Source organism: Brassica napus, chromosome C5, assembly GCF_020379485.1.
Source record: "Brassica napus cultivar Da-Ae chromosome C5, Da-Ae, whole genome shotgun sequence".
Taxonomy (NCBI): domain Eukaryota; kingdom Viridiplantae; phylum Streptophyta; class Magnoliopsida; order Brassicales; family Brassicaceae; genus Brassica; species Brassica napus.
This window is the reverse complement of record NC_063448.1, coordinates 17,793,195-17,854,142: the sequence shown is the minus strand read 5'-3', so window position 1 is coordinate 17,854,142 and position 60,948 is coordinate 17,793,195. Positions and strand designations below refer to the sequence as shown.

The window sequence follows — 60,948 nt, the reverse complement described above, 5'->3', positions numbered from 1 at the left end:
ATGTGTATATGTATAGATTATATAAGTGTATGTAAGTGTGGGGACCATTTTTTTAGGAAGAACCTCATGCAAAGGTTAGTCATTCTTCTGGTTTCGAAACCATCTTCACCAACTGAGAACAATCCGTTGCAAATGTAACAGTAAACTGTCTTAGATTCCTCATACACTTCATTGCCTAAATAAGCACTTCCATCTCTGAATGAAGTGGCGACTGACTCGCTCTTGTATTCTCCGCTCCCATTAAACCATCAAAACCTTCCAGTGTACTATACCACACTTGTCCCAAATGTAAATCCTGATTTTTTTTTTATGATCCATCCGTAAAACACCATCGACCTGGGATATCTGGTACTATCGCTTGTACTGGTAATCGAGTTTGCTCGATTCCATGTGTTAGTGAGATTTGCGGCTCCGCCAAAAGTAAAGACTCCGTTTCTGCCAATTTGAGAGTATTTCTAGGATCCATGTCCAAATTACTAAAGACCTTGTTATTTCTCACCTTCCATATGTACCATAAGTTCCATGCAAATTGATGATTTTTCAATTCCAGAGAAATTCTTCAAAATAAATGATCCATGTTCGCAAAAAGTGATTGAGTAGGAAAGATGTCCGGATTCGAGGGAATTCTTGAGAGTGCCCAAACCTGAACCGCCGGTGGACACTAAAAAACACATGATTTATGGATTCCTCGTATGCTCCACATCGTGATTACATTGTATCCCCCTACATTCCTCTTGCTATTAAATTTTCTTAACCGATATACATCAAGTTACTAATTGCCATAGGAAATGCTTCATCTTAGGTGGACAGGGAACCTTCCAGCAGAAAGCCTTCAGATGAGCAATTGAAGGATCATACTCTGGTAACATTTTTCTCTGTCCGGGTACACTCATTCCACTTCATATCCAAATTTAACCATATATTTTCTATTATTTGTGAAGTGTCATCCATCGCAATATGTTGCTTGGGCTCAACTTAAAGGAATACTTTCAATTATTTTCACATCCTCAAGATCCACCAGAGTCCGAATGATTGGTAAATTCCATGTCCTTGAGGCTCCGTTGATGAGAGAATCCACTGTAAGATCCGGGTGAAGGTTATGTTGGTTTTAATTTGCTGGTCTCGGGCGAGTGGACGGGAGCCATGGATCATTTCATATGGATATAGAAGACCCCGATCCCACCCTTTTGATTAGTCATTTGCTAACCAGAGATCAAACAAAAATAATAATACGCCAGCCATAAGATGACGAGTACGATCGAATTGGTTCCAGGGGTGATGCATTCTTGAAATACCGTCATTTGAACACACGAAATAAAATGTGCTTGTTTTATCCATCAATCTCCAAAGTTGCTTCCTGAGCATGGCTGTATTAAAATATGTGAGGTTTTTGAAACCCTAGCCTCCTTCATCTTTCGGACTACATAACTTATCCCATGATTTCCAATGCATACCTCTAACACTACCCCCCGGGCTCCACCAAAAGTGTGCCACTGCACTTGTTAGTTTTTTCATTACCATTTTTGGTATACGAAAACATGACCTAACATGGTTTGGTAAAGCCGTTACTACCGATTTTATAATCACTTCTTCCCCCCCCCCCCCCCCACCCTTGGTAAAAAACTTGAAAGTCCAATCATTTACTCTATTATTTAAACGCTCTTGAACAAAACCAAAGACATGTATTTTTGATCCTCCTAAGTTCTTGGGAATTCCAAAATATGATCCCATTCCACCTAAATTTTGTATCCTTAAAATATCTCGTAATTCATGTATGATGGATTCGTCAATCTTGTGCCCAAATTGAATCAATGATTTTTCAAAGTTTATCTGCTGATCCGAAACCACTTTGTATTTCTTTAGAATCCTGAGAATTGTTTGACATTCTTCCCTTTGTGCTTTGCAAAAGAAAAAATTCTCATCTGCAAAGAGCAAGTGAGAAATTGGGGGGGCAATCCCTTGCAACCTTTATATCCGTCAGTTGTTTTTCTCTCTCCGCCTTTTTAATATTTGCAATCAATGCAAGTATACATAATAAATAAATAAGGAGATAAAGAATACCCCTGACATAGACCTCTGGAGTTATGTGTCCTTTTAGTTGACCATTTAATAAGACTTTGTACGAAGAGATACATTCCATCATTATTTTTTGTCCAATGATGCTCAAAACCCATCTTGTACAGTATCTCTTGTATGAACTTCCATTCAACCCTATCATAAGCTTTACTCATGTCCATTTTTATGGCCATTAATTTGTCCTGGCATGATTTGTTAGCTCTCAAACCATGGAACATCTCCTGAGTTATGAGGATATTATCCGAGATCAGTTTTCCAGGCAGAAAGACCGATTGTGTTTCTGAAATAAGTAAGAGAAGACAAGCATTTAATCTCTGGCATAACACCTTTGAGATAATTTTATATCCTTCATTACATAAACTTATGGGTCTAAGTTCTATCATCCTTGTAGCCCTCTCCTTTCTAGGGATCAAACCAATATTTGTAATATTTAACCTTGAATCCAAGTTTCCTGAGACCAAAAAAGATTGTTAACCATTTCCAATAAATCCTTTTTTATTAGATGCCAAAAGTGTTGAAAAAATAGAGCTGTCATTACATCCGGTCCAAGGGCTTTTTCTGGATACATCATAAACAGAGCTTGTTGTATTTCTTCTTCAGTTGCTAGCCTAATTAGCCGCTGATTCATGTGAGGAGTTATGGTAGGTTTAATCTCGTCCAAGAATTCTTCTAATTCTGAGGGAGAAGTTATCTGAAACAAATCATCAAAATAATCCACTGCAATATTTTCTACACCATGTTCCTCAATTATCCAGTTTTCTTGGGTATCATATAGCCCCACAATACTATTACGAGTTCGTCGTTGTTTTGTGAGGACATGATAGAATTTAGTATTCAGATTCCGTGATGTATGCCACATATTACGACTTTTCTGATGCCAAAATTCTTCATCATCCTTATATGCTTTTTGTAGCTTCCTAGATACTTCCAGTATATTCTCCTGAGTTATGTTGTTATCAGTTTGAACTTCTTCCAGTGCTTTTTGAAGCTCACTGATTCGTTCTTTTCCATATGAAGGATTATTCTTGCGCCATGTAGCGATCTCATGACAACAGTTAATGATTTTCGATACAAAATCCCATGAATTCTCTGGTGTCGAGGCACCCCAACCTCTCCCAATTGATTCCAATAAACCATCATGTCCAATCCATCTTTTGTCGAACATAAATTGTCTCCGTCTCCATGGAACTTTATTCCCAAGATAAGCTACTATTAGCCGATGGTCCGAGACCACCATCCCTAAATATTCTTTAAAATAGCATGGAAAACCGCATGCCAGTCTTCGTTTGCCAATGCTCGGTCCAACCGACATCGAACCATTACTCTATTTCTTTTTTCTTGCTTTCTTATTATTTGTCAGAACATTTGATTTCTCCGTGCCGGAAATTCTAGTAAACCAATATTCCTAATCATATTATTGAATGAGAGAAATGATCCGACACTCTGTAGAGCACCACCCTCTTTTTCATGATTACCAGTAATTTTGTTCAAATCTCCAATAATAAACCATGGATCTGTTTTGGCTAGTCCATATCTCGTTAGTCTTTTCCAAACTTGATCCCTCAATTTATGTACCGGTTCACCGTAAACAAAAGTCATGAACACCGACTTTCCAAGAGCTATTGCTTCCACATCAATCATTCGATTACTTGAGTATAGGATATTGACTTGGAACTCATTATTAAAATATAATGCTAGTCTTCCACCCGTACCTATTGGATCTACTATTACCAGATTATCATAACCAAAATGAGATTTAGATGTTTTGGGTTAAGATCAGTCCAAACAAAAAAAACTCAAAACTTTACCATTTAATTCAAAAAAAAAAAGTCCTTGCAATTAGAACTAGTTTTAATATTAATATGTTATTTTAATATTTAGATTTAAACTCCAACAAAGAAAATATAAAAGTTGGAATGCACTATACTATTTAATCATCAAAAGTCATATTCTAAATTTGACAAATGTGCCTTTTTCTTTATGTATATCATGTTTTCTAAAATAGAAAGTATAGTATACGTTGTTCTTTAATTTATGTTTAATTATTTGAATTTTGTTAAGTTTGGTTTGTTTATAATATAATTTAACAATATATGAAAAATATTTGTGTTAAAGAAAAAATAATTTAAACTGATTTTGTTGGTGCTTATAATAAATGTTGAAACTAATATTTTATGGAAATTAGATGTTTAAAATGGTAAAATTGAACAATAAAACCTTATAATAAATTATCTCAAAAAGCTAGAAAAGTTTGAAAAGCTCTATAACCAACCATACTAAAACCAGTCCATACTTTAAATATAGACCAAAAATATTTTCCGGGACCGGACTCAAATATTTACAGATTTTAAAGATTTTGGACCAGACCAGACTAGTCCAATTGACATCTCTGCATGCAGCTTCACTATTTTAGTCTAATACAACAACATCACGACCGTCAGTTCCGGGTAATCCAAACGAAATGGAAATTGGAGAAACATTGGCCATAAACTGTTAGATGGTCAAAGTTGTTCGAAGATGTTGTTGGAATAGTGTAACCAGTCAAACTTACACACCAACGAACTCTGTTGTAACTAGTAATTATCAACCTAAGAATCACCTATTAACTCCAAGTCTCCAATTAATTCTAAGCTGTAGTTCCATGAAACAGTGTCTTTGGGATCAGATCACTCAAAGACACCTGCGAAAATCACGGTTCCCGGAACCTTGGACTGTCAAATCATGTAGCTATAGTTTTGAGTTAATCGGACGAACACATGTTTTAAGGAAAAAGGTAAACTTAAAAGCGTTGCTACAGTTAGATTTTTCTTAAAAAAATTATTTAACCAACAAAATTAGTTTACTAAAGTAAGTAAATAATCGTGTGTTTATGAGTTTTAGATAGTTTATGTAAACTTTGGACTAGTTTATTATATAATTATTATATTTTTAATGCCAGAATTAGCAATTGCAATTCCATATCCGAAACATTGTAATAAACCTTAATCCAAAAGAAAAATATTAAAAAGATGTGGCATACCAAAAGAGAAGATGATGGTTCATACTTCTAATCAACTTTACTGCATGAATCATTATCCTAAGTTGTCCTTAACGTAAAAGCATCTTGTTCCTTATTCCTTAGTATTCGATCCTCGTACTTGGCAACTATTATTCCTTGTGTAATTCACATGCAGGTAAAGTTGTGCTTCCATAGGAAGCTTTAGTGTTGTTAAGTGGATAACAAAACTGAATGATGTGTGTAGTAGAAGCAGCACACGTTAAACGAAACAAATCACAGTCCCATCAAAATAGTGCATTTTCGACTTTCAGTGAATCAGAGTTCACATGCGTAAAGACACTAAACTCTGTCCCTCTGTTCAATCTGCATAAGAGCTTTCTGCAACTTTTAGCGCCACTAATATCGACATCATTTTCTGAAGATTAAAAAAAGTTCCTTTTCTTGTTCCGAAAGATGAGAACTAAAACATAACAATGTTCACCATTCACTTGGAAACAAACCACAACGTGTGCGTATCAAACAAAGTTTTGATCTACTGTTTAAATAAAGTTTTGACCAACAAAGTGAGTTAATATGTGTGTAATCTTTTTACTTCCCACCTTTCCCATAACTGTCTCTGAGTGTGACCGTCCTGTTGAACACAAGTTTTCCAGGCTCAGAGTCTTTGTCCACCGCAAAATAACCTAAAGTATCACAAGTTACGGTTGAAACTTGGATCAGTGTTGGTTTTCAAGATTAGACAGAAAATATAAATGCAGCTTGTTGCTCATCTATGGATTGCAAGCCCTTTTTACGATCATGAAACAGAAAAAAGTACCTAGCCTCTCGAACTGGAACCTGTCCCCGACGGCAGTATCTTTAAGGATTGATACAGCATATGCATCAGAAACCACAACTTTGGAGTGGGGGTTAATGTCAGTGAGCCAGTCATCGTTGAGTTCAGCCGGGTTCTGTTATATGATTAAATACAATTTAAGCTCAGAGAAAAGTCTTTGTTACTATAACAAAAGCTAGAGAAGGATACATACCTCGGAGTTAAAGAGTTTCTCAAATAACCGGACTTCAACCTTTATAGGCTCCTTTCCTGGAGAAGATTCAGCAACCCAGTGTAGAACACCCTGCAGGAAAAGGGTCTGGTTAATAAGAGACGCTGGAATTGCATATATTTTAATGTTGGTTAATGAAACGAACCTTTGGCTTGGTCTTTTTCTCAGGGTCATACTCTGCATGAATCTCACGAATGGTTTCATTGTCATCAGCAAAGACAACATTGGTACACTTGATTGGGAAACCATATCTACAAAACGGAAGTACATATAGTCACAGATGAATCAAATTCAACGCCAGCGTAGTAATGATGAAAACGGAAGTGTCCTTTTCTATATACCTTAGCAAGACTGATTTACCAGGGGCGAGCCCATAGTAATCTTTTGAATCCTTCATTCGGAAGTCAGATTGGTCAATGTATACAACTCTAGAGAAGGGAACCTAAAAATCAACAACACCCAAAAGAAAGATCAGTAAAACAGAATTTTTTTCCATTACGTGTAGATTACTAGTATATGTGAGTTCACCTTGTAGAATGCAGAGGGGTCATCGTTCTGAGCATCAGGCCACCTTTTGGCATCAAGCTCCATAACCTTGTCTGATTCCAAATTGGTGATGACCACCTTCAGAGGATTAAGCACCACCATAGTGCGGGGAGCCGTTTTATTCAGCTCTTCTCTGATATGATACTCAAGACGACTCACATGTATCATGCTACCATCACTTCAATATCCAACAACAGGCAGCAGATTCAATGAATAAGATTAAGATAGGCCAAATCTTATGAGGGACTTGTGATATAGATAAGTAGCAAACCTTCTGGTAATTCCCATTCCTCGTACAAAAGCATTGATCGCAGTAGGAGTCACACCCCTTCGTCTCAGACCAGCAAGTGTCAAAAGACGTGGATCATCCCAACCATCAACATGATTGTTTGTCACAATGTAATTCAACTGCAGTAAAAGAGGAAAAATAAATGAGACAACCAGTATATGATACTCCGCATAATTGTTCACAGTTGTTCACTAGCAAGTTGAGTATTTTACCAACCTTACGCTTGGACATCACAGTGTTTGTGATTAGAGATGGCAGTTCAAGGGCTTGCCCGCGGGCCTGACCCGAAAAGACCCATTGCGGGGCGGGATTGGGCAAAGATATTGTGGTCCGTTTAGTTGCGGGTCTCGCGGGACAGGACCGCGGCGGTACTGGGCCGAAGCGGGACGGGCCGAAGCGGGATGCGGGCAAACATTGAGGCCCGCTGCACTTTTCTCACCGAGAACAGAGCTAAATGGTGATCGGGTGATGACTATGGCCTATGGCCATTATTGCTCTCTATGTTTTTTCCCTTTCGATCGACAATCACAAGTTCTTGTACACAACTCATCTTTTTTGCATGTGATCAAAGACTCGCCTTCTTCTTCTCTTCTCTTTTCTTTTCGTTTCTTCATCTCTTTCCGTCTCATCACTTTTTCTTCTTCGATCAACGACCACAGAGCATCTTCTTCTTCTCCTCTACATAGTAGAGCGTCGTCGACATAGTAGAGCAATAGACTACACCGAACTACATCCAAAGCTCTGTTTTTTTAGTACAGAACACACTTCCTCAACAGATACCTAATTATCCAGCATCCATGTTCAAAAAATCTATTAATAATGCATTTACTCTTATCTTTGTTCTCTACAGCTGCTCCCATGGACTCTTTGAACAATACTGCTGTCTCCAAGCCCAGCTTCAAAAGCAGAGGAGATGAGAGCATGCTTAAGATCACTAAGACGAAACCACAAGTAAGAAAAACGTTTTATGTTTAAGAGCTTAGATAACAAACAAGAAACTTACATACGTTTGCGGCATCTGATTTGTTAAGAAACAAGCAAGATGTTGTTATGTTTCTTGATTATGTCATTATGTGTTTCTAAATTTTGTCCCTGAATATTCCAAAGCCTTTTGTTTTCTATAGCTGAACAACCAATCGTGCATGTTTTAATGTTTAGAGCTAATGAAAAAAATTAGTTTTGATAACTGAACAAGAGTTTATATATATATTTTGATGTTTGTTTCTGTGTCCAGACGCAAGTGAGTTATGTTTGATCATATTGTTTCGTTTATGCAGGTATGATGACCCGACGTCCCGCGGGCCGACCCGCAAAGCCCATGTACTATGCGGGGCGGGATTGGTCAGCCCTCGACAAGACCGCATCCCGCGCGGGCCTGTCCCGCTGAGACCCGTTTGAACTGAAGACCGCGGCGGGGCGGGACGGGACGGGACGGGAAGACCCAATTGCCATCTCTATTTGTGATATTCAATCGCGAATATTCCCACACATACGGCATGTAGAGATCCAGGGAATGTAATAACCAGTAATATGAAGCCCGTCGAGTTTCGAATTCAAGAGTACAGAGCTGCATTTTATGGAGATAAGAAAAGAAAAAGTTAGACGAGACAACAGATTGTAGATCAACAAAGATATAGATAAATACTAGGCTTTAGTATTGGAAACAAATAATGGGTCAGAAAGCCAAAAGACCTAGCAAGGAACATACCGAATGTGTTATATTCTCGAGAGAGTCAACAGTGCAGTGCGCAAAATCGTAGCTCGGATAGATGCACCATTTGTCACCAGCATGAGGGTGAGGTGTGAACTGCAAACCATACAAACAAATAAGATATCCAAAGAATGGGCGAGAACGCATTCTTCTGCAGCCAGAGATACTGTTTGTTTCACTTGCCTTTATACGATAGGCAATAAGGTCATACATATTGCAATTATCATTCTGCATATCCTGCTTCATTCGCAGTGTTGCTTTCCCTTCCTCAATCTTTCCTCGTCTCATTTCGTCAAAAAGTCGAAGAGACTCTTCAATCGGCCTGTCCCTCCAGGGACTATTCATTTTCTTCTCTCTGTACTCTTTTATCTCTTCAGCATTCTGAAAGTTAAAAAATCAATAATGTAGAGAGAATGAGTTCTGTGTGGAGTAAGCCGCAGTGAAGCTTAAAACTAACACATTAACGCTGACAGGAAGCCATATGTTTGAAGGTTAAAAAGTGTTTCAACCTGATGATCAACATAAGCGTGACCTCTCCGAATCAATTCGACTGCCAAATCATACAATTCTTGGAAATAATCACTGGTGTACGTAATCTAGAAGAAAACGATGGAAAGAATTAGATAGAAATAAAAACACAACAACAATAATAAAGGTTTCCGTACTTAAAGTAAAAATACCTTGAAGGGTTCCCAGCCCATCCAGTTAACAATTTCTTCGATATGATTAATGTACTCTTTCTTTTCTGCTTCGGGATTTGTATCATCATACCTGAAAAAAATCAGATGTTTACAAGAATCCTGAAATATGTCGTTATACGAGAAACAATAATTGCTATGGAGACGTAAAAGAAAAGAAGTATTCTTACCTTAGATAACAGCAGCCTCCGCGCTCCTTTGCAAGACCAAAATCGACAAACATAGCCTGAAAGAACAAACATTGGAAATCACAAAGAAAAAAAAAAGATAGGTCTTACATTACATACCATCATGCAAAGTATCTGACAACCACATTTTATGCCAATCTTACCTTTGCATGTCCAATATGTAGATAACCATTTGGTTCAGGTGGAAACCGGGTATAGACTTTCCCTCCAGTCACCTTGAGATGTTTATCAAGCACTTCCTTCTTATTGTTACATTTGAGCACAGAGCCATCGCTATAAAAGACTTCTGTGTGAACCTGAGAATATATATTAATTAATGTTATCTCAATACTGCTGACCATCGAATCCCTATGAGCATAGCATATATTACATGGCAATGCCATAAATTCACCCATGAAGAAACGAGAATATCACATCAAACATATTGGCATCGTCCAAACGCTAAATTTTTCCACTTTTCCAGTTTCACAAAAGCTGTGATGTGCTTTTTAAAATCGTCTAAGAAGTTTTCCTAGATCACCAAATTGAACAGGCGCAAGCAATACAGGTAAGATCTATTCTACTCTTGCTACCATCTAATCTGCACCTAGAAGTACATAATAAAGTGGGAAAGGATTCAAAAGTGTAGATAGAAGTACATAATCAAATGGGTAAGGATTCAAAAGTGTAGATCGTGGAGTTGAAAATCTAATATAACAGAAGTATCGTCAAACCAAAAAGCAGCGTGGTACCATCAAATTTTGCTCTGGCTGAGGGAATATGGAATATGGATTAAGCTCCTCTTCTGATGGCTCTGGGGTAGCTTCCACAGCAGCTTTCTTTTCCTACAAATATGCCACAAACATGAAGAACTAATGAACACAAAAGAAAACACATTACAAAAAAAATCCAATTACCTCAGCTTTGGCAGCAGGTTTCTCCTTCTTTTTTGTAGGTTTTTCATTATCCGCAGCAGTTCTCTCACCAAGCAGTTCATACATTTTTCTGTCTATGACGTCCTATTACAGAAATAGGACAAAATAAGAAAACTAAGATTTCGTTTCTGGCTAGCAAAGAAGGCAGTGTGCTAAAATGGTTAGCTCACCTTTACAATCTTAGGATCTGCCCAGGGCAAACTTTTCCGGACATGTCCAAGCAATTGACCCACTACACAACAGAAATACATCAAGTTCAACCAAGAAACATAATAAGGTGATTATGTGGAAAAAAATATAGAAAAATGCACAGAAGGATATGCCTAACAGGTAAAGCGCACAGACTAACCATTAGTTCGGTAGCGCTGCTCCGATATTGTTTTCTTATTCTCTTCAAAAACTTCTCCAGCTGCTTTCTCAATGTCTTCTACAGAAACTTCAACCCCTGTTTAAAAAAAAATAATGAAGATCTCATCTCCAAATCCACAGAAAACAAAATAATATATAACCTCTCAGCAACCATTTTAATAAAGAAAACAGAAACCCTATACATGCTAGCATTGAGAAATAAATATAATCCCGGCTAGTAAGAAGACCCAAACGCTCTTACCAACACCACATGCCTCCTCAAATTCATCTAGCTTGAAGTCCTCAGCAGCGTGATTGTCAAAAAACCAAACTGCAGCATCCAATTGTGCTGGAGTTTTAATCTGCAGATTCATCACACAGAGAGGATCAAAGCAAAATTAGCCAGTTTTCCCATCAACAAAACAGAACCAAACCCCACAAAGGACTGAGGGATAACACTCCAGCTGCAGAGACTATCAATAGAGGTGTCATAAGCTAACCTTGGAGGAAACAATGTAACTGAACAATGTAGGACGATGCAGAAGAAGATTTGAATGGTGCTTAGTAGCGACCTGATTCACATAAAACCCTCAATAAGCTTCTCTCCAGCATTGATACAAATTAAAAACGTTAATCAGAACAAATCTAACCGTGTACAACAGATTTCCAGTAGTTCGATCGCATCCGTCAGTTACACCAGCCTGTACACAAGATAAGGGAGCAAGCTAAGTGATCAAATTAAACCAGATGCATACATGCAAAGAATCCAAATCATCAATCAAACTAAGAATTTCGAATTGAGTTCATAAAACTTGGATTCAGTCAACGAGGAGCTAGAAACGGCACCTCGTGGATAACGGCGGTGAGATTAGCGGTGACCTTGGGGTTGTTGATGGTAGTGGTGGCGGTTTTCTCGTCCAGACCGATGCTGAGGAAGAGCTTCACAGATTCATCGGCCTTGAGAGCCATGGCGCCGAAACTGACAAAAGTAACAGAATAAGGGATGCAAGGAAACCGACGACTTATTAGCTCTAGGGTTTAATGCTGTGGACGAGACGTTCCTTTCTTTCTTCTCCGGTTTTATCAAATCTCTAAAGTGACCGACTCTTTGGTTTGCTCTAAACCGAAGATGGCTAATATAAAACTAAAAAAGTACGCTTGGACGTTCGTATACCATCGGGTTTATCGGTTTTAGACTTTTAGGATTCAACTTCATAAACCTAATCTGACTTTTTTATATACTGTAGATTAGGTCAGATTCAACTAATAATATTTTAATTCAAACAGATTTTATAGCTTTTTAAAAAAAAAAAAAATCTTGTTTTTTAATTCCTATTAGATTCTGTTAATAATAATGTTGGAGTATTTTTACTATTGAATCTATGCCTCGGACTTATTATTCGAGATTCGGATTCGATCCGAGATTCGCTCCAGATCTGCTTCAAAAATAAGATATCTGGGGTATCCGGATCCGAATCTGGATAGTAAAATCTTGGATCCGTCCAAACCAAATCCGGATATCTTAATTTTTAGATCTGGATATCCGGATTCGGATCCGTATTTTTAAAACACATTAAATTTTTAAATTTCATTAATATTTATATTTTGTATATTAATATTTATACGTATAAATTAATTTTACAATATTATAGACATATATATATATATATATATATATTGTATAAATATTTAATTGATGTGTTATTTTTTTAAATGTAGTATTTAAAAAAACATTTTTAAATTATTTTTACGGATCCGGATCCGGATATCCGCAGGTAATAGAATATAGAAACGGATATCCGAAATCTGGATATTCGGAAACCAAGAATCCGGATCCGGATATTAAATCCACGGGTCCGACGGATCTGGATACCTTAAATTTCTCGAATATCCGGATCTGTGTCAGGCCTAATTGAATCAAAATAAATATAAAATTAAGTATTTGAAATATTTATTTAAATTTTATTTTTAAATAAATATATAGTTTGAATATTAATCAATTTTTGAAGTTTTTGAATCTATTAAAATTCAAATTTCAAATTGGATTCTAACGATATCATCTCTCTCTGTCACTATAGATAGAACACATTACCCACAAGTTCAAGTGGGCATCTCAAAAGCCCACAACTCTTAACAGATCGGAGTTTAAGTTATACTTTCTTTATGTGTTGCTTCAAATTACTAAAGAAGATGGCTATAAATCCATCAGTAATAGAGGGGCCAACCAGAGCCCACCTTCGAAGAGTCAGGTCAAGCACGGCGACCGCTTAACCAGACTTTAGCCTGGTTAAACCAAACCAGGAAGCTGTTAACCAGCAAGAACGAGTCAAAGCACTAAAAGCTCCGGAAAGCGGAAACGAAGCCGACGCGGGAAAAAAAGTTAAGCCCCACACCAAAACCAGTTGGTACTCTCAACTTTGTCCTAGGAATCAAACCACACTTGCAGCCTTTTCAAGTTTAACGATCTGCGTTTCTTCCAAGCATAGAAGCTTAAGGAGTCCTTGCACAGACTCAAAGAACATTGAGCCAGAAAACTCTCTTCTTCCTTCAAACTGTCACACATTAAGCTGTTCCTAATATCTCTCACAAAACATTTTTGTTTCCTTTGTAGGTGCACCAATGACCATAACCGAAGATGCGAAGCGTAAGCGATAAATGAAGCATGTGATAAATCTGAGATCTAGAGTGACCGCTCAAATTCAAAGTAAGAAAAAGTATTTAACAACATTTAAAACATCTATGAAGCTATTGTTTCTTGGTCTAATTTTTTTTTTTTTTTTTTTTTTTTGTGAAATGAAACTCATGTATTAATCAACAGGAACCTACACGTTCTCCATAGTTTTTTTTTGTACAGTTTATTCAGAACAACTTGACAGGAAATAAGAATCACTGAGCAAACGAAGGAGCTTCAAGACTTGACCGACTTTCAAATATTTGACAACTCTTTGAAACTTCAACGGCAACTGAGTTACACAATCATCATCATCTCTGCATAATCAGTAAAAGCAAAGAGATTCATAACTCTTTCAAAACATAACAACAAAGCCTTGATGATGATGAGGATCATGATAATCTTACCTTGGTTTCTTCTACCTTATAATCATCAAGCGTCACTTCAGTCAGATAAAACGCAGGATGCAAGCTCTGTAGCCACCAGGAAACAAACAAACAAAGAAACCAAATTTCAATCAGATCAGATCAATCAAGAATCTGAATCAAAAGCTTTAACCAAAATTTGCGAAAGCCCAAGACTTTACATCGAGTTTCTTCTGAACGGTCCTTGGCCGCTTCTTCGGCCGGCGCGGTGGTCGGTGACCCACAACCGCCATGAAATCCTCCTCGATTTCCTTCTTCGAAAGCTTCACGGATAACTTGGGCCGCACCGTCATCTCCTTCGCCGTCGTCCCGGCTTCCACCGCTCCGCCTCTCTCTTTCACAACCCTCGTCGGATCGTTTCTCGACGGCGGCGGCGATGGATTCACTATCCTCTCCTCATCTGGTTCCTTGCACGCCGCTCTTCGTTTCCTCAGATTCCACGGCTTCACCGGAGAAACCTCTTTCTCCTCCTGACCGGAGCCATCGGTTCTCCGTTGTTGTTCTTCGTCTTGCTCCCCGAGAGCATACATCGATTGAGTGATCTTATCTCTCACCGTCTTCAGATCCGACATGATCTTCACCCTGAACTCCTCGATCCCTTCTTCCTCCTCCACGCCGCCGTCATCCGTAGATTTCAACGGTGCGGTCCTCAACCGGCGATGCTGGTTTCTGTTGCTGCTCCTGCTCCGATGTTCAGCCTCGCCGGAGGCGGGGATCGCGACGGAGGAATCAGAGAATCTCAAAGGCGGAGATCGGCGTCGGAGTCGGTGATCGCCGGAACCGCCGCTGCTCACGGATTCGATCTTCGTGCACGTGAGATGCCGCTGACTCCCCCACTTCAAGCTCGGGAGCGTGAAGTTATGGAGGGTCTTGGGTCGCTCCGGTCTCGCAGTCGTCGTCGTCATCTCACCGCGAAATACCATTGATCGGTGCACTCTATCAAAAACGGATTCAATCTCTTCTCTTTCCCGCCGAAACTCAAAGGTTTTCTCGACTCTTTCCAGGAACGCCGGAAAGTTTTATCGGCGGTGATGTTTTTTCTCGGCTTTTGCTTAGGATACCGTCAGAGAATGGCCAAAGCTTTGTTTATATATATACGGGGGGAAGGAGAAAGATTGTAAATCCATGGTTGATCGGAGGGTATTTTCGGAAATGTACTTGATGCGTTCGCTACAATGCGCATGTACTCGGGGTTTACATTTTCCCGGGTTCAGAAGAGTTTCATTTTTAAGTGATCGATGACTTATTAGCCGTCGGTTGTACTTGGTCTTCCATCTTAGCCGTTTATTTTAACCCACCGCACCATCTCAGTCGGAATCATTCCTGTCTTCTTTTTCTCCTCATCTCCTCCGTTTACAAAATCATATAATCGGGGTAATCCACTTTTACTAGGTCAATTTCATATTTTAATATGTTACCAAATTTAATTTTAGTAATTTTTTTTGTTAAGAAATTAATGGCTTATAGGATATGATGATCTGGTTACTAAAAAACTCTAGGATTTTTAATACTAATTAAATATTTTTTTAAAAAAAAAAAAATATATATATATATATATATTATACAAACTATGAAAAAAAATCGTATGGTTTTATTTGCATTAGCTTGGACGTTCTATAAAATTTGATGATTTTACTTGCCCAATGCTAAAATTTCTTATAAATTGTTCTCCACTAACTTACGTAATTATGCATAAGTTATTTTATGAAATTATAACCCCAAACTTTCTTGCATACAAACATTAATAGTAATCTACCTATTAAAATCTTTCTAAAAAAATTACTTTTTTTTGGTTGAATTAATTTGTTCTATGATTTTTACTGGAGGGAAAATAATTTAATTAAAATTGAATATAGCTTTCAAGAAATGAATATATGCATAACTTGAATTTGATTATATGTTCACAATATTAAAAATGACATACTTAGTAACATACACAAGAAAAATGTTATGATACAAATTTTCCAAGGAATTTCAAATTTAATGTAACTACAGTTATATATCAGCGTTGATGAGTTTATGTGGCTTTTTTAGAATTGGTCTCTGGGTCTATGTTAGATAAAATGCTTCTTCAGTTTAATGTATCATCAGGTTTACTAAGCTGGAACATGTCCTGCTCAAGAAACAAATCTCTAAACACTTCTCTTTTATTAAAACAGAATCCAACCCTCGGATCCAACCTTTCTTTTGTAAGTTTTTAAACTAAATACATTTTTTTTATTATATAGTTAAATTAACTCTTCTAATTATGGTAACATTATACTACTAATTGTGTTTCCAAATAACACAATAACTAATCTTATGTCCAAAAAATATAAAACATAATGTCATACATTTTTAATAAATTTTTTTATTATTTTCTTTTAAATTATTTGATTTAAAACTACTCAAATATTTTTATAAGAAGTTAAAAATAAAAACAGAGGGTTTAGATACTACAAAAATCATCTAATATGAAATTAATTAAATTAGTAGATTATTTTGTTTGTAATTTCATAAATAAAAAATCACATTTCCTTAAACTTAATAAATATTAGTTATTTTTTTGTCAAAAGTATTAGATACTTATTCTTAAATCGTTTTTATTCTCCAAAACATATAACTATATATGCGAGATTATGCTTGGTTTAAGTTGACATTAAATCGTTTTTTACAAATAAAATGTTAGAGTCAATAAATTAATATCAAACAAGTTTATAATTAAATTTGTGATATATACTTATTTGATAAAAATTTAATTATAAACTTGTTTGATATTAATTTATTGACTCTAACATTTTATTTGTAAAAACGATTTAATGTCAACTTAAACCAAGCATAATCTCGCATATATAGTTATATGTTTTGAAGAATAAAAACGATTTAAGAATAAGAATCTAATACTTTTGAGTAGCCAAACGATTTAATTATAAACAAATATTTTATTAAAACTTCGTAACCAAACGGGTTGAAGTAATTTTAAACAAAATTAAGTAATATATAAGAAACATTTCCTATTTAATATAGCTTAGACTATGATCCGTGCTTAAAGCGAAGAAATATTTTTTAACAAAATATAATTTACAATATCAATAAATTTTAACATTTTTTATAAGTAATGTTCTAACATTTGTATTTTAGTGTATTTTAAAACCATATCCTACCCTTGGACCCAACCTTACTTATAATTATATGGTTTTAAAATACACTAGAATAAAAATGTTAAAACATTCATAAATTATATTTTGTTAAAACATATTTCCGTGCTTTTAATCACGGTCATAATTTAATTAAATCTTATATTTAATATGGGTCATAAACATGTACTAAGAATATATTATAATTTAAAAATAATTAATTTGAAAAGTGTTCACATGTATCCAAAAGGTTAGTTTAGAATTATGACTACTTAACAATTAGAGAGATAGAGTTTATAGTCAACTTTCCATTTTTTGTTTTTTAGTGTTTTGTATTATAGTAATGAAGTCGAAGATCATATAACAAGGGATACTTAACTTTTACAAGCTTCTCAGAAATAGAAATGTGAATTCAAAGATAAGACTAGATGTAACTTTTGGTATAATATCTATAATATTATTTGAGAAATCAGTTTCCTACGTGTTGCGTTTACGTTAATTCTTACGACGGTTATTTACATAGATACCCTTAATGAATTTAAGAGATTGAATTTAAATACTATTATTAATCATTTTTAGTTTCCATTTCATTTTTTTTTCAAGTAACATATATAATAAAAAGGAAAAATTTATAAAGTTTAAAAACAAATTTAAAAACGAAAATATCTGTTTATATTTTATGATTTCATTAAAAAAAAAGTTCACAAAATAGTAATATTCTGTTTAAAACATATTTTTACATAAAAAATATATACGTTCAAAATAATAAACAAAATCATTTATTTATATCTCTCAATATATAATAAATATATTTTCAAAGTAATAGAAATATTTTCTTTTTATACATCTATTTTCGGACTTTTTGCAAAATTGACCTACAACTCAAAGTCAAACACAAAACTAACCTTTTTTTTTTTTGGAAATTAGTTTTGCCCTATTCACCCCACAAGTTCATATAATTCACGAAAATGCCATCAATTTTTTTTTTTTTTTTTCAAAAATGATATTTTTACTCTCTCACCCTCATCATCTTCAAGTAATTACAAGATTGTCATTGTCATCAATACTCCAACCACCATGAACAACCAATTTGAAGCTCTTGATGCTCCCAAAATCGAGTTACCCTTCTTCTTTTTCCATTCTTGTGAACTAAACACAACATATCTCTCACTTTCTCTCAACAATGAGCTAAAAAAATCCAAGATTTTGATTCTACATTTTTTATGGTTCATAGAGTCATAGAAGGTAACGATTCTGGGTGGGTCACTTTCGTTTGAGATTCTGTGTGCTTGGAGAAGCCTTATGTGTGCTAAAGAAGTTATCTCACCAATTTAAGGTATGACATCGAGTGTTTTTCCAGATCTGTTTGTCAGACGACTTACATGGAATGTCGTCTGGCTGTAGACAACTTACCTGGAAGTCGTCTGGTCAACGCAGAGGTTATTTATGCAATTGACTTTGAAATCTGTTTTCTGATACGACTGAAAGTTAAGTCGTCTGATTTTGTTTGGTTACAAAAAAATCTCCAAAGAACCTAGACGACTTACATTTCAGCCGTCATAGGTTAGTTTTGCATTTGACTGGATTATTTCAGAAGTTTGACTTTCCCGGACGACATACATTTCAGTCGTCTAGTGAAAATTGAAATATCAATATTTTATTAACATTAGACGACTTATAACTAAGTAGTCATAGGTTAGTTTTGCAATTGAAAAAAAAAACTTCAATATTTAATTATACCCAGACGACTTACAATTCAGTCATCCGCCCGACGACTTACATGTAAGTCGTCCAAGATTTTATTCCGAGATTCTGGTCAAACCTCGTAAATCCTGGACGACTTACATGTAAGTCGTCTGACAGACGACTGAATTTTAAGTCGTCTATATATAATTAAATCTTGAAGTTTTTTTTTCTATTGCAAAACTAACCTATGACGACTTAATTGTAAGTCGTCTAGTTTTAAAAAAAATATTATTATTTTAATTTTCACGAGACGACTGAAATATAAGTCGTCCAGGAAAGTCAAACTTATGAAATAATCCAGTCAAATGCAAAACTAACCTATGACGACTAAAATGTAAGTCGTCTAGCTTTTTTGGAGTTTTTTTTTAACCAAACAATAGTAGACGACTTATTTTTCAGTCGCATGAAATAACAGATTTCAAAGTCAATTGCAAAAATAACCTCTGCGTTGACCAGACGACGTATATTTTAGTCGTCAGGAGGACTTAGATTGAAGTCGTCCGCTTTGATCTTTAATAAACTTTTGTTTTCTTTGTTCTAAGTTTGCTAATGTGTTTTATTTTGACTTTTTTTAGATGATGCGTCAGTTACATGCAGTGTATGGAGAATGGTTGTTGAAAGATGGATGTTGGAATTTTGTGGTTGATCATTTCAAAGGAGCGAGAATGTTATTTTTGAGTGAAGGTTCGACACATGCTGATCTTGTTGCAATGACTCAAGAAGATTATAACCTGGACATGAACATAGAGTCTGTGGAGTTAACCTACTCATTACAACAGATGGCTCCAGACCTTCCTCCTATTCATGTTACAAGTGATAGACAAGTTCAGAACTTGCTCGAGATAACTAAAACGCATGAAGTACATCTTTGTTATAGACACTATTGATGATTATTGTTATGAGTTGGAAGAAGGGTTAAAATGCTTCTTAAAATGTTGTATCAATATGAAGCTACCAACATTCTTGTTTATTAAGATGAGAAAAAGGTCATTGGAGTTTATTATTGCATATGAGAAATCCAAAGATAAGAAAAAAGCTATTGAAGTCTATTATTTCATTGATTTGTAAATGTGTAAATACATTGTTAGCACATGTATTACATCTTGGGAAACATTATTACTGATTTTACAAAAAATTCACAACTAAAAGAGTAGACATGCAAATCACAAAACAGACCACGAACAAAACTATTATAGATCATTCCTCTACAAAGACAAGTTTGGACTCCACTTGATATGGAAGAAGACTTTGTCAGAAGACTTCCAGGAAGTCCAGACGACTTCCAGGAAGTCCAGACGACTTCCAAACGACTTCCAAACGACTTCCAGGAAGTCCAGACGACTTCCAGACGACTTCCAGGAAGTCCATATGACTTCCAGGAAGTCCAGACGACTGAAATGGAAGTCGTCTGGAAGACTTCATGGAAGTCGTCTAGTGCATTATATTTTAGATGACTAACAGGTAAGTCGTCCCGGAAGTCTTCCAGATCTGAAAAACCTGCATATCAAATCCAGATCTGAAAAACCTGCATATCCAAAAACGTTCAAATGGCTTAAAACAAAAAATGAGTGAAAGATTAGATAAATCTATCTTTATAGAACACACAAAAAAATATATATAAAATTAATAGATCTACCTTTAAATGAGTGGAAGATGAATACCATCTGATTAAAAACCTGCAAAAAAAAGATAGATTAGTAAGAAAGACATGAGACAAAACTGAAAAATTCATATAAAATTTGGTGTTTTCAAGTCAAAGAGATTAGAGTAGGTTTGAAGAGTTTTAGTTTGGGAAAAAAGTAAGAACTTTATACAACAAGAAGTTATCAAATGAATAAAAATCAGACATAAAAACTTACCAAAACGCTCATATCTATTATGAAAGGGAGACTTCGTCAGAAGACTTCCAGGATTCCAGACGACTTCCAGACGACTTGCAGGAAGTCCAGACGACTGAAATGAAAGTCGTCTGGAAGACTTCCTGGAAGTCGTCTGAAAGATTTTCTGGAAGTCGTCTAGTGCATTATATTTTAGACGACTAACAGGTAAGTCGTCCCAGAAGTCTTCCAGATCTGAAAAACCTCCATATCAAATCCAGATCTGAAAAACTTGCATATCCAAAAACGTTTAAATGACTTAAAAACAGAGAAAATGAGTGGAAGATTAGATAAATCTACCTTTATAGAACACACAAAAATACATATATAAAATTAATAGATCTACCTTTAAATGAGTGGAAGATGAGTACATTCTGATTAAAAACCTACAAAAAAAGATAGATTAGTAAGAAAGACATGAAACAAAACTGAAAATTTCATATAAAATTTCGTGTTTTCAAGCCAAAGAGATTAGAGAGAGGTTGAAGAGTTTTAGAATAATGAACATTACATTTTTGTTGCAGCCATTTGAGAGGAAGAGAGAGAATGTGTAAATTTTTCTTTATATAGGGAGACAAAAAATCCAATTAGGTTAAATATTTTTGATTCAGACGACTTCCTAGCCTAAGTCGTCCAGAAGACTTTAATATTTTTAGCGGAAAATTAAAATATTTTTAGCGGTAAAATAAAATAGAAGACTTCTCAGACGACTTACTTGTAAGTCGCCTGGTTTAAATTATTTAAGCGGAAAAATAATTTTTTAAAAAAATTTAGGCGGGAATATTTGGACGACTTACATGTAAATCGTCTGTTTTAATTTTTTCACCAGACGACTGAAATGTAAGTCTAGACCCTAAACATAACCCCTAAACTTAATTAACTAACTAAACACTTCATAAAATCAAATTAAACTTCAAAAGTGTTTACTATACACAAAAATAAACACGTATAGGTAAAAAAATAATTTTTCAATAAAACATTCAAGCTTTCCAAAATCTAACCCTAAGAATACATACAATACTACAACTTATGTTGCAAAACCCTAGACCAAAGAATACCATGATTCACTACCTACACTCATCTATGTTGAAAACAATTCAATTTTGTTATATTTTAATTTATATCACTTAAAACTGTTTATAATTACATGATTTTAATTTTTCACTTATCAAAATATTTTTTTAAAAAATTATAACTTATTTTTAAGATCAGCTACACCAGAAGACTTACTTTGAAGTCGTCCAGACCAACATCTCAGACGACTCAGACGACTTACTAGGGCTATATTCGTAAAAATGGCTTCTGTTTTTTTTTGGTCACAAGGGGCTGAGCTGTAATTTCACAAGGCTTTTATGTTAGTTTTGCATTTGATTCAAGTTTGGGTATAGGTTTGGGGTTAAAATCAAGTTGTGGGTTAGTTTTGGCAAATTCCCCTCTGTTTTCTTAAATAATTACATAAAATCATTAAATAGCATAAGCCGATGTATGTGTAATTGACTAAAAATAGTTTATAATTATTATTATTGAAATGTTTTTTCATAATCTTTAGGTGACTATAATGTCTTACAATTACAGCAAAAAAATACATGTAAATTATATTTAACTTATATAATATGATCTCATAAAATCAACCACAATTTTAGTGCTCATTTTAAGAGATATTAAAAATGAAACCTAAAAATATTTTTTTATGATAAGTTTATTTTGATCAAAAAAATTACAAAAGCCTTACTGAAATTTATTTCTTCATATTTATTTTCTTTTTTGATTTTATGTTTGTGAAACTTAATATACCCATAATCAAAATACCCAAGCAAATCTGAAATCTTATTTTTAGGCATACAATTATTTAGAAGTTATAAAATATTTTAATTATTGTAAATATTGATATTCGTTCATGAGCTTACAAAACTTTATCAGCAATACTTATGTATGTAGTATTTTTATTGAACATCCCTTTATTTTCTAATGTTTTTTAAAAAAAATTAATATAAAATTTGATAAATATTATGAAAATACACACACATTTAAGCGAGAAATAAAACTAATTTGATTTGACTTAACTAAAAACAAAAATAATTATACTTGAATTTGAATTTGAAAGAATACATGTAATCCAATAGTCAATATACTCACAACATGAGCTACTCGACTAATCCAACTTATATCCAAAATAAAAGATCTAACTACAATAACAAAAATATAATTTTATAATAAAGATCTATTTATTTTTATACATATAGGTTACATGATGACTCAAAATATATTAATAAATAAAAATAAAATATTTACTAATTGTTATAATATAGTTTTATATTTATATATACGCGTGAGACTTCAGAATATTATCGTTATAATCATTTATGTAATTTTGAACCAAACACTTCAGTTTATCTTTATTTTATTCTAAGCATAATTTATAATACATTATAAATAATCTTACTAAAATATATTTAAATATCTAAGAAAATAACAAATCTAAATGCAAATAAAAATTTAATCAAAATTAACTATATTTTGAATAAAATATTATAGTTGAATTGAGATAAATGGATTCAATCCAATATACCCAAGTGATAAACAAATTGACCAAAAAAAACAACCAAACTGGCTAGATATACAATTTCACAAATCATATGTCTAATTAAAATAAAATAATATTATTAATATAATATATATATATATATATTATAAATTGATTTCAAACCAAAAGTAAAATATCAATTAATTATAATATACTAATTTTATAAAGAGTTACATCCATCCATGAGCACCGGAGAATCCCCTAGTACAATGTATTGGCTATCTCATTGGTATTTCATATTTATCAAAAGGACTTCTCATTCTGCCAAAGGAGCACACATGGATTAAATAAGCTGTGGCCACAGGCCTTCACTAATCAAGATTCAATAGTGTTCTTCTTTTTGCAAGCGAAGAGAAGAAAATAACCAGCTCCTGCAGCTATTACTGACATAATTAAACCTCGCTTATTGATCTTGAATGGAATCCGGCTACCGGTATAACCCGCTGCCCACCGTACCTTAAAACTAAATCCGCAACTTGCTCTAAATTTCTGGATAGAGAATCCCTGAATCAAAATCAAACATAAGCAGTAGTAACAAGGTTAAGAACGCAAACACATATTGTATGCATTTTCATTTGGATTAAAGAAGAGTATAATTACCTCTGGTAATTTGTTTTCTACAGCTAGGTTGTCGATATGCAGCCTCACGTTTGACGCTGCAGCCAACCAGAAACTGCGATCCACTTTTGAGTACACATTGGAAACTATGTCAAACAATGTCTGAGCGCCATCCTCAGTGGCCTTTAGGATAGATTCTTCTCTGCTCCTGCGGTTTCTGTAAAACAAGATTTATTCTCCCATCAAAATTCCTTATCAAGTTTGCTCAGTTATATCCGCAGGTTTTCAGAAAGTCAGATTCTAATCTACAACAGCATATTCATACTTGAGATATCCGCAAAGCATGTGTTTTGGCCACAGATTGACCCTTCCATGCATGGGAATCACTACATGTGGAGAAAGCTCCAGGAACTTATATGTCGTTTGAAAGTATTCCTGCAAATGAAAAAATGGAAACTGAGGAAGTTGTGCTACTTACAATTGATACGATGACTAAACAAAACTTTCGAACAAACTGTCTCTTCTAATATTGAAGCAGCAAACCTTGAAAAAAAAAAACACAACTAGGAAACATGCCAGCCTATAGCAGGTTAACCTTTTCCATTGAACAATTCGAAATAGAAAACAGCGTGAGCATACACGACCAAGCTTCCAAAGGCTACTTAGCACTTACCGTCATGTTCCCACCTGACCTTATGTCCAAGAAAGCACTTCCTTTACTGAAACAACGCAAATTGATCATTAACATTTTGTTGAGTCACTCTATGTTCACTTTAGCAACATAGATTTAGTGAAGTTGCCTCGTCTTACCCAACACAATGATCCCCAACAATCAGAGAACGAGTGGGGTTATGAAGTAGTGCCATATGGCCATCTGTGTGTCCCTGGGAGAGTATGTTTCCTTGGTTAATAGTTTACTAAACAGTATACAGAGCAGCAAATCTAAGGGTTACGCAAGATTTTAAGGTGGCTGGATAAGTACCGGAGCGAAAATGACGGTCAAACTCTGACCATTGACATATATGTTCTCTCCTCCAGAAACTGGGGTATAGTTACCAGACCAACCATCTGAAATCACAAAGTATTCGAACATAAGACGAAATTAACTTTACAAAGATGGAACACTATACTGAAGAATGATACCAATGCGGTTCTTAGTTTTGACATGTGCCACAAGAACAGCATCAGGATTGCTTTCTTGTATAGCAGAAAGTCCTGAAACATGGATGAAGAGGAGGTATATCATAATAGTCAATAAAGAAGCCTGAGTTAAATTTTCATAGAGAGAGAGTAGGGAGGAAAACAAAAGAATCCACCAAACCAGGAGAGAAAACAAGAGATCCATACCACCAATGTGATCACGATGGTGGTGTGTAACAAGGACAATTAGCTTTCTAGGTAAAGCATCAACAATTTTTTTGAGCTGGATCAAGACAAAGCAATGCAGTTATGAATAGTTTGTAATGATAAACGTACAAACCAGATCTTTGAAGATGGCGAGAAGAGTTTGTGTATACATTCCTAACTCCTAAGGAAACAAAGGATATATATATATGATACGAAGAGCAAAAACTACACATGGATTTGGGAAAAACCTCAGTGTGGAGTTTGTAGTGGCAACCAGGATCCACAATCAACGCATCCCCACGAGTTACAAAACCTGTCTCTTTATAGTCCACTGAAACATTCTCTGGAGCAAATACAACCAGATTAGTTGTCGTGAAAGGTTTCAATGTCCTGCTACGCATTGGCACAACCATAACACCAGGTGGATATTCCTGAGGTTCAAAAAGACCTGAAAGTAAGATTCTAATTAAATATTGATAAGATTTTCTGGTAACAACAGACCTGGACAGGTAGAGAAGGTGACAACTTCTGCTTCATGGAACCATCCCCAAGCCCGAGTAGTACTAATGGTCCAACACGATCACTTCCCTGTTTTGCATCAACAAGACAGTCAACGCAAGCTTCCATGGACATCCACTTACAGTTGTCTGCACTACAACACAATAAACGAGTGAGTTTACTTATCCAGATTCCAGTTCTCTATTTCCAAAACCTCAAGAAAGAAACAAAACATTATAGGAAAAAAGGGACAACCTTGTAAACTTTTGTCTGTATCCATTAGCTTCCCGGCGAGAAAACAAGTACGGACGCATGAGTCAGGTCCAAACTCAGGCTCCACTACATACCTGTCGAAACTCCACTCTCCCACATCGCTAAACTCAATCCCTAGATTCGCCAACAGCTGCATTTACTCAGGGAGCAAATGAGAAAAGGCGAGAAAGAGAGAGTGTAGTGTAGAATTACAACACTTACTCCATTCAGGATAGTTTCTAAGTCGAAGTTCTTCAAATCTATCTCTTCTGAGCACGATTCAGCTATAGAGAGAGAAAAGCTGGACCTTGTTCCGTCTTCTAGAGTCGGTAGATCTGCTGATGGGAGGTCCCAGAGATTGGAATCGACGTAGGAGTCGTAAGCTTCGTCCCCAAATTTTGCAGGATGTTTTTGCTTCTCGAGGAGGAACTGGGCGGAGTCTCCAGGGTTCTTGATGATCACCGCAAGATTGAGATTGCCCATTTTCCGCGGAACCTGAATCCGAAAGTGGTTGAAGCTTTAAATTCCACTCTTCCTCATATGTAAATGATTGATCTTTTATACATCACACTATTGACCCCTTCTTTGATTTTCAATTTTGCTTCTTTTTATACATCACTAATGTTTCTCTTTCAGTTTGAACTTGAAGCTTGACGATGCAAATCAGCTGACTGTCTTGTCTTGGCTTCGATTGGGGATTAGACTTTGAATACTTTAGTTCTCGAGGAACGCCAGTCTCCTGGAGGAACGCCTCTTAGTAAGGGGATTCTGTTTGGATTCGTCTTTTAGACTAGCACTAGCCTTTATTCCATTCTCAAATTAATTAAAACTACTGGTTTGCCCGTGATTTTGCGGCTAGTTATATTATATAAAGAAATATATATTATCTTTATTGTTATAATTTTTGAAAAATTAAAATTTTTAATTTTTAATTTCAAATATTTAGATAATCAAAAATTTTGTGTAACTCCAATATGACCAATACAATGATCAGAAACTTTTATCATGAAAGATCTTTTGTAAACGGTTTTTTGTTAACTTTAAAAAACATAAAAGTTATAATAATTCATTACCTACAAATATAATTCTTTTATATAATAATATATAACTATTAAATTATTTCTATAAAAATGCTAAAGTATTTTATTTAATTATACATAACTAATTGATAAAAATAAAAAAAAAGATAAAACATATATATTCTTTCTCTAATTCTACAATTAGTTTCCATAAATTATTATTTGTAATATAATTTGTGTTATTTGGTAATTTGTATTAATTAGTTCTAGAGTTACTTTTTTTTTATTTGATTAAAATAATAACTAATAAATGTTAACAACCAATCAAATATAACTATTTTTTTTTAAACATAACTTATTAAAGATACATAATTAAAAGTCAATTAAGTGGTTTCTCAATTAATATATAGTAGGATTTATCTCTTTAAAACTAAGGATAAATTTGGTTAAGGTAAACATAAAAACATGTATTAGGAAAATGGTAGTTTAAGAAATTTTTCTATTAATTTGTTCTAAATCACACTTTTTCATTCATTTTTTTTATTTTAGTGTTTAACATAAAACTCAATTGGGTTAAGCAAACAAATTCTTCTTTAAATGATCTTTGATCATCACACTATTTTATCAAACACTAACGCATTCAACCAAATGTTTTAAATTAAAACTAATCATAGTTTACATATCTTTTAAAATTACTGTTTTAATTTATTTTAAATTAAATTAAAACATACATATATTAATTAAATATGATTAACTAATAAGAAAAAATAATATTTCAATTTTTAAATAACCAAATGTCGTTATTTTAGGCATATATACTTAATATTAATGTGAGATCCAGTATTTTATGAAATAAAATGTTTTATCTGTATAAATTTTGTTAAAATTTTATTATCGTACATTTTAAAAGTTTATTATAGCGTAAAAAATACATCTCATTAATTTTTAAATGATTTTTTCTAACTTTCAATTTATATTATATTTTTCATCATTGACTTTAACAAATGTAGATATGGTCATTTTTATTGAAATTCCTTATAGTTTAATGATTGAATAACTATAGATGGTTTAGGCTATAAGAGATTAGAACGGTGTAGGTCTTCATCATATCCGGAACACTTATTTATATGTCGAGCTTGTATCTGTTACAGACGTGAATGTGAATAAATGAGATGGAGTGGGAGGAGAGGTGGGTGGAGTTTAATGATTGAATTAAAATAAGAATTTAAGAAAGGGAGAAACCTTACATAAAATCTCTTCGGTGAAGATAGCTAACGATGAGTTACAGCGTCAAACTGGAAAAGAGCGTACAACTAAACCTAAACACCAGACATGCCAGAAAGATGAAAGTATTAAAGCCCAATGAATAAACAGAAAGCCCGGCTACTCCTCTGCGAGTTAGAAACACAGAAAAAAGCTCTGCGAGTTAGAAGCAAAAGGAAAAAGAAGAAGCTCTCTCTCTGCTCGACACGTGTCACAAAATAGGGTAGGAGGGATGACGTGGCGCATTGTGTAGAATTTTCAAGGGAGAACACGTGTCGCAAAAGCCCCCTAACACTTGTCATGAGAAGAGAAAAAACTAACTTTATATTTATAGATAGATAGATTAAAAAATTAGAATTTTCAAGGGAGGACACGTGTCGCAAGAGCCCCCTGCCACTTGTCACGAAAAGAAAAAAATATAACTTTATTTATAGATAGATTAAAAAATTAGAATTTTTAAGGGAGGACACGTGTCGCAAAAGCCCTCTGTCACTTGTCACGAGAAGAGAAAAATATAACTTTATATATATAGATATATAAATTCCTAGCTGTCATTGAAACATAAGTCTTGTGATAAAAAATTATGATGCAAAAGGGTAAAAGAAACAAAACAGCAAATTGACTCAAATAACATACAAGGTAAGTAAGAAGAAAATTAATGAACCAAATACCTATTATGAAATTATGTTGTTTTCTCCAACACTGCTACTCTGTTTAAAACATTTAAATAGCTAAAATCGATGGTATAGAATCAACATAAATCTATAAATCTATACTATTAAAATAGAAGTTATGATTTTTTTTCATGTGTGTTTTTATTTGGACCATCCATAAATTTTTTTATTAAATTTTATATAACTTAATTATAATATCTTTTAATAACTTTATTTTTATTTGAAATACTAATAAATATCTTAAAGAAATATATAGCAAAATCTTCCAAATATCTTTTAGAATCTTTTTCAAATATATTTCTGAAATTAGTTATTTAAAATTTTAATTATCACAAAGTATAATCAGAAACTAAATTTTAGTTTAGATTTGATTGTAAACAAAAAAAAAATTATGTAAAATAATTTAATAATATTATAATGATAACCATTTAAAATTTGATTTAATTTTGAAAATTCAATTTAAGAAATATTTTAAAAGATGTTTTTAAAAAGAAATACTCATTTCTATTCCTAATTTAAAAATAAAAAGTATTTTATCTATTTAACACATAAATTATGAATTATTTCATATCTGATTTTTTTTAAAAAAATTTAAATCACTTAGAAGTCATACTTTTAAATGTTTTTACCTTGTAATATAATTAATTTACATTTTCTTTCCTAGATGAAACAATTGATCTTTATTCAATCGTATATATATAAGAATTTCATTTACTGTTATTAACGTCTGTGTATTCCCTTGAATTAAAAACCAATTCGGTGTATTATTTAAACAACTATACTAAATTGGTTTAATTAAATCACTATATACCAAATTCTCTTTTATATAGGTTCAACTTAATTTGATTTTCGAATATATTTCAAATTAAGAAATAAAACAAAAATTATGTAAATCAATATTGTTACATAATAATGTTTTTAAAATAAATTTTGTTACAAAAATACAAAATTTATAAATTTTATAGTACTAATATTACAGACCACATAAATATTATTATAAAATTAGATAATATATAAGATCAAATTATATATATTAATTTATTGATATATTTTATTGCATAGCCTAAAATATTTTAGTATTAAAGAAAAGCCGGACGGTCGTGCGGATCAAAGATCTAGTTATTGTTAAAGAAAAACTACAACGTTTTAATTTTAATGGACTTTGTTCGTTGTTCGTAGAATATGTTAGAGCACAAAATTAGATAACAAATCCTTATATTATGAGAATTATTCTAGATAAGATGAGAAAACATATTTTGTTATGTTAATATAGACATCATTTTTACCAATTTAAAATATCTAGATATCGAAGGATCTTCACACTCTGTAGCATGTAACGAAGTTTCACATTCTTAATGCAAAAGTGAAATTTTTTCTCTTATCTTATATTCCTTATTTCCATTATTGGTTCTAATTTTACGAAAGTGAGATTGATATTCTATTTTTTTTTGTCTACTAATCCACTCTTTCTTTTTTATTTACTGTAAAAACAAGGAAAGAGATTCTTAGCAGAGCCGAGAAAGTGTTAAACTTTCTTCTTGAATTGTGTGTTGATGCCAAAGTAACAAACTGCGGAATCAAATCTACCAGATTTGTTTTCCAAACGTTATAAGAAGGAAAAAAAACCGACCCTCTCTATTGTGTGTTTAACATTAAACGCCTAAACCATACGCGACCCCCTGTTTTAGGAGAAGGGCACAAAGTCTCTTCCTTTACCAACCCGCACGTTCCGCCCCGGGTCGGGTCAATGTCAAAACGGACGGGAACTGTTTATATTCATCCCACTTCATCATCAACTACTTGAGAGATCTCTTAATTCAAACTTTTGAGATACATTTTTTAGGGTTTAATTCACAATCACGTGGAGATGATTGAGAATGAGAGCTCTTCCTTGGATTACCGGAGCATTCGAGAAGTCGCCTGCAACGCCGCCGCCGGAGCCACCGCAGGTTCAGTTTCGATGATCCTTTCTTCTGTTTCTTTCTCCTGGGTCTCGTTGGTGAGTTTATTTGGTTTGGGGAACTTTTTTTCAGGGGCGATCGCGGCGACTTTCGTTTGTCCATTGGATGTGATCAAAACGAGGTTACAGGTTGTTGGTCTCCCGGAAGCTCCAGTCTCGGGGAAAAGAGGTAACTTTGAAACCTTAGTTTGCTTCACTATGTTTAACAAGCTGATGTAGGTGTAGATCTTATGTGATGATGAATGATGACATGTGATTTGTGTGTGTATGCATGTTTGATCAAGACTCTCTCTGAAGCTATGCTTATAGTTGCTAACAATATGAAGCTTAGTTTGCTTAAGAATGTTAAAAAGTAGATGTAGCTGCTGCATATCTTATGCGATGATGATGATATGTGATTTTTCTATGCATTTTGTTGTTGTTGGAGTTTGTTGCATGTTGATCAAGACTCTCTCTCTGGAGCTCAGCTTGTAGGTGCTAACAAGCTGCATCTGTTGAAATATCAGGTAGCGTGATCATTACAAGCCTACAGGATATAGTTAAGAAGGACGGTCTTAGGGGAATGTATCGAGGTCTTTCACCAACCATCATTGCTCTCCTTCCCAATTGGGCTGTAAGCGCTTCTTTTCTTCTCTGCTGGCCCTTTCTTTTTTCAGTACTTTCCCAACGTTCTCCTACGGATCTGCTATGTCTTTCCTTGTAATCAAGATATTCTGGTACATGCACAGGTTTACTTCTCTGTTTATGGGAAGCTAAAGGATGTACTTCAGTCAAGTGGTTTGTTCTCATCATTAACAAAACGCAAATCTTTTTGTGCTTTATATTTTGCTTATGCAGCGCTGGAAGAGTATTGTTGTCCAGTGATTTCGTAAATTTGGTTTTCTTTTTACCAAATTCTTTTGGATCGTTCGGTCTTTTCATGATAGATGGCAAGCTTAGTGTTGGGGCAAACATGGTAGCGGCTGCTGGTGCCGGAGCTGCCACTTCTATTGCAACCAATCCACTTTGGGTTGTCAAGACAAGACTAATGGTAGAGCTTTTGTACTCTTTTCTTTGGTTTCAGTATTACTTTACATTCTAGATTGTTTTCTTTTTATTGTGTTTTATTCTCACACTTTTGTTCAGACGCAAGGAATTAGGACGGATGTGGTACCTTACAAAAGCATTATGTCTGCTTTTAGTAGGATTTGTCATGAAGAAGGATTGCGAGGGCTTTACAGGTCACTATTGGCAATGAAACTCTGTCACTTTGAAAGCCTTTTTCCTGTGACATTTCGTGCTTATATCAGTTATATCTTTCCTGTGTTGGAACAGTGGCATTTTACCTTCTTTGGCGGGGATTAGCCATGTTGCAATCCAGTTTCCTGCATATGAAAAGATCAAGCAATACATGGCAAACATAGGTAAAGCATGATTCCTCCACTAAATTACATAAATCTATTTCATATGCTCCTGTTCCCAAATCCCAACTGGTTTCTGATCATATCTAGTTAAAGCTCTCAGATAATACATCCGTCGATAATCTAAGTCCTGGCAGTGTAGCTATTGCCTCTTCAATCGCGAAAGTACTGGCCTCTGTTTTGACTTACCCACACGAGGTCTCTCTCCTCCTGTTCCTCTATCAACCTCACTCTTAGGCTCATAACTAACTGATCCGGGACTAAGATAGGTTTATGTTACGTTAGCAGGTAATTAGAGCCAAACTTCAAGAACAAGGGCAAATGAGAAACGCTGAGACTAAGTATTCCGGAGTTGTTGATTGCGTCAAGAAGGTGTTTAGAAGCGAAGGGATTCCTGGAATGTACCGTGGATGCGCCACTAATTTACTGAGGACAACTCCATCAGCAGTTATTACATTTACAACCTATGAGATGATGCTTAGATTTTTCCGACAAGTTGTGCCACCAGAGACTAATAAATCAAACAATCAAAATAGAGAAGAAAAAACGAAGAGTTTAGTTAGTCGACACGGAGCAGAAGAAGAAGAGAGCTTGAGAGAGTCACAAACCCAATCTAATAAGATCAACACTTCACCTATCCGTCTTGGAAGCAAATAAGGCTTGTTTTCAGACTGGAGACATGCTCCTAGTCCTAAGTTTTTTTTTTTACCTAAAGCCTTGTTTCAGTTGAGTGATTTTTTCCCTTCCGGTGATCAAGTTGTAACCTGTTCTCTTCTAACAACTGTTAACCTATCATTACATAACTTTTTTGGCCCTTTTGAGTTATAATGATGATAAGCGTGCATAGAAAGCGATTTGAGTTATAATGATGATAAGCGTGTATAGAAAGCGATTTGAGTTATAATGATGATAAGCGTGTATAGAAAGCGATTTGAGTTATAATGATGATAAGCGTGTATAGAAAGCGATTTGAGTATTTCAAATGTAGATGCTTTGAATGGAATTTTTTGGACCTTAATGATAGAGGCTGCAAGAAGGAAGAGGATTTGTTTCCTTGTTCTTTCTTAGTATTGGGGGGCGCTTCACCTACAACGAGGTAACAGAGTCTTATTCTAGGGCTATAAGCTTTTACCACTTGTTGAAGGAACTAATGGAAGCCATCTGTTTCTGGTTAGAGAGAGCCTTTGGAATCTTTCCCTTTTATACTAATGATGCATGCAAATTATTTTCTGGTTAACTAGATAGATAGGCCTGAAACTCAGTAGATGCTATTGGTATCATAATGGAGCTGAGAGGTGTGAGTAATCTTAGTCGAGCAAAACCTTTTCAGTCAATTTTTTTTTTTTTGTTTTCTTTTGTTTAGACATTTGAGTCAATATTACATACAGATACAGTTACATATGTTTGAGTATGATAGACAAAATTAGACATAGAAAATTGGTGATTAGTAGTTCAAGTTATGTCACTATGTATATTTTCTCAATACCTGCAACTTCACAACTCTGTGTTTCATCTTATATCTTTCCACTGACACAAATGAGAAGAAAGCAAAACCTGATGGTACCTTAGCAACTGTAGGCACTGGTGTTCGGTGTGGTTGATTTACTGGTCCATTGTTCAGTCACAGAGATGGGTGACCGGGGGAATTTTTTATTCTGTATGAGCGCAGCCTCTCCCCAATCTGGTGGCGAAGGATGCGGAGTTACCGTCTCTTCTCTGTAGTTGTAGTATTGACATTTTTGCTCCTCGTTCTGGATCTCCTTTAGCTCCTTCACAACCTGTTCCATTGTAGGTCTCATTGTACCATCTTGCTGCAAGCACTGAAAAGCCAAACCTGCCACCATTGTAGTCATTTTCCTAACTCCTTCATTGGTTCCGTATCCAAGACTATGATCAATCAGCTCGTGGGTCGCGTTGTTCTGTATCTTGTTTATAGCTAAGCTTGATAGGTTGATCTCACTCTTGGACCTGTTTATATCAACAGCAGGCTTCGACGATATCAGCTCTACAAGAACCACTCCGAAGCTGTATACATCGCTCTTATCGGTTAGATGATAACAGGTATGATACTCAGGATCCACGTATCCTGCAGTGCCCTGAGGAGCAGTTGAAACATGAGTTGCATCAGTTGGGAACAGCCTCGACAGTCCGAAATCCGCAACTTTGACGCCGTAGTTCCGGTCGAGGAGAATGTTTGTAGTCTTGACATCGCGGTGAATGATATCAGAAGCATGAAGGTAAGCCAAAGCGGTCGCTGTTTCAATGGCGATGCTCATGCGCATCGACCATGTTAAAAAGCCTTGGTGTGTTGGGTTTTCGGTTTCACCATAGAGATGATCTGCAACTGTACCGTTTGGAATGAACTCGTAGACGAGGAGAAGTTCTCTGCTGCGGCGTGAAGTGCATCCGTAGAGAGAGACTAGATTCTTGTGATGGAGACGTGTGAGGATCTCTATCTCGTTCATGAACTGCTCGAGTCTTCTGTAGTTGTGCTCATAGAGACGCTTCACTGCAACTTCTCGTCCATCACGCACTTTTCCTGAGATTAGAGAAGGAAGTAAACATTGCTTAACAGAGAGATGTCACTTTCTATAAATGTTAGTGCTTTGATCATGTTACCATAGTAGACAGTGCCAAAGCCTCCATCTCCTAGTAACCTGTCTTTACTGAAGTTGTCTGTTGCTTCTTGTAGTTCTTTATAGGTGAAGATTGGTATCTTAAAGAAGACATGACTAAACTCAACGTCAGAGTTCGAGTTGTATGTTGAGATGAGGTCTGAACTGTTTTTCCTTCTCCAATTCCTTTGGATGAAGATAAAGAGTGCAACCAAGCTGATTATCAAGATGAGAAATCCTCCGATTCCTGGACAATTAGGGAGGAAACTGATTCAAATTGGATACTGTGTGGAGAAAGATAAAGAAACTAAGTTGGCTGAACAGAACATCTCTCTTGTTTACCTAATCCTAGCTTTAACTTCAGATTTTGGTAGTCATCTACAACAAAGAAGCGGGAAATTGAATTATATTGTCATCTCATATGTTTCATTCATCATTCATGGTTCATTGTGCATACCTTTGCTTCCTCCACGGCAGTGAAACTTGTCTTTGATCATCGTACATTCTCCTCCTCGTCTATAGCAGTGACGGCAGGCTCGAGTCACGTTTGTACGAAGAGAGAAAGTAGCATTAAGATTAGACTGGTTCTTGTTTCTTGAAATATTCCAGCTCTCTGGAGTCTTGATAATTGAACACCCTGAATGATCTGTCAAATTGGAGTAGTACAAGCTGCTTCCTCCTCCTTTGCAATTTGCATAAGTGAAACCATTCTCCCTACTGCTGTTGCATTTGTACAAAGTGGTCAACTCGAGCCATGGAGAATCTGGAAGAGAGAAGTTTGACAAGTCAGTACATAATCCTGCTTCCAAGCTTTTGTTAAGTCTTGGGTCGGTGATGGTTATGGTGTTGGCTTGAGAGACGCTCTTCACTTTGTACCATTTCCCATTTTTCTGGAGCTGCATCTCTGAAATCTGGTGATCAGTGCACTTCAGCCTGAACAGACCGCATCGAGACCGCATGGTTGTGTTAAAGAAAGGGAACCTGAAGTCGAGGCTCCCACAAGAGAATGTTGAGGCACAATCTGTCATTTTCTTGCGCCTGGCTTCTGCGATGAGAAAGCAGAGGAAGAAGAAGACCAACACAGAGATAGTCTTCATCGGTGATGTGATTCTTGATATCTAGATCTACAAAATATCAAGACTTATGTTCCATTTTCTGAAGAAACTATATTATATCTTTCTCCTCCTACCCGTTTGTTGTATGGTCCTTCTTTGAATGGTATTACGACAGGAGAGTTGACTTGTGCGGAAATTCAGACAGAACTGTAGAGGAAGAAGAGCATGGTTTATGAGGTTGCAAGAGAAGAAGATGAAGATATGTGGGGGCAGCTTTGAAAAAACTGTGCAATAGTCTTTGAAGCTTGCTGCTATATTGGAAAAAAAAGAACGTATGAGATTGGTTTTGACCGGAGACTCTGGCTGAATGGGAAACTTTCAATTCAATAGAAATTTGGGTTTACCTTTTGGTCGAAGTTGCATGTATAAGATTTGACCACGCACCACTTATCTTAATATCTTCATGTCTTGTCAACCTCCTCTTGAGTCTTCCATTATTAAAGCGTTGGAAGCACTGAAAGTGAGACTATGGTTTTGTTTGCTCTTTAGAGGTCTTCTGGGTATGCTTTGCTTTAATATTTATATATTTATAATCCGGTTTAGGATATTACATAATGCATTGAAAAATCATGGGAAATGATAAGAGTAATTAATTATATTTTAGAACTTGATAATGATGTCTTGCTAGACACCAAAGAAGACGAGAGTCTGATCATGATATTATTAAGATGGAAGAAATAGCGAGCAACTTGCGGAAAAGAGAATATCTTTTAAAAAAAAGAGATTTGTATTGATGAAACACGTTCTGTGTAGAATAAAGACGACACGAGGGCTACTGCATATTCATGTGTTGGACTAATTTGATTCTGTCGAGCTATAAATATATAATTAGGATTAGTCAACAAAAATATAATTACCCTTTCCGAGATTCTTTAGAGTTGAGTTAACTATATGCTCTCTTTTAAAAAGCATTGACGATCATATAAGGGGTTATACGTTCAATCATTGATCAAAATGATCATAATTACATAATAAGTACATAGATTGAAAGTTCAGCGACTAGTCTTCGAACATATTTGCATACAATGGAAGAAAAAATAAGTGGTAGAGAGAAAAGAGAGATTCTAAAATGCAATGGAATGTGATCATGAAAGCACCCACATGTCGGTTTTGTGATTGGTCGAAAGTCAATTTTGGGATGTTGAATCTGGAGGCTCCTTTCATAAAACTCAAGTTGGCCAACTCTTTCTGCCCTTTTGTTACTCTTTGTTAATACTGATCTAATAGAAGTCTTCAAGGCTTCAATTCTAACCGCTCCGAAATACGCCTCAGAGCAAAACCAAAACTCTAATCGCTCCAAATATGGTCTTAGAGCAAAACGTAGTATTTTATTTTTCTACATCTGAGTTTATGAGAAGCAGAGTTCATGAAGAGACATGAAGACAAACTGGTACCATTCTCCGAACCCAGATTTTTTTTGTTTCATGGAAAGCTCGTCGGTAGCATCACATCGTTTGGTCTCCTACTGGATGTGTCTTTGATGCATGTAACTCAACTAGACAAACACGTCATGAGAAAACAAAATGAAAAATAATTACCACTACGCCAAATATAAACTAGGGACCTATAAACTATCCCATACCTAGGGGTTTCAATTCGGCATGGCCCGGCCTAAACCCGCTAAGCCCTTAAACTTTTTTGCCCGGTCCAGTCCGACCCGGAAATATTTTAGGCCTCGAATTCAAAGCCCGGCCCGATCTTTATAGGGCTATGGGGTTTTTCGGGTTTTTTTTAGGATTTTCGAAAAATAATTTGTCATTGTCATTTCCATCATTTTAATATATTTGAATTTTCATAAAAAATAGTTTCATTGATTTTAAACCTTTCTTCTTTATCAATAAAGATTTACTTTTTCGTATGCTTTAAAAACATATTATAAACAAACCAAACTTAATAAGATTTAGATATTCAAATATAAATTAAAACTAAATATATAAGATAACGTTGATAAACATGATCAAACGTTTCATACTTTGCATTTTGAAATTAAAAAAAAATATGTTGTACATAAAAGAAGAATGTACATTTGCAAAATTTAAAGTGTGACACTTATAATGATCGAACAATAAAGTGCATTAACAATTTTTATAGTTACTTTATTAGAGTTTGGATAAAAATATTAAAATAATATGCAATACTAATAATGGTTTTGATTGTAAAAACGATAATATTTAAGTTAAAGCATAAAATTTCGGGTTTTCGGGCCGGTCCTAGCCCAAACGGGCTTACGCCCAAGATACCCAAAACCCAAATGGACTTATCCCAAATAGCCCAATTTTTTTGGGCCTTATAAAACTAAGCCCAAGCCCGGTAATTCTTAGGGCCAGGCGGGCTCGGGCCGCGGGTTTTGACCATAATTGACATGTCTACCCATATCCACCCAAAAATATATAATACTAATTGTATCACTAAGACACTAATTATAGGTACTAACGTTTACCATCTATCTATCTATATATATAAAGTATGGTTTGCTCTCTCCTTAGAGAGACACCTAGGATGCCACATAAGAAATTCAGTTCACAGAATTATGCCACGTGTCCACGTGGAAACTCTATCTCTACAGAGACAACACGTGTCCTCATATGTGCTTCGTTGGGCTTCGGTTATCAAAGGGAAAGGCCCATCTTCCGGTGAGATGCTAACCCTAGATTGCGATCTCTGGAGGTCGTCACCTCCGCACCGGCGTGACGTTTCCTGTACCTTCCGCATAGAAACGGTTCAGCCTTTACTCCCATTGATTGGTACCTCCACTATGTGTCTTCAATGTGATCCTTGCGTCTCAGAGGCGGTGGGTTTCTGCGTATAAATAGAGGTCAGATCTCTCATCCTCGACTCATCCAATCTTTGTTGCTTATTACTTATATAGATTCTGCTTCAGTTTAGTCATGTCTAATCCGAGGGTTTTCTTCTCAGACCTCAAGTCCGGCAAGTGCTCATCCGCTGTTGAAGCTCGGCTTCTGCGGTTCTGGGAGGCGAAAAATGTCAAACGCTGTGGGGAGCTGATGTGGGTCGACTTGCTCTTGATTGACGTCAACGTGAGTTGTTTTCGTACTGTATATTACTCCGATTAACCTCTTCATGTTTGTTATTTTTTTCCTAAATTTTAACCAAAAAAAAAAAAATTTGTGTATCAGTCGACAATGATGCAGGCCACCATCTATGCTAACCGCCTTTCAAGGTTCCGTTCCAAACTCGCCGCCGGGACGATGTTCACCATCTCTGGATTTGATGTGACTCGATGTGCTCAGAATTTCAGACTTACCGACTCTCCTCTGATGATCCGGTTCAATGATTCCACCGCCTTTGATGAGCTAACCAAGCCGGTTAGTCCATTACCTGAAGAAGGATTCCGGTTCCTTGATCACTCCGAATTGATTGGTCTAGCCAACACGAATGCACATCTACCAGGTTGGGTTAGATTAATTGGATTATTCATAAATTATTTAATTTCTGTTTGGTTTGTAAATATTAATGAACGATTAACCATATGGTCTACTGATATATGCCTTGGCCTTGCATAGACATTGTAGGTGAGATCACTGCAGTGAAGAGTAATGTGAGTGGTACTCCTGGAGAAAAGAGTCGACTCATGGCAAGTTGGCAACCATCAAACTGGATAAGTACACCTTATCTTATTTTTGCTTAAATGAAATTCCATGCGTTCTTGCTGTTTTTTAAATGATGTTTATTGATGTGAAATACATAATTACAGGGATTCAACGGTCACCTTAAGTCTCTTTGAAAGTCAAGCTGAGACTTTTCACAAAAGGCTTGAGGATATGCATGGTGACCCCAAAGTTGTTGTTGCAACCAGCATTAATCCAAAGATGATTGGAGGTGGTTTGTTCTTAAATGCAACATCTGGAACACATGTCTACTTTGACAAGGAGACTAAGGCAGGGGAGTACTACTTCTATAAATTGGTCGCTAGGGACAATGGAGTCTCATCTGCTGCACCATTGCTGAAAGGATATGCAAAGGTGGAGACCTTGACCATATCGGAACTTACAAGTTTTGTCGCCTCTGCTCAACCACAGGTACTATATGCAGATATGATTAATAAAGCTTTCTGTTTGGAATCTTCGCTTAGTATGTAGAGTCTAATAAACCAACTGCAGGACATTGACTTTGTCTGCACCGGGAAAGTGGTTCGACTGGACGTGGACAAGGGATGGTGTTACGTTGCATGCGCTAAATGCAGTAAAAAATTGCAGCGTACAGTCTCTGCTTTGGAGTGTTTGCGATGTAATAATCCCAATGCTGTCGGAGTTCTTCGGTATGTATTGTATACATTGTGCAAGTGCTTATATATATAGATACGTAATCACGTGCGTCTAGGTTAGCTGGCTCTGAAAGTGAATTTTTGTTCCTATTTTCTGTAAACTTTCACAGTTACCGTCTGGAGTTGGCAATCGCTGATAGCACTGCTGAAGGTACATTCGTGTGTTTTGATGGTGTGATGACTAAGCTGCATAATCGTAAAAATTATGTAATGTATGACAATTAAGTTTTCCATTGATTTAGATTATTTTATCTTATTAAAACAACATATATTCAAATATGGAATGAATTTGATTTTGAATATTTATACAATTAAATTCACAAATTTATGTATAATTCCACTTAACGTTTTGAGAACTCTACTTAAATCTTCTTGAAAAAAATTTAGTATTATTTATTAAAACTTATATTTTTTTATTATGTCAAATTGAAATAGAAAAAATAATATTATATATATTATTATATTTTTTAATTTGTATTCCTTAAAAGTAGAGAATAATGAAGGTCTCTAACATTCTAATTCAAACCAAACATATTTACTAAAAATAACAATATGATCTCGGATTTTTTTTTACTATTTATTTGTCTATAATATCATTTCTATAAAGATTTTAAATGCTTCATAAATTTTTATAAAATAATATTTACTGTAACTTCCCGCCTGTAGGGCGGGTCGACCCTAGTCTCCTATATATTAGTCCTGGATTTAGCATGGATTAAATGACAACAACATTGGTTAAATAACAATCTTAGGTAATATGCTTACGTGTCAAGGTGAGAGCACTCTTCAGAGCTCTTTTTTTAATTAAACTAGCCTTACTAAAGTTATTAAAAAAAATAGCACTAATGGACCACTCAATACTTTATTATATATCATTAAATTTAAATATGGAAAGAAATAACCATTTAATTCTTTCCTTTGATATTTGGCCATTCAATGTATTAAAAAGAAAAACGTAATTATATTTTTTGGAAAAGAAGATTAGAAAAAGAAGATAAGCCGGAGGGATTCCGGAAAATTGTATACATATTTGTATATATAATGTCACAGAATAGTTTAAGCAAAATTTGGTTGCATAAATTTATTTTTCCTTTTTTTCTTCGCTTTACCGACAGAGAAGATCTGAAAGAAAATGTTATGTTTTCAGTCTAGTCCATTTGAAAGAGTGAATTATACGTCAGAATATGACAACCAATATCAAAATCTTAACAACACATGGACGATTTAATGATAAGCAGGTTCTGGAAAGTTAAATAATATGGGTTCGAAATAGTCTCACAATACTAAACATATGTAGCCACGTAGATATGGAATCATGTTTTAAATTTTGTTTAAATATTATGAGAAAGTCCATATGTTGTCAACGTCACAAACTCTCTTTAGGAATTAGTTTGTGCCGTTCCATAAAGAAGTATTCCAAATAAATAATTCTCTTTAGGAATTAGTTTGTGCCCTTCCTAAAAAAGTACTCCAAATAAATCAAAACAAAAATATCGAAAAACTTATTCTTCACAAATTTAATCCAGATCCGATCCCATATAGAAGGGATCTTCTATGTTCTCTTAAATGTTAGAAGTGAATCTAGCGCTCTCCATAGATCATAGAAGGACCCTTCCACCGACCAAAACCAGTTAAACCAATTATAATTAATTATAATTTTTAAATGTTTATATAGTTTTTTTTGTCTAAACAGATTTTATTGATAGATAGAAGTACAAATCGAGTTATAGAATCGTAAGCAAAGAAACAGAAGACAAATTATTACACAAACAGAAATATGCGACATATGTTGAAGATGAATCATTCGTAGACGTGAAGATTGACGTTGATTTCTTTTGCAATAAGCCTTATATGCTAACAAAACATATGCTCTCTTATTTTGCTTCTCCAGAATTTGTCTCACTCTAATATGATTGGTATGCTATTTTGGCAATTTTTTCTTTCCAAATCGTATAGAAAAACCCATTGCATCTAGGACATGCTTTGAAACGTCGACACGGTACCAATTAGTTTGTATATGTGTTCTTGGTAAGAAAATAGATTCTGTATAACCTTCCTTGCGACATAGATACCTTGACCATATAATCTTTTGTGAAACCCATCTATATGATGGTGTAGATAGCAGTTCGGTTTGATTCACCCTTTTTTATATAATTGTACCAAAGCGATTTTTGTGGTGGTCTTCTCTTCCATAAGCATTGAAGCCCTAGAACGAAATCACCCTGCCATATAAGACACATACAAACATAGGTGGTAGTAGACTTCATCAATGGAGGCCCACTCACCGAAGATAAACTCTTCTGGATGAAGAGATACCACACATCAATCACGATATCCCATGTCCTTATCATTTTCTCTGAACATGAACCAATTTTATTACACATGAATATTATTATTACAGTCAACACTGGGAAGAGAAAACGACGAGAGAACCATATCGACCAAAGACACAGTTTGGATGTTTCACCAAAACAGAACAAGAACACCAAAACATGCACCATCTCTTCTGATTTGAAGATATGATCATCACAATCAATTATGACTCGGTAATAGAAGAAACAAAACGTTTCAAACATGAACCAACAACAGCCATGTGAATAATGAAAGAAATTGAAGAACAGAGTGAAGAAGAGAGAGAGAGAGAGAGAGAAAGAGTAAGGAAGGATTTCTTATTTCTTTAGATCTAAAAAATGTCATTACAATTGGTTATAAGAGACATAAGCAGAATAGAATAGGCTTACTCTAGTAGCCAAACACCCTTGGCTTACTAGGGAAGCTAAAATATAATATCAGTCTGCTTTTACTGTAGCTCCGCGGGTACTGTTCATGGCCTTGCTTGATTTCCTTTGGCAAGCCTTGCTAGATGAAAACTTCTTCTGTTTATTTCTTCATGTCAATACTCTCCCTCAAGCTTTACCATAAGGTATGGTTAAGCTTGGAACTCATGAAGACATCCCTCATTAAAACCTTTTGTGTGAAAAACCCAATGGGACAAAAACACACAAAAGAAAAAGAGTAGATGTTTCATGACTTAAGGGGATCATGATCTATCCAGGTCTATGAGTCCCAATCTCGGATGAATGAACTCACAGACTTTAGTACTTGCTCCTTTGGTGAAGATATCAGCTAGCTGGTATTCACTTCTAGTGTAGCAAGGTAGAATGATCTTCTGCTCCACAGCTTGTCTCACCTTGTGACAGTCCACTTCAATGTGCTTTGTCCTTTCATGAAACACTGAGTTTGAAGCTATATGAATGGCCGCCTGGTTATCACAGTGCATGGTAATTGGTGTTGATGTCTCTATGCCCAAGTCTCTTAGCAAGTTTCTGATCCAAATGAGCTCACTTGTCAGCTTCCTCATTGCTCTATATTCTGCCTCAGCACTTGAACATGATACCACCTTTTGCTTCTTGCTTTTGCACGTAACTAGATTGCCTCCGATGAAGGTGCAATAACATGTAGTAGACCTCCTATCCACTCTATCACCAGCCCAATCTGCATCACAATATCCCACAATCTCTGTGCTCTTGTTGCAACCCATCCAAACACCTTGACCCGGAGCCTCCCTTATGTATCTCATGATCCTTTCCACCATATTCCAATGATGAACCTTCGGTGCTTGCATATGCTGGCTAACTTGGTTCACAGCAAAACAGATGTCTGGTCTTGTAATGGTGAGATAGATCAACTTCCCAACCATCCTCCTATAGAGCTTGAAGTCTCCAAATAGTTTGTCTTCAAACTCCCCCTCACGCAAGACTTTGTAGCCTTCTTCAAGTGGTGTTTTAGCTACTTTTGCTCCAAGCTTCCATGCCTCATTTAAAAGATCAAGTGCATACTTTCTTTGAGATAAGAAAAGCCCCTCTTTAGAGCGGCATATTTCTATCCCTTGAAAGTACTTTAGCTCACCCAAATCTTTAATATCAAAGGTAGATTTAAGAAAAGCTTTAGTAGAGATGATACTTTCCTTGTCACTTCCTGTGATAATAATATTGTCCATATAGATCAGTATCACCACAATTCCTTGCTTGCTTGTGAGAGTGAAGAGAGTATGATCAGCTTCTGATTTTACAAACCCTCTTCCATTGAGAGTTGTACTTAGTTTGTGATATCAAGCTCTTGGTGACTGTTTTAATCCATATATTGCTTTCTTCAATCTTAGGACATTCCCTGACTTGACCATATCTTCCATACCCGGAGGTGGCCTCATGTAAACCTCATCCTCTAGCTCTCCTTGAAGAAAAGCATTCTTGACATCCATCTGTCAAAGATCCTATTCCAGGTTCACTACCAAGGAGAGAAGAATCCTTATGGTGTGGAGTTTAGCTACTGGTGCAAAGGTATCCAAATAGTCTTCTCCATAGACTTGAGTGTATCCTCTTGCAACCAGAAAGGTATCAAAATAGTCTTCTCCATAGACTTGAGTGTATCCTCTTGCAACCAGCCTTGTCTTCTTCCTTTCTGGTTTTCCATTGGCAAGATATTTGATGGTGAAGAGCAGGCGGCTTGTAACGGCTTTTTTTCCTTTAGGAAGCTCAGTTTCATACCAAGTATCAATCTTGATCATGGCACCAACTTCATCTCCAACTGACTCTCTCCACTCTTCATGCTCCATGGTTTCTTCGTAAGTCTTTGGAACATACTCTTGATCCAGATTGCTAATGAAGGCTACATGCTCCTGAGGGTAACTTGCCAAAGAACAGGTTGCTTGGATAGGGTGAGCCGCTGCATTGCTGTTGAAGTACATTCTGGTGTCGACCCACTTGGATGGTTTCTTCACTCTTGTACTCATTCTCAATGGTTGAATCTGTTGCCTTTCTACCACTGACTCTTCCTGTCCTTGATCTCCATTACACTGATCTTCACTAGACTTATCAGATTCATCTCCATCTTGATCATGTGTACTTGCTAAATTATCTCCTTCTTGCGGCTGTGATTCAGGTTCATTGCCCCCCTCAGGATCATGATGGGATGTTTCAACAACTGGTGATGCTTCTTCATTTTTTCCAGCATATGGTGGTGAGGGAAAAGTCCTTGGCACCTCACTGCTCCGAGGCTGACTGATGCCAAGACTCTCCAGAATGATTCTCAAGTTGTTTGCCCTATCTGAAGGTCCTTGTGGAAGGTCTTGAAGGTTTTCCCAACTCTTTTCCTCATAGTACCCCTTAGATTCCACAAACTTAACATCCCTTGAGACCATAACTCTTCTTGAATTAGGAATGTAGCACTTATAACCTTTCTGTGTGTAGGAGTATCCAATAAACATGCCCTTGACACTCTTGGCTTCTAGCTTGTTTCTCATTTCTCCTGGTGTCAAGACATAACAAACACAACCAAACACACGCAAATGATCAATTGGAGGTTTGATTTTGTTTAGTACCTGAAAGGGAGAGGCATCTTGAAGAACTTTGGTGGGGATTCTGCTGATCAGATATCATGTTGATACCACAGCATCTCCCCAAAATCTTTTAGGGACATTGGTGTGGAACATCATGCTTCTTGCAACCTCCATAAAACCTCCATAAGATGGCGATTCTTCCTTTCAGCAACTCCATTTTGTTGAGGTGTGTATGGACAGCTTGTTTGATGAATTATCCCATGTTTTGCTAAGTGGTGTTTGAAGGCATTGCTGGTATATTCTCCCCCATTATCAGACCTGAGAATTTTGATCTTAGAATTGAAATGGTTAGATATATAGTTTTGGAAGTTAACAAAAGCTTCTAAAACTCTATCTTTAGTTTGAATCAGGGTGAACCAAGTATATTTTGATTTTTCATCTATGAATGTAACAAAATACTTATGGTTCTCCCTAGACACACAAGGTGCAGTCCAAACATCAGAGTGAACAAGATCAAAGCAATTCTCATAAATAGTCATTGATTTAGGAAAAACAGATTTTTGATGTTTACCAAGAATACAAGCCTCACAACTTTGATTTAAAAAAATTGATTAGGTAACATCAGACCTAAGGCATGAGAATGAGGGTGACCTAATCTAGCATGCCATAACACCTCACTAGTTAAAACATAAGCATAATTAAAAGCACATGATAAATCTGAAACTTTGGTGTCTTCAAGAAAATATAGCTCTCCATTGCTCACACCTTTTCCCAGCATCTTACTGGTCTTATTTTCCTGAAAGCAAACATCATTAGGACTAAAAATAACATTGCAATTTAAATCATTAGTTGCTCTCTTAACAGATAATAAGTTGGATGTGAAAGTAGGCATATAAAGAGCTTGAGACTTCTTATCAAACAGTTTCAGGTTTCCTACTCCTTCAATTGGAATTCTATCACCATTAGCAATTACTACACTCCCTAGAGCAGGTTTGACATCACTAATCAGTCTAACATCCCTAATCATATGATGAGAGGCTCCTGAATCAGTAGTTACAGAGATCGCTAAGAATATCACCCGAGAGAGAAACCGTTAACTATTACTTTTACTTTCTTTTCTCTAAACGTTTACATTGTTTAAATAATAATCTAAGTCTCATACTCTTTACGTTTTTCTTTTAAAATGTCATTTTAACATTTTTTCTTGTTATACAAAAAAAATTATTTTAGAATTCCAATGCATATTACATTTACTTTTACCTTATTATTAATTACAAATTGTATTAATTGTATAAATAATTTTATTTATCTCAAATACTATTGTTCTAATATGTGTAATTAATAAAAACATAAATGCAATTCAATCATTTTTTTTTAATTTATGTGAAAATGTTAAAGTGATTTTTTTTTTAAAAAGGAGGGAGTATTAAATATTTTAGGCACTAGGTGTTGAGTTAGTAGTAATAACTTATTACCCGTTTAACACCTAACTAGGTGATGATCCGCGCCCTGCGCGGGGTGAATAGACTAAAAAAAATTATAAATTTAATCAATAGATATTGAATAGGTTAAAGCAATAGTGAGATATTATACATGGTTTAGATTTAGGAGTTCAATCCGGCAAAACCGAACCGAAATAGAAAAAATGTTTTGAATTTGGTAATACCGAATATACCGAATGGATGTTTTTTTTTTTTTTAAATGCGCTATATGAATATGGTTTGGCATATAAACTAATTATACTGATCAAAGCGAATAAAATGAAAATATGTTGTATAATTATATGTAAATTCTATAATATAATTAGTAACATATACATAATTTATTTATTGATATGGCCTTCATACTTAAAATTTTTATTTTACTAATTTAATATTTTGTTTTAAGTCAAAAGATATATTTCATCTTTATCAAATTAAAAAAAACATAATTTTATTTTTTTTACGCTGACATATATGTACACTAATATTTAGTTAATAATATTATGGATTGCTAATTTTTCTATTCTATAGAAAATATTATTGTTATCAACTTAATATGTTTACTAATTATTTTAAATTGTAAAATAAAATAGTCTATTTAAAAATGAAAGTATCTTCGTGTTTTATTAAAGCCAATATTTAATTATATAAAGTAAAATTTACAAAATTATAAAAGATCATTTTTTTTTTGAAACAAAATGTTATTAAAGACAAAATGTTATAAAAGATTATATTTATGGTATTTTGGTATAAAACCAAATAAATCGGAAACTGACTGTATATAAACCGGACCAAACCAAAATATATATGGTCTTTAATATGGTAGCTATTTTTTATAAACTGGAATACTGAAAAACCGAAAAAACCGAAGAAACCGAACCGACATCAAAATTGAACACCCCTATATGGATTAGCAGAAGTAACATTTGATTTTTTTTTAAGATTTAAAGAATATATAGCATATGAAAACCATTTCACTGGTCTCTTCACCAGCAGCCGAATACTGCTTCCAAAGTTTTATGACTTTCACCCATCTTCCACAAAGACTTCTTTGGCTCAAGTCAGAGATGAAATTCATGCCACTTATTTTCTTTGCTAGTTTTGAAACGTTTAGGTTGTAATACCGTAGATATTAGGATAGTATGATATATATACCCAACTAATAAAGTTCTGACCCAGGAGATTTGAAAAAAAAATGAATATCCCATTGCCACAAAGGAATGTTGCAAATCCCTAATTGTTCGTACATTTCCATACAATTATAGAAAGTATTATATGCAAGGAGCTAAAATAAAAGAAGTCCATATTAAAAATGATATTTGACTTTAACCTTAACCGGAAATAATTATATAAATTTTCATATTTAATGTCTATCACCATTTATGTTAATTTCGTAATAAAAAAATCTTGTTGCAAAAGTTAAAGGATTGAAAGAAATTTAATATGTCATTCCTTTTTGAATGTATTTTACAATCACTCGAGATTGCGTTTAAATTTTTTATACACGACATTTTGATTTTACAATATAATCGAGTTTCTATTGCTCAATCCCAAAATAAATGTCACGTATCCCATAAAATACGAAAACAATTAATCAAAATTAATGTCACGTACCAATGTTTATAGTAGAACATAATTATGAATCGTGTCCCTAAAAAATGTCATGTATCATTTATGAATTGTAAAGAACATGATATTTGACTTTAAACTTAACTGGAAAGAATTATATAAAATTCCAAATTAATGTCTGTCAGCATTTAAGTTAATTTTGTAATAAAAAAATCTTGCTGCAAAAGTTAAGGGATTGCAAACAATTTATTATGGAATTCGTGTTTGAATGTATTTTACAATCACTAAAGAACATGATTATTAACAATATATTATAAAAATATGGATTTTTGAAAGGAGCCAAAATAAAAGAAGTCCATATTAAAAATGATATTTGACTTTAACCTTAACCGGAAAGAATTATATAAATTTCCATATTTAATGTCTATCACCATTTATGTTAATTTCGTAATAAAAAAAATCTTTTTGCAAAAGTTAAAGGATTTAAAGAAATTTAATATGTCATTCCTTTTTGAATGTATTTTACAATCACTCGAGATTGCGTTTAAAATTTTTACATACGATATTTTGATTTTACAATATAATCGAGTTTCTATTGTTCAATCCCAAAATAAATGTCACGTATCCCATCAAATACAAAACAAATTAATCAAAATTAATGGCACATACCAATGTTTATAGTAGAACATAATTATGAATCGTGTCCCTAAAAAATGTCATGTATCATTTATGAATCGTAAAGAACATGATATTTGACTTTAAACTTAACCAGAAAGAATTATATAAATTTCCAAATTGATGTCTGTCAGCATTTATGTTAATTTTGTAATAAAAATGACTTGTTGCAAAAGTTAAGGGATTGCAAACAATTTAATATGGAATTCGTTCTTGAATGTATTTTACAATCACTCAAGAACATGATTATTAACAATATATTATAAAAATATGGATTTTTGTCTTAGCTATCGAAATTTGTTATATAGCCATGATATAATAGCTAAGACAAATACACTAAATGTATGCTAACTTCTATAAAATAATACAACATATATATCGAAGAATCCACTAATATTATACTACGAATTTGTAAAATAATGCAGTATACACATCGAAAAATACACTAATATTATGCCACACCACATTTGGGAAAGACAACCTTCGTAGTTGTCTAAGTGTATTGTTAATAACCGTCAGTGTACACCATAATTTTAGTAATGTAATCACAATTCATATATTATTTACAACTATCAATTGGTTTTAAGTAATGCAATAAAGAATCATATTGTATATTGTATGAAAGGATCCAAATAATAAATAATGGCATTACATGTAATTAGTCTAGGCAAGGAAGGATTATTTAATAAAGGTTGTGAGAATGATTCTCATGATGACACATAAGTAATGGCATTTTGGTTAATCACACATAGAGATAAGGTTAATTGTTAATAATGTTCTTCAAATAATAAAAAAGAGATAATAAAATTAAATGGTATTTCAAAAAACTCTAGTTAAAAACAGATCGATAAATATGTTTGCAGGGCCGCCCTCAAATTAGGTCATTGGCTGTTTATTAAAAATTTGAATTTTTTTTTTAAATAAATTTGGAGGCCTAATTTTTTTTTTCTGAGACTTATGTTTATGTAACTTTCTTCAAATTTTTTTGAACCGTAATGCCAATGTTTCATTTAACTTTTTCCAGTACCGGCCATGGCTGGCGGTTACCCTGAAAGTCATGTTTGGTTCAAATATAACTTTTTCTTTCATTGGATTCAACAATCTTGCACATGTTTTCAAAAGATGGTTCGCTTTATAAAGTTTATAATTTGGATCAAATTTGATCTAAAGGGTGGAGCTAAAGCAACTACATCGTCAAAATGGTATGTGATCTTGTTCTCCACAGTCCCAACAAGGCTAGAGTATCTTCAGTTTCTGGAGAATTGAGATTCTGCATTCGGAATCCACATACTGACTCCACCAGCTTGAAGCTCAAAACTTATGCAGAAGGAAAGGAGAACTCAAAAATAAGAATTGGTTTGCCACAAAATATGGGAAATAATATACTTGATGCAAAATCCACCTCATGCAAGCTTGGTTTATCAAGAAATATAAAATAAGTTTCTTGAGATCTTAGCTATACTCAGAAACAAAACTCACCTCACGCAAGCCTAGTTTTGATGAAGAGCTTAAGTTCACATTTATATATTCCATAGTTTCTTTTTGAATTACCTCATGAAAAATCTGAGCTCACTATGAAATAAGCTGAATTGAGCAAGCTAATTCATTTTGCCGCTCTTATGTTTAACTCAATAAAGAAAATGAAATTGAGTTTTGGTGAACAACCATAAAACTCGAAAACACGAGAAGGTATGCGGTGTAGCCTTTCTAATAACAATTTCGTGTGAGAAAATACGGTGTCTCTAAAACTTTAGTTAATAGAAATGTATTTTTTTGGTATGCTAGTGATGCCTCTTAATGCGACTGGCAATTTGGCATAATCATTTGATTTTTCAACTTTCGGTCAACGTTGGCTCCAGTGTTGTGATATCATTATCGGTCAACTTTCGCTTATTTCATCTATTTTTAGGATCTTATATTGAATTATGTTCATTTTTCATATCTTCACTTTTTCCGGGACAAAATTTTCCAACCGTGGTCCGTAAAGAGTATAAATATTTGTACCAGTTTCACTTTGCTGAAAAAATTTCTCAACCGTTGCTGTCGTTCAGCGGTTTTATGTTTTTAATATAAACAAAGTTCAGCGATTTTATTTGAATATATCTACAAACTGAAAAATGAATTTCTAATTGTGAACGCACAGGACCATATTGCAAAGTCGACGCCTCATGACGTAAACACGACCATTTTTTTGGAGGAGGTCTCTCAAAGACGAAGCAGGAAGAGAAACGTGTGGTTCATTCGGTAGTAACCAAATAATCTCTCTAATCCAGACAGAATTTGAGCCTTTCTTTGGACAATGAATTCTGTCTTACTTCTAAGCCACCATACCATGTCTTTTGAGTCTGACTGCCTGCAGCTAGTCAACCTCCTACGGGAAGAACAAGAAGATGAAGAATGGCCAGCATTATTAGCTGATTTGGAAGATTTCTGCATCTCTCACGCTAAATTTTCTTTTTCATTAATTTTATCTCTCGTGTTTTAAACTCCAGAGCAGACCTTCTTGCAAAAGAAGTCCGCTCTCGTAATACTATCTTCTCCCATGTTTATTCTCCTCCAGATGGGTTGGTCCAAGAAATGAACTTGGTGGATAGAAGTTAATAAAATATGGAGTTTTTGACGAAAAAAAGTGTGAATTTGAGATCTAGGAATAAATGATTTTGGTTGTAAAAATCATGGTAGTCAGATCAAATAAAGAATTTTTATGTAGAGATAGTTAATTAGTATGCGCAAATGATAAGCAAGATCCGGTATTGGGGTATAGTCACGAAAACCCTCCTGATAGCACTTTGGACGACGTATGGTACTTAAACCTATTTGCCACTATAAAGTGTTGGTAGAGGCGAATCTAGACTAATTTAAGTTGGGAGCACAGCATTAAAAGTAACAAAAAAAAAAACTTTTAGAAAGACATTTTTCCAGTTTTCTTCAGTAAACAAACAGCATATAAACAAATTAGATTAAGAATACCTCTAATGGTTCATCTATTTTTTAATTTAAAAGAGAGTAATTTTATAATAGAGTTGGAGTTGAGTTCTACTTCAATATACTCTATTAGAATAAAAATAGAGCGATGAACAAAAAATAAATGGATTATTCTATAATTAGAGCAAACCCATTTTTATTATATTTTAGAGCATCTCCAACCCTATTCTATTTTTCACTCTAAAATAGAGTTTATAGTAAAAATTCTTCAGCCGTACTATATTTCGATTCTATAATAGATTAAACAATGAATTTACTCTAGAAATAGAGTAATCAATTTATTTTTTGTTCATTCCATTCTTAAATATAATATCATTAGAGTATAATTCAACTCTATTATAGAGTTATTTTCTTTAGAAGAAAAAAAATAGAGTAAACCACTAGAGATGGTCTAAAGTGAATAATAAAATGGAGTTGCTAAAGAAAAAAACAATAAACCATAGGAAGCAAGTGATCCCCTAAACAATTAAATATATTTTGATAATATCATGTAAAATTATTATTTAAAACTATTTTTAAATTTTATAAAACATATTTCGTATATACAAAATGGTATAACAAAAATGATATAAAAGTCAAATTTATAAAATTAATTAATATGTATATGAAAAATTCAACTATTATTCTTATTTTATATAAAAAAAAGATTTTCTATAAGTAGAAAAATCTAAAAAAAAATATTTTGTAAATTAATAATTCTATAAATTAATAATTGGTTGAATATTATAAATCTGCCATTTGAATTTGTACTAAATTATATTCCTGTCACGTAAAAAAAAACAGTTTATAAAATGCTTGTATGATATATGATTGACTCCTAACTATATAGAATTTTTTATCTTTTTCAACTAGGGCCAAGCGAAATATTTGCAAATTTTGATTCACTTTGTTATATCTATTTTGTTTTGAACAAAAAAAATCTGGATGTTTGTAACTCTACGAAAAAAGAAAAATATTATTTGTGACAAATTAGTGACCAAATGTTAATGGTTACAATACCGTCGTCACAGATTTTTTTACGTAACAAAAATGTCACAATTTTTGTGACAAATATATCCGGTAACCAATTTGTTACATTTAGTGACAGACCGAAAGCGTGGTAATAGTGTCACGATTACTTACTAACCAAATTGTCTCAAACAGTCGTAATTTGTAACAAACACAGCGTACCAATTTTGTATCTCACTGTTACAAAAAATATGCAACAAAACGTTACTTTGTGACCATACATTTTAATGCTTTTATATGCCGTAATTTAATTATAAAATATACAATTAAAAAATAAAATCAAATGTACATCTAAATAAATTTTTTTTTAAAAAAATGTATTTATTTTTCGAATAATATTTTGTAATACAAATAAATAAAATTAATTAAATAATTAAAATTAAAGATAAAAAAGAAAACAATAAATCAATACATCTAATTCTAGTCGTCTCGGCCATATCGGCCAACACCACCGCTGTTGCAGATCATTGATGCTGCGTTTTCCACCACCATCACATTCGAAGGTAAAACACTTGATTAGCTGTGGCAGACCTTGGGGTTGGTGACCAATATATCATGCCAAGCAATCTGAACTTTTCTTGCCGAACAGGGCGGTCATCTTAGAATAGTAATAATGTGCAAATTGTGTCTCAGCAAAAGATCATAGTTTTTATGGATCCTGATCAAACAGTGAGAGATGTGCTTCCAGCGTTCGTATTGTAGCCACAGATCAATTCTCTTCTTGGTATTTGACTGTTGAAAGGCTTACCAGAATTGCGTATGCAACAATTTTAAAAAATTATATTAAATGTTCTCAGTCTGCAATATTCGAACCCAATCATTCTCGCAGCATAACTATGTTATCACAATAGAACTACTTTTAAAGATAAATAAATCTTCTCACCAGGAAATTCAAGCGTGGTGAAACTGAGATAAAGTAACGACAATAGAACATGAACTTGTGTTTCCACTGGTTTAGATTCTTCATCTCGCTGAATTGACATGGTATGAAAGGTCCATATATCTAAATAAACAAAACAATTTAAAATCAAACTATGCTCGGCCGAGAAGAATCAAAAACTGGAATCGATTCACTTTTCTCATCTCAAAATTCAAAGTAAACTGAAATTGGCAGGAAAATCTCTAATATTACGTAAAACAAAAGGATCTAATTGCTATCAAAGTAAGCTGAGTCGACATGCAAATGTCTGCATCGAACAGAACAAAACGAAGATTCACATTGGATGCGAAGATCTCTTACCACTGCTGGAGAGACTGAAGAAACACATCTCCTCTTCTAACCACTGCCGGAGATTCCTATATGCAACTGAACAAGACTGAAAATTTAAGAAACGAGATACGATCTAAGAACGAAACCGAAGGAAAAGAGAGAGAGACATGGAGGGGAATTAAACAAGAAAAATAAGAGGTTATTGTAAGTGTAATTAGGGTTTTAGGATATATTTGTGGCGGCGGGTTACACAATTAAATCGGGGGAACAAAAAAAATTCAGTCAAAATTTTATGGCCATACTTTTATTTTAGCAATTGTGATATATAATAAAAGTGAAAAATTGTATTATCCATTCACTATTTGAATAAAATCTATCTTTGTTGTCAAAAAAGGGTGACAAATTGTGATTAGTTGTGAATTGTGATATTTAGACATATAAAATGAATAAATTTTAAACCAAATAATATATATTTATTTTTCCTTTAAATTTTCAAATTTGTATTATTTATATTTAAAAACTGGTGTAAATTTTAGATTTTGAAGTTTTAATATACTCAGGGTTACATTTTAGTCTATTTTAAATTTATTGTTTATAACTTAGGGTTAGATTTGAGTTTAGATAGTTCAAGATCTATATATTGGTTTTATTTATGGACAAGTAATAGGCATATTTTATTTTATGGTTTATGATTTAAATCTAATGCCTAAGAATTTAAAGTTAAAGGTTTAGAATTTTTAATTTAGAAATTGGAATACAGAGTTTGGGTTTTGTTTAAGGTTTGAAGATTAAAGTAAAAATTTGAAAATAACATATGAAAAATTAGAATTCTTTTGTAAACGTTGAATCCTAGCTTTGGATCAATGTATTAAAGTAATTACTTTTTTCTGTTTATAGTTTAGGGTTTCAAAACTTTTATTTGGGGTTTAGAGTTTTGATTAAACAATTAGTCACTAACGATAAATCTTTCTATTGTCACAAGTCGATTTCATACAGAAGATCGGGATGGATGGTATTTTACAAACAATGGGAGATACACAGTTAAATCTGGATATCAAGTGGAATGAGTGTATCCGGATAAAGAAAGAATACCACCCGTGTATGGTCCTTCGGTCACCCCGCTAAAGACTTTCTGCTGGAAAGTACGCTGCCCACCTAAAATGAAACATTTTTTATGGCAACTGCTGACATGATGCATAGCAGTTAAGAAAAAATTGAGGTCAAGAGGAATGCAAGAGGATACAATATGCGACCAATGTGGAGCTACTGAGGAGTCCATAAATCATATTTTCTTTGACCACCGGCGATCCAGGTCTAAGCATTTTCATGAATCCCAACGAATCCGGTATATTTTCCACTCAATCACTGTTTACAAATATGGATCATTTATTTTGGAGAGTCTCCCTGGAAATGGAAGATCATCACCTTGCATGGATTCTATGGTATATATGGAAAGGAAAAAACAATAAAGTATTTATCAATTTGGATATGGATCCGAGAGATACTCTCAAATCGGCAGAAACGAAATCGTTACTCTGGGCTAAAGCACAAAACTCTCCTATACAGGGAATCAATCATACTCAATTACCCGTACCATCGATAGTACCGACTATACCAAGTAGATGGCACTACAAGAAAACAACGACATACTGAGGGAAAAAACCGTCGGTATGTCGTCGGAATAACGTTATTCCGACGACATACCGACGAAACAAGTCCTCGGAAATAACTCCTCGGAAATTCATTTTTCCTCGGAAATCCCTCAGAATTTTCCGACGGAATTCCAAGGAAACAAATTTCCGAAGAAATTCCGAGGACCCCCAGTTCGTCGAAAGCTCCTCGGAATATACCGAGGGAGAACTTCGTCGGGATATTTCGATGGACTTTCCGATGGTCCAATCCTCGGAAGTTCCGACGAAATATTCCTCGGAAGTTCCGACGAAATATTCCTCGGAATTTTCATCGGAAAATTCCGAGGAAAGGGTCCCTCGGAAAATTCTGAGGAACGGGGTCCCTTAGAATATTCCGAGGAACATGTCCCTCGGTATATTCCGAGGAACGGGGTCCCTCGGTATATTCCGAGGAAGATGTCCCTTGGTATATTCCGAGGGTTCAATTCCTCGGAATGTAAAAAATATTAATTTTTTTAAAAAAATAAAATTTTTGAAATTTAAATTCGAAAATATAAAATTAAAATTAAAATTGAAATCATATTAATTAATATTCAAAGTTTCACAAATAAAAATAAAACATTCCGAGTTTTTGGAAAAAAAAAACTACGGGTCTGGCACGTCCGGGAACACCTCGTTCGGGTACATCCTCTGCATCATATCCATCATTTGCTGGTTCAGCCTCCTCTGTGCCTCATAGCCGGTCTGTTGAGCCGCCATCTGGGTCTCCAACAAAGATATGCGATCATCCTTATACTTCAACTGAGCCGTAAGTACTTCTGGATCAACAAAGGGCGGTGGTGCAGAAGAAGGAGGAACCGACCGGGTGCGACGACCCAAACCGACCAAACGTCCCTTCTTCTTTGGAACCAACTGAAATAGAAAATAACCAAATTTACAAATTTAAATCAAGAAATAAATAGATTGAACTTTAAAAAAAAGAACTTACGGATTCAACGATTTCGTTGATTCGAAACCGGGATAAGTTGGTCGAAGCCGTCGAAGCGTCATCCTCGGTTTGAAGCTGAGACACTTCGTCTTGCACCTGAGTTTGGACCAGGCTGACCACTTCCCTCACAAGACCGTCAATCAATCTGGCCGGTCTTCTTGTTGGTATACGCCCTCTTCATTAGGGCGAGATCATCAACCGACTCGCCATCATTTTCTTCCGCCTTGAAAAAAACATAAATTAAAGAAACATTAGAAATTAGAAGAAATGGACAAAAAATAAAATATCAAAACTTAAATAATTGAAGAAAAAGCGGCTGAACTTACCATGCGATCTCCTAGAGAGGCAATAGATTGAGCACCCAAGTTATGCTTGAAGACGCTCTTCCCTTTACGGTCGCTCCTGCGGTTGGTGGAGTTGGTGGAAGAAGTTTCTTTCGTCTCTTCCTTATCCCAATGCGCACACAACTCCGTCCAGACCGTGTTGTTTATCGACTTTGGGACCTTTTAATAAAAAAGAAAAGAAAATAGTTTAATAAATTAAAAAATACTTTAATAAATTAAAAAATTGTTTAATAAATTAAATCGAACCTTATTGATTTCCCACTTCTTCTTCCACTCGTGGATCTGCTTCCTGTAGTTGTCCATAACTTTATGGACGAAGTGGTGATAGATGAAGAGCGTCTCATCGGAATTTCAGGTGAATTCTTGCTGAAAAAAAAAACACAATTAGTAGAAAATTTATATTAAAGATTAAAAATATAAGTAAAAAATTAGAATACTTACCGCAAACTGCCGAAACCACAGATGCTGCTTGTCGGTAGGGAAGTCAGTGAAAGTCGGATGCCCCTTGTCGAGGACCGAGTACATCATACTGTTGATCCATGCGTTGATCCCGTTCCCGGATCGGTTGAACCTAATAAAAAGAACAAACGCTTAATAATGAATCAAATTTTAATGAAAAAAAAATATGTTTAATTACCATGTTTGACCCCGTCCATGTGGATACGGAGTGAGATAGGGAAGATGGTCACGACCGGGCTGTCGAACCAACTCCGCAACACTCATCACGCCCGGAGGACCCGGGGGAGCAGGAGCGGGTGCAGCAGCGGGAGCGAGAGGAGCAGGAGCGGGTGCAGCAGAGGGAGATGTATGGTAGGAGCTGTGGGGCGAAGGGAAATCCTGAAAATGGCTGGAATCCCGAGACTGGCTCCCCGTACCACCACGACCACGACGCTGTCGAGGCCGGGTCTGATCATCATGCGACCTGTAAATTATAAAAAAAATATTTAATAAATATAGAAATATATAAATTAAATTGATTTAAAAAAAAAAAAAAAAATCCCAAATAGTTTTTAATCACAAAAAAGTTTTATAGACATTAAAAATGTTTAATAAATATATAAAAATAGTTCTAATAAACAAAAAATAGTTTTAATAAATAAAAAATAGTTTAATAATTACAAAAAATAGTTTTAATAATCTTAAAAATGTTCAATAAATATAGAAATTTATATAATATAAATATATATATTTTTTTTTTAAATCCCAAATAATAGTTTTTAATCACCAAAAAGTTTTATAGACATTAAAAATGTTTAATAAATATATAAAAATAGTTCTAATAAACAAAAAATAGTTTTAATAAATAAAAAATATTTTAATAATTACAAAAAATAGTTTTAATAATATTAAAAATGTTTAATAAATATAGATATAAATATAATTTTTTTTTTTTAAAATCTCAAATAATAGTTTTTAATCTTAAAAAAAGTTTTAAAGATATTTAAAATGTTTTTTAAAATCCAAAAAAACGAATTTATATACAAAAAACGTTTTGTAAATTCCAAAAAAACGAATTTATATACAAAAATCGTTTTGTAAAATACAAAAATCGAATTTATAAATACAAAAAAAAATCGAAAATTTATAAAACAATTCTAAATCAATTCAACAAAACAAATTATTCAACCAAATCACACTTCTAAACCTATTATATAACCAAATCACAATCATAACCAATTACCCTAACAAAAATCTATCAAATCTACACAAAAACCTAACAAATAGAACCTAAGAGAGTGGGATAGGGTCCTTACATGATTTGTGTAAGAGAAAGAAGAGGGAGAGGAGGCGCAGAGGAAGAAGAGAGAAATGGGGAAGAAGAAGCGGCTCGTGGTTATAAAACCTAGGGTCCGACGGATACTATCCGTCGGAATTCCAATTTCAATTTTCGCGAAATAATTGCCCGGTTAAATGAAAATATTCCGAGAAAATTCCGACGGATACTTAAATATCCCTCGGAATTCCGTCGGAATATTCCGAGGGAATTCCGAGGAACTAGTGTTTGGGGTTTCAAAATATCAATTTTTTTTGCCGTATTTCATTTCTTATACAATTGTAATGCATACCATTGAGGATTTTTTGTATAGATGATCATAAACCATAAAATAACAAATTTCAAAACGAATTGAAAGTATTCCCTTTACCGTTCATTAAAGTGTATAAGTGTTTCTCTTACGTTGTGGGGATTTCGTTCATACAATCGAAAAAATGTTGATTATAGGGTAAGGAACAAATGTTTAACTTCATAATCAGTCTAAAACACTTAATAAGGGTTATATAAGTGTTATTCAAACCGCAAAATGTTGTTTTCGGATTAAAAACCCTATTTCCTCGGAATTTCCTCGGCATATTCCGAGGGAATTCCGAGAAAACCCTTATCTTCCTCGGTATTCCGTCGGAATATTCCGAGGGAATTCCGAGGAACTAGTGTTTGGGGTTTCAAAACATCGATTTTTTTGCCGTATTTCATTTCTTTTACAATTGTAATGCATACCATTGAGGATTCTATGTATAGATGATCATAAACCATGAAATAACAAAATTTCAAAATGAACTGTAAGTATTCCCTTTACCGTTCATTAAAGTGTATAAGTGTTTCTATTACGTTGTTGGGATTTCGTTCATACAATCGGAAAAGTGTTTATTATAGGGTAAGGAACAAATGGTTGACTTCATAATCAGTCTAAGACACTTAATAAGGGTTATATAAGTGTTATTCAAACCGCAAAATGTTGTTTTCGGTTTAAAAACCCTATTTCCTCGGAATTTCCTCGGAATATTCTGAGGGAATTCCGAGGAAACTCTTATCTTCCTCGGTATTCCGTCGGATTATTCCGAGGGAATTCCGAGGAACTAGTGTTTGGGGTTTCAAAAAATCGATTTTTTTGCCGTATTTCATTTCTTATACAATTGTAATGCATACCATTGAGGATTTTTTGTATAGATGATCATAAACCATGAAATAACAAAATTTCAAAACGAACTGTAAGTATTCCCTTTACCGTTCATTAAAGTGCATAAGTGTTTCTCTTACGTTGTGGGGATTTCGTTCATACAATCGGAAAAATGTTTATTATAGGGTAAGGAACAAATGTTTGACTTCACAATCAGTCTAAGACACTTAATAAGGGTTATATAAGTGTTAATCAAACCGCAAAACGTTGTTTTCGGTTTAAAAACCCTATTTCCTCGGAATATTCCGAGGGAATTCCGAGGAAACCCTTATCTTCCTCGGTATTCCGTCGGAATATTCCAAGGAAATTCCGAGGAACTAGTGTTTGGGGTTTCAAAACATCGATTTTTTTGCCGTATTTCATTTCTTATACAATTGTAATGCATACCATTGAGGATTCTTTGTATCGATGATCATAAACCATGAAATAACAAAATTTCAAAACAAACTGTAAGTATTCCCTTTACCATTCATTAAAGTGTATAAATGTTTCTCTTACGTTGTGGGGATTTCGTTCATACAATCGGAAAATTGTTTATTATAGGGT

General features: G+C 34.3%; 7 protein-coding genes and 1 long non-coding RNA gene across 14 annotated transcripts; 2 read left to right on the top strand and 6 right to left on the bottom strand.

Moving 5' to 3' along the window:
• Positions 1-5,490: 5,490 nt before the first annotated feature.
• Positions 5,491-11,921, bottom strand: LOC106401525 (glutamine--tRNA ligase, cytoplasmic-like). Its single transcript, XM_048759039.1, has 23 exons — positions 11,661-11,921; positions 11,465-11,515; positions 11,315-11,386; positions 11,077-11,176; positions 10,816-10,911; positions 10,637-10,698; positions 10,449-10,550; positions 10,284-10,376; positions 9,696-9,848; positions 9,535-9,590; positions 9,347-9,437; positions 9,176-9,262; positions 8,850-9,047; positions 8,664-8,762; positions 8,414-8,522; positions 7,172-7,194; positions 6,938-7,074; positions 6,649-6,844; positions 6,462-6,562; positions 6,266-6,371; positions 6,103-6,192; positions 5,892-6,024; positions 5,491-5,757 (listed from the first exon to the last, which is right to left on the bottom strand). The coding sequence occupies exons 1-23, from the start codon at positions 11,781-11,783 to the stop codon at positions 5,663-5,665; spliced, it is 2,373 nt and encodes a 790-aa protein (XP_048614996.1). The 5' UTR covers positions 11,784-11,921; the 3' UTR covers positions 5,491-5,662.
• Positions 11,922-13,603: 1,682 nt separating this feature from the next.
• On the bottom strand, positions 13,604-14,979 carry LOC111213966. Its single transcript, XM_022715810.2, has 3 exons — positions 14,072-14,979; positions 13,893-13,958; positions 13,604-13,802 (listed from the first exon to the last, which is right to left on the bottom strand). The coding sequence occupies exons 1-3, from the start codon at positions 14,831-14,833 to the stop codon at positions 13,797-13,799; spliced, it is 834 nt and encodes a 277-aa protein (XP_022571531.1). The 5' UTR covers positions 14,834-14,979; the 3' UTR covers positions 13,604-13,796.
• Positions 14,980-23,348: 8,369 nt separating this feature from the next.
• BNAC05G20710D lies at positions 23,349-26,674 on the bottom strand. Its single transcript, XM_013837825.3, has 12 exons — positions 26,111-26,674; positions 25,892-26,039; positions 25,640-25,785; positions 25,387-25,569; positions 25,139-25,214; positions 24,935-25,006; positions 24,774-24,859; positions 24,602-24,675; positions 24,465-24,510; positions 24,117-24,226; positions 23,834-24,008; positions 23,349-23,737 (listed from the first exon to the last, which is right to left on the bottom strand). Exons 1-12 carry the CDS (start codon positions 26,369-26,371, stop codon positions 23,549-23,551), a joined length of 1,566 nt encoding a protein of 521 aa, XP_013693279.1. The 5' UTR covers positions 26,372-26,674; the 3' UTR covers positions 23,349-23,548.
• A 3,647-nt stretch (positions 26,675-30,321) lies between these two features.
• Positions 30,322-33,054, top strand: LOC106401183 (nicotinamide adenine dinucleotide transporter 2, mitochondrial). Of its 2 annotated transcripts, none has more exons than XM_022703171.2 (9): positions 30,322-30,793; positions 30,878-30,973; positions 31,311-31,417; positions 31,533-31,581; positions 31,731-31,834; positions 31,930-32,024; positions 32,119-32,207; positions 32,308-32,402; positions 32,490-33,054. In XM_022703171.2, exons 1-9 carry the CDS (start codon positions 30,712-30,714, stop codon positions 32,859-32,861), a joined length of 1,089 nt encoding a protein of 362 aa, XP_022558892.1. In that variant the 5' UTR covers positions 30,322-30,711; the 3' UTR covers positions 32,862-33,054. The 2 variants fall into 2 exon arrangements, with proteins under 2 accessions (XP_022558892.1, XP_013697101.1); XM_013841647.3 differs by having other exon boundaries at positions 30,334-30,793; positions 32,493-33,054.
• A 461-nt stretch (positions 33,055-33,515) lies between these two features.
• Positions 33,516-36,455, bottom strand: LOC106347170 (LEAF RUST 10 DISEASE-RESISTANCE LOCUS RECEPTOR-LIKE PROTEIN KINASE-like 1.1). Of its 4 annotated transcripts, none has more exons than XM_048759035.1 (6): positions 36,279-36,455; positions 36,009-36,182; positions 35,277-35,943; positions 35,162-35,197; positions 34,824-35,066; positions 33,516-34,743 (listed from the first exon to the last, which is right to left on the bottom strand). In XM_048759035.1, exons 3-6 carry the CDS (start codon positions 35,914-35,916, stop codon positions 33,770-33,772), a joined length of 1,893 nt encoding a protein of 630 aa, XP_048614992.1. In that variant the 5' UTR covers positions 35,917-35,943; positions 36,009-36,182; positions 36,279-36,455; the 3' UTR covers positions 33,516-33,769. The 4 variants fall into 4 exon arrangements, with proteins under 4 accessions (XP_048614992.1, XP_048614991.1, XP_048614993.1 ...); XM_048759034.1 differs by having other exon boundaries at positions 36,009-36,185; positions 36,279-36,451; XM_048759036.1 differs by lacking the exon at positions 35,162-35,197 and having other exon boundaries at positions 35,277-36,185; positions 36,279-36,451.
• An 854-nt stretch (positions 36,456-37,309) lies between these two features.
• LOC106397561 lies at positions 37,310-40,543 on the top strand. 3 transcript variants are annotated; one of them, XR_007324197.1, is made up of 8 exons: positions 37,310-37,324; positions 38,501-38,749; positions 38,851-38,972; positions 39,072-39,345; positions 39,459-39,557; positions 39,650-39,974; positions 40,056-40,213; positions 40,330-40,543. XR_007324197.1 is itself a non-coding variant. In XM_048759037.1 (7 exons), the coding sequence occupies exons 2-5, from the start codon at positions 38,823-38,825 to the stop codon at positions 39,667-39,669; spliced, it is 543 nt and encodes a 180-aa protein (XP_048614994.1). In that variant the 5' UTR covers positions 38,030-38,749; positions 38,816-38,822; the 3' UTR covers positions 39,670-39,974; positions 40,056-40,213; positions 40,330-40,543. The 3 variants fall into 3 exon arrangements, 2 of the variants coding, with proteins under 2 accessions (XP_048614994.1, XP_013693614.2); XM_048759037.1 differs by lacking the exon at positions 37,310-37,324 and having other exon boundaries at positions 38,030-38,749; positions 38,816-38,972; XM_013838160.3 differs by lacking the exon at positions 37,310-37,324 and having other exon boundaries at positions 38,500-38,749.
• A 2,716-nt stretch (positions 40,544-43,259) lies between these two features.
• LOC106398795 lies at positions 43,260-45,521 on the bottom strand. The gene is made up of 4 exons (XM_048757278.1): positions 44,661-45,521; positions 44,414-44,480; positions 43,455-44,197; positions 43,260-43,409 (listed from the first exon to the last, which is right to left on the bottom strand). Exons 1-4 carry the CDS (start codon positions 45,519-45,521, stop codon positions 43,260-43,262), a joined length of 1,821 nt encoding a protein of 606 aa, XP_048613235.1.
• An 8,054-nt stretch (positions 45,522-53,575) lies between these two features.
• On the bottom strand, positions 53,576-56,098 carry LOC106395379. The gene is made up of 2 exons (XR_007324196.1): positions 54,159-56,098; positions 53,576-54,007 (listed from the first exon to the last, which is right to left on the bottom strand). It is a non-coding gene; the product is annotated as an uncharacterized LOC106395379 (long non-coding RNA).
• Between the last annotated feature and the right edge of the window lie 4,850 nt (positions 56,099-60,948).

What these genes read in the sequence shown, in the direction of transcription:
- LOC106397561 (XM_048759037.1), top strand. Translation starts at nt 38,823, where the DNA reads ATGTCTAATCCGAGGGTTTTCTTCTCAGACCTCAAGTCCGGCAAGTGC. An exon ending in TGCTCTTGATTGACGTCAAC is followed by an intron (nt 38,973 to 39,071) that starts GTGAGTTGTTTT and finishes TTTGTGTATCAG; the next exon opens with TCGACAATGATGCAGGCCAC. An exon ending in GCAACCATCAAACTGGATAA is followed by an intron (nt 39,558 to 39,649) that starts GTACACCTTATC and finishes ACATAATTACAG; the next exon opens with GGATTCAACGGTCACCTTAA.
- BNAC05G20710D (XM_013837825.3), bottom strand. Translation starts at nt 26,371, where the DNA reads ATGGGCAATCTCAATCTTGCGGTGATCATCAAGAACCCTGGAGACTCC. An exon ending in CACCTTCTCTACCTGTCCAG is followed by an intron (nt 25,570 to 25,639) that starts GTCTGTTGTTAC and finishes TTTGAACCTCAG; the next exon opens with GAATATCCACCTGGTGTTAT. An exon ending in ATGCTTTGCGGATATCTCAA is followed by an intron (nt 24,009 to 24,116) that starts GTATGAATATGC and finishes CTTGTTTTACAG; the next exon opens with AAACCGCAGGAGCAGAGAAG.
- LOC106398795 (XM_048757278.1), bottom strand. Translation starts at nt 45,521, where the DNA reads ATGAGAAACAAGCTAGAAGCCAAGAGTGTCAAGGGCATGTTTATTGGA. An exon ending in AAAGGAAGAAGACAAGGCTG is followed by an intron (nt 44,481 to 44,660) that starts GTTGCAAGAGGA and finishes GATCTTTGACAG; the next exon opens with ATGGATGTCAAGAATGCTTT. An exon ending in TTCATATAGCTTCAAACTCA is followed by an intron (nt 43,410 to 43,454) that starts GTGTTTCATGAA and finishes GACTGTCACAAG; the next exon opens with GTGAGACAAGCTGTGGAGCA.
- LOC111213966 (XM_022715810.2), bottom strand. Translation starts at nt 14,833, where the DNA reads ATGGTATTTCGCGGTGAGATGACGACGACGACTGCGAGACCGGAGCGA. An exon ending in CCGTTCAGAAGAAACTCGAT is followed by an intron (nt 13,959 to 14,071) that starts GTAAAGTCTTGG and finishes TGGTGGCTACAG; the next exon opens with AGCTTGCATCCTGCGTTTTA.
- LOC106401525 (XM_048759039.1), bottom strand. Translation starts at nt 11,783, where the DNA reads ATGGCTCTCAAGGCCGATGAATCTGTGAAGCTCTTCCTCAGCATCGGT. An exon ending in GCAGCGCTACCGAACTAATG is followed by an intron (nt 10,699 to 10,815) that starts GTTAGTCTGTGC and finishes TCTGTTGTGTAG; the next exon opens with TGGGTCAATTGCTTGGACAT. An exon ending in TTATTGCCTATCGTATAAAG is followed by an intron (nt 8,763 to 8,849) that starts GCAAGTGAAACA and finishes TATGGTTTGCAG; the next exon opens with TTCACACCTCACCCTCATGC.
- LOC106401183 (XM_022703171.2), top strand. Translation starts at nt 30,712, where the DNA reads ATGATTGAGAATGAGAGCTCTTCCTTGGATTACCGGAGCATTCGAGAA. An exon ending in CTCTCCTTCCCAATTGGGCT is followed by an intron (nt 31,418 to 31,532) that starts GTAAGCGCTTCT and finishes GTACATGCACAG; the next exon opens with GTTTACTTCTCTGTTTATGG. An exon ending in TTGTCAAGACAAGACTAATG is followed by an intron (nt 31,835 to 31,929) that starts GTAGAGCTTTTG and finishes ACTTTTGTTCAG; the next exon opens with ACGCAAGGAATTAGGACGGA.
- LOC106347170 (XM_048759035.1), bottom strand. Translation starts at nt 35,916, where the DNA reads ATGAAGACTATCTCTGTGTTGGTCTTCTTCTTCCTCTGCTTTCTCATC. An exon ending in CTGCCGTGGAGGAAGCAAAG is followed by an intron (nt 35,198 to 35,276) that starts GTATGCACAATG and finishes TCTTTGTTGTAG; the next exon opens with ATGACTACCAAAATCTGAAG. An exon ending in GAAGTTAAAGCTAGGATTAG is followed by an intron (nt 35,067 to 35,161) that starts GTAAACAAGAGA and finishes CTAATTGTCCAG; the next exon opens with GAATCGGAGGATTTCTCATC.